The sequence below is a fragment of the Papaver somniferum genome, chromosome 1, assembly GCF_003573695.1.
Source record: "Papaver somniferum cultivar HN1 chromosome 1, ASM357369v1, whole genome shotgun sequence".
Taxonomy (NCBI): Eukaryota; Viridiplantae; Streptophyta; class Magnoliopsida; order Ranunculales; family Papaveraceae; genus Papaver; species Papaver somniferum.
This window is the reverse complement of record NC_039358.1, coordinates 157,908,006-157,980,094: the sequence shown is the minus strand read 5'-3', so window position 1 is coordinate 157,980,094 and position 72,089 is coordinate 157,908,006. Positions and strand designations below refer to the sequence as shown.

At 36.8% G+C, this 72,089-nt stretch overlaps 3 protein-coding genes and 1 long non-coding RNA gene across 6 annotated transcripts; 3 read left to right on the top strand and 1 right to left on the bottom strand.

The window, feature by feature from the left end:
- The first annotated feature begins 3,990 nt into the window (after positions 1-3,990).
- On the top strand, positions 3,991-6,646 carry LOC113305462. The gene is made up of 4 exons (XR_003338503.1): positions 3,991-4,859; positions 4,946-5,269; positions 5,507-5,615; positions 6,107-6,646. It is a non-coding gene; the product is annotated as an uncharacterized LOC113305462 (long non-coding RNA).
- Positions 6,647-7,227: 581 nt separating this feature from the next.
- Positions 7,228-9,925, top strand: LOC113305438. 3 transcript variants are annotated; one of them, XM_026554476.1, is made up of 2 exons: positions 7,228-7,833; positions 8,200-9,925. In XM_026554476.1, the coding sequence occupies exon 2, from the start codon at positions 8,255-8,257 to the stop codon at positions 9,905-9,907; it is 1,653 nt and encodes a 550-aa protein (XP_026410261.1). In that variant the 5' UTR covers positions 7,228-7,833; positions 8,200-8,254; the 3' UTR covers positions 9,908-9,925. The 3 variants fall into 3 exon arrangements, with proteins under 3 accessions (XP_026410261.1, XP_026410257.1, XP_026410267.1); XM_026554472.1 differs by having other exon boundaries at positions 8,195-9,925; XM_026554482.1 differs by having other exon boundaries at positions 7,228-9,518; positions 9,668-9,828.
- Positions 9,926-10,162: 237 nt separating this feature from the next.
- Positions 10,163-10,839, top strand: LOC113305455. Its single transcript, XM_026554493.1, has 2 exons — positions 10,163-10,595; positions 10,717-10,839. The coding sequence occupies exons 1-2, from the start codon at positions 10,196-10,198 to the stop codon at positions 10,755-10,757; spliced, it is 441 nt and encodes a 146-aa protein (XP_026410278.1). The 5' UTR covers positions 10,163-10,195; the 3' UTR covers positions 10,758-10,839.
- A 27,497-nt stretch (positions 10,840-38,336) lies between these two features.
- LOC113352756 (probable inositol transporter 3) lies at positions 38,337-59,868 on the bottom strand. The gene is made up of 6 exons (XM_026596536.1): positions 59,654-59,868; positions 59,131-59,273; positions 58,821-59,023; positions 39,641-39,991; positions 39,404-39,511; positions 38,337-39,299 (listed from the first exon to the last, which is right to left on the bottom strand). The coding sequence occupies exons 1-6, from the start codon at positions 59,866-59,868 to the stop codon at positions 38,337-38,339; spliced, it is 1,983 nt and encodes a 660-aa protein (XP_026452321.1).
- Between the last annotated feature and the right edge of the window lie 12,221 nt (positions 59,869-72,089).

The following is a 72,089-nucleotide window of genomic DNA, read 5'->3' as shown; positions in this document are numbered from 1 at the left end:
ATTAATAATTCAAAACTAAAGTCTCCCCAGAGGCAAAAAAAGTGTTCCAGAAAACAAGAAAATCAAAACAAATGCCCTGAGCCTGTCAATTAATACTGTCCTGCAAGTAATGATGACGCAGACTACAAAGAACCAGAACAAGAAAGGCCATGTCGATAATAAAGTGTATACGTTGATATTAACATAACATACTAAATTTTTATAGATGATCTTTGGAACTAATGTATAATCATGTACACATTAAGAATCTAGAGAAACTAATGTGTGGCAATCTTGAAGAAAGAAGTTGCACATTTTAATTCATTGGTACTAACCTAAGATACACAGCTCCTCTTATGCATCTCCTAAAACAAATCTCTGGGAATGATTCAAGCAACAAAGAGAAAGAAAACAAAATCATTTTAGGTGACAATAGAGATTACACTAACCTGATTCGAAGCATCTAAGTTAAAAATAATAAAAAAAGTAAATAAGGGGTTGGCGTTTGGGAATTGGGATCATAGTGTTACTGGTCAATTTCATAAAGTGTACGACTACGTACAAGTCAAGAATCAATGGGTGTATAACTATGTACACATTACTAATTCAAAAACAAATGTGTAAGAAAAAAAGCTAGGTATGATCATAACAAACCTTTCATCTTTATTGACCACCTGTTCCCCTTTTTCCACATGATCATAATGGATACTATGGACGCTACCAACTCAAAACTCACCTTGAATACCTGAGTTCATGTGCAAACTTGAACTTGATTAAATTGATCTTTCATAGGTATTAGCAAGCCATGTGAACTCAAAACATAGAGGACAAAATATTGTTGCAACTGGTTGTACAAATAGCCAAATAGGCTTACCTTGAAGATACAATTGCTAGTAGTTTTACGTTCATAGGGTACCCATCCATATATTTCACATCAAATGTGATCATTACGAACTTTTTCTGTTAACTGTAGTGGGATCTCACTATCCACCTGAATACCCTGCACTAATTTACTATGAGCAGTAGGTAGCTAGTTAAAGGTCATTTCCATTCATTTTAATCTTTTCTAGTTCCCATTGTAGCATCAAAAATAAAATAATTAAATTGATATCCACAAAATAAGTAATGTACCTCCGAGTATGGTACCGGCACGCCGCTCCTCCTTGGAAAATTGATACAATGCACCAAAAATAGAAATGACTTTATAAAAAAAATCAAACTCTCTTTGTGGGACTTTGGATTTAATCCCTAATGCAAGTCCACATTAAAGGCAAACACCAAAAGTCCTCACCATTTTCTGGTATAATCCGCACCCAAATGGCCAAATCTATGCAAATATCATTTATAATTTGTGTTTACAACAAACCCAACTTTTGTACCCATACTAGGACTCCAGAAAATAATCAATCATAGTCATTCAACACCTAACTTCACATATGGAACTGATTTTCCAGCAGCAATATTAACAAAAGAAGAGAAAAATGGCTGATGTGTCATTCGGATATCGGTTTACAAAGTTCAATACTAAGCTGAAATTGATCATTGAGCAAACTGATTTAATTCCATGGGATCACTCTCTAATTCAATTTTGTTCTCTCTACACAAAATGAAGAAATATTTTCCCAAAAAACTGTATGAGATCAAAAAGTAAAATAACGACTGATTTTTGACCTTCATGCATATAATTCATTCTCAGTTGTAAACAAGACAAATGATATAGTTTATACCCTAAGGCAATTTCAACAGCCTCTTGCTTCACTGGCACCAAATTAATGGTGTTAGAACATCTTCTCAAGACCATCATACGCAATTTCTAACTACTTATAGTTCTCAGTAGTCAATAATAGAAACGCATACACATTCTTTAAAGAAGAATAATTTTCATTTCCAAAATTAAAAAAAAAAAAAGAAGCATAGACTAAGACATTAAAGATAGGCAAGAATTCAAGTGAATTCAAATTATCCAAATACCAAAACCTCGTGATTGGTACGGATATTAAAGAGATCATATGCAATTTCTAGGGGTGTACGTTTTTATCTAGTAATTCTTCTTCGTTGAAGTTCGAGATCAATCAACTAGTGATTAGCCTAAATCTAAATTAAATTCCAAAACCAAATACAAAAAATCCATAATTCTTGTTCGAAAGATCAATCAACTAGTGATTATCCCAAATATGAATTAAGTCCCAAATCAAATCAAAAAAGACCTAATTCTTGTTCGAAAGATCGATCAACTAGTGATTAGCAGAGATCGATCGAAAGCTTACCTTGTGTGACAAAGGAATTATTGAAAATGGATTTCGACTGGAAATGGAAGAGCAGATTAGGGAGAGGCAGAAAACAATATCGACGAAGTTAATGGAGCGATGGACGTTTGAATATCATTTTTAGCTCATGGGTATGTTTGTCATCAATATTTCTTGTTTTGGACTGAATCGTCTATAAAAGGATTAACTCGTTCTAAAAATGGTAAATTTGGACCTCCTAATACTAGGCCTGAGAGGACAGGACTAGATTGTCCAAAGCCCAACTAATTTGGGATTAAACGTCAATTTCTACTTAGTTGGACGTCAGCTCCCCATAGTGCGACTGATGGAAGGCACTTCTAGTCCTGTCTGTTCCCATAAGTAAGCTAGTCATTACATTTAGCTAGTCGCCACCCCAAAATGTCGACATGTTTTTGATATTAGGTTCCTTTATTCCCAAGTCTTTCCTTCCCACTAAGATCTTAGGTTTAAATGAAATCTTTTGCATTTTGGTAATAATATCCAATGAATTTATGAAAATGAGAATAATATTTTTAAAATATAAAACTACTCATAAAAATCTAAGGTGACCAAATTTGTGGTACAAAAATCCCACTCAAATGTTGAGATCCATTAAAACTCCATCGTAAACAAAATTGATATAAAAACCCCAGATTTTTAAAAATTGATACAAAAACCCCAAATCTAAATGTTGGTTTCATCAAATTTTATTTTTCAAATTTTATTTTGGTTTCATCATAAAATTTGATGGAACCAAAATAAAATTTGATGAAACCAACGTTTAAATTTAAGTTTTTTGTGTTAATTTTGTTTTGATGGGGTTTTTGTGTTACTTTTGTTTTGATGGGTTTTTTGTGGAAAGATGATGACACCTCTGGGGTTATAACTCGCGGACCGTTTAAAATAAGTAATAATATTTAGGTTTCAGAGTTCAACCGTTTGATCTTAGACATTGAATCCTAAGGTCTTAGTTGATTGGAGAAGACTATAAATTGGGAGCTATTTCATGAGGTAAAAGGGGGGAAATTTTAGGGAGAGATAGTCATTCTGGTACGAGAAATATTCCTAGAGATAGAGCTAGAAAAACTGTGAGAAAAATAATTCGTTTTACATAAGAAATAAGCTTGAAACGGTGATACTACCGTTGCTGGATTCGGTTTGCGGAAGCATCATCCGTTGGTTCTAATAAGTCCAAGTTACATTTTTATCATATGCGAAACAGGTATTTAGCATATCCCTTGATTTTGTTTCGGTACTTGGTGTGTAATGGTATTATCATCATCTATAATATAACGGTTCGCGAGTTATAACTCCAAAGGTGTCACTATCCATTCACAAAAAAACCCATTAAAACAAAAGTAACACGAAAACCCCATCAAAACAAAAGTAACAGAAAAACTCCAAAGAATTTGATGAAACCAATTTTGAAATTTGGGGTTTTTGTATCAAGTTTTAAAAATTTGGGGTTTTTGTATCAATTTTGTTTAAGATGGAATTTTAATGGATCCCAACATTTGAATGGGGTTTTTGTACCACGGTCACCTTGGGTTTTTATGACTAGTTTTGATAATATAAAGCAAAACGATTTGTTAGGTGTTAGTGACAGAAATTTTGGTTCAACAACGAAATGACGAGAATGACCTTCCGTGAATTTTTTTCTCTCTCAGAATAACGTGAATCCTAACAAACTAAGGGGCAAATAAATTTCTCTATTACTCTTACTCCTGAAACAAAATCAAACAGCACCAGTAATCGCCTCATCTCTCTCCATTCGTTTCTTCACCACCGAAATCAAAATCCATGTTCATCCTCATCAATTTCCCCAATTTCCCCACCTCAAACTTCGAATAATCTGTACTTAGTTTCGAATTTAGGGTTCAGAGTTTTGATTTGATTAAATCACTTCAGAAATTGTAACCCTAAATTGGAATTGGGTGAACAGATTATATCACATCAGAAGTATCTCCACAAATACTTCCAGATTGGTTTGGTTATTAAACTCATCTTCCTCACTTCCGGTAACGTTTGATTAACTGTTTGTATTTTTGTAAATGCCTAATCGATGGAACCACCACCACCAACAACATCGTTCTCCACTTTCTACACCCTAAATTAACTGTTTGTATTTTTCTATTATCATACTCTAAATTAGAAATTGGGTGTGGATTGAATTTGTTGAAACGATAGGATTGAGTTGATTGAATTGTTTGAAATGATAGGATTGAATTGGTTGAAATGATAGAATTGGATTGATTGAATTTGTTGGATTGAATTGATGGTAGGATTTCATTGATTTTAGCTTGGGAACATCTCCTGTTTGTGTAAATGTCCAAGTGAATACCATTGTTCAACTGCATAACATCTTCAATACCATTGTGGATGGATTCATCGAGTTCTCATCCACGTCGAAGTCCGAGAGTTGCTGATCTAGCTCGAGTTCGAGAGTTAACAGACACTGATACTGATAAAGAAAGGTGGCTGCGTCGTGCTCAATATAGGGCAAAACTAGATTCAATTACCGAAGGAGAAAGGAGTGAAATGAACGATGTCGTGCTGCTTATCGCGCAGGAATTAGTGCAGCAAATCGCCAACTAGATGACCATGAAACCAGTTGTAAGCTTACTGAATTCAATGACTTATCTTTAGTAAGTAAGGACATAAGAACATAAGCTTATAATATTGTTTTTTTACATGTGCAGCAGGTATACTAGATTCTAATTTAGCTGGAGAGAATAAAACAGAATCATTGATTCCCCGCCGAAGCCCAAGAATTGAGCTGCAACAAAGGGAGCTTCAGTTACAGAAGCGTCGTAATGTAATGAGAGAAAGAAGAAGTTCTACGGCTGAAAATGAAAAGCATCAGATCCTTGAAAAAGCCCGTTCTGCAATGTAAGAAAGAAGAAATTTGGTGACTGAAAATGAAAAACAGCTGATCCTTGAACAACGCCGTAGAGCTTATGAAACACGAAGAACAAGAGTAGGTGATGCAACTAATAATGAGCACATTGCAGGACTAAGTAGTGGTAAGTTTTGATATTTCTCTATAGATGTGTCAGATTTATATTACACATAGAAATTCCAACTTAGTTTACTGTTTCCTTTCACATTTAAGTCTAATTTGAGTTTAGTGTTTCCATGATATATAAGTAATTGCAATAATGGATTAGTTGAGACTTGAGACATTACTTAATTGACCATGGAAACCTTGACTCTAAGTAATGGTAACCGATTTTGAAATGGTTAATCGCTTCTATTTGCAGGTTCGTTTAAATCTCTATATGGGGGATGCAGTCTAATTCCATAGGAATCTTTATTCCCCGGTGATACTCAGGCAATTGTATGTCTGTATTCGTTATCTTTAGTGTACAAGTAAGTTCTCTTTTTCTTTTCTTTTTTTTCTTTTTCTTTTTTTTCTTCTAATGTTTACATTGTTCTCTCAAGTTAAATTGTTGCGACTTCACTTCCAATATTGGTATGTTCAAAAATATGGAACTGTCCCTCATGTTCATACTTAAAGAAAATTTGTGGCGTCAGTCATATATTGCTTCCTTGATTTGTGTGAGACTGGCACATAGGCTGCTTAAAAAAATTGTTATCTCATGCTTGATAACTTCTGTGTTGTGCACACTAGCAACACATCTCTCTTGACCTTTTGTTTTTCTCATGACTTCACGAGTAATTGAATCCGACCTATTAGGAATTTAAATCCCCAACGGGAATAGTTGACCTGGTAGCATATTTGTTAAAAGATCAATCCCTGACAAGTACCAGCGTGTTTATCCATTTTTGTTGCCAGTAATTTGAGGTCAGGATTACCCGTTTCGTTAAGCCTAATGTACTTGATTTTACTTTATATGCAGGTTTTGATGCAAGGGAAAGAAAAGGAGAAGTGTTTCAGCAACTCCAAAAACGAGGCAGATTATTTCATGTGTCCATGCCTTGGAAAGGTAGCAAGAATGTTCAGGAAGCCGCTGGTGGTCTTCTATTCCTCCGGAGATGGAACAATTTACAGTTTGCTACAAGTGCTGCTTTCTTAATGATAGTCTACGCCGGCTATTTTACTACTGCTGGGAAGATTGTTCAGTGGCCTTAGTACAAATGAGCTTCATTTTACTACTGCTGGGAAAATTGTTCAGTGGCCTTAGTACAAATGAGCTGCATAATTCCCCGGTTTGTTTCACTAAAGGTCATATTGCCCCTCCATCTTCTGCTAAGAGGATCTGCCAGTTTCGATAAAGGCCCGTCATCTTCTCAACTAATACTCTGTGAAATTGCATGTGCCGCTTAAGTTACTTCCATGTGCCCATAAATGTGTTCGTATAAAAATTATTGTAATTTTGGTTTAGTGTCCATGTAACATCTTTTGGAAAGATAATACAACTTCTTTTGGTTATTGTGTTCTAAAGTTTTAGTAACAATGAGAAGAAACAATTAGCTGCAGCCTGCAGCGTTTAGGTGCAGTGTAATGGAAAGTACTAGCGCCAGTACCCTTCCATCCCCGTGCCATTATGGCACGGGCAATCCACTAGTGATGGAATAATACGAAATGGTTTTGTCGTCTGTTTACTTATCAAAAGTGATATTTCTCTTTTATACATTTGCTATTAAATTTTCTTTCCATCGTGTGTTGGCTTTTGGCTCCATCACCTGCTAGTGCTTTATTAATTACTCTTGTGTCTATGAGATAAAAAAGTCATTCATACTAAAAGTGCAATCATATACGTGTCTAGGAAAGTGTCATCAGAATTGATTCTCTTTGGAATTTTTCATGCTTGTATGTTAACAATCGAATGAAGTGGTGATGTCAATATGACCATGATTATGGATGTTTTGTCTTCATCCTCATAGTATGTGTCAATTTCCGTTTGCAGTAGTCCCTAGCTAAGCCATCTATGCATACTCGTGTGATTGCTTGATATTTGTTTCGTTGGTGAGGATTGAGTTCTGTTTTCTTTTTTTGTGGTGTATTGCATGAATCCTAACCGTACCCTGTTAGTGACAAAAACATTACGTCCATGTATGTTTCATGCTGCTATGAGATGATGTGTTGTTCAATGGTTAATAATAACAATAATGTTATGTTGATCAGTAGTCAGTGATCGATAGTCAGTACTTGAGCTCTGTTCCATGATTTTCTTCATCTAGATTTTGCACGATTATAGTTGAAACTAAGGAGTTTCCTTGAAGTGAAGGAGCTTCTCAGAGAGGGGGATTTAGAGAGGGGGAGAGAGAGAGGGAGAGAGGAATTGAAGAATCGCGTTTCTTCTCAGAGAAGGGGATTTATTCTCAGAGAGAGAGGAATTGAAGTGCTCCTGAGACTGAAGAATCGTGTTTCAGTAGAAGTTTGAGATTGATTTTAGCGTGTTGTCTCAGTGTAGAAGAAGTCGTGTCCAAATTTTCAATTAGGGTTTCGTTGATTGGTGGAGGTGTTCGTCGATTGGAGTGGTAATTTGTGATATGAGAGGTGTTTTGTCAATTGATGAGGTTATTAGGGTTTTGGGCCTTTGTTTCACAGTTTCAAGTTGGGGTTTTTTTAGGTTCTTGTGTTGGAGGGGTTTTCCGATTGAAGGATCGTTTTGTGTTTTGAGTAAGTGGATTTCTCTGTTTCTTTTTAGGTTTTTGTTTGTCTGCTTTGTTTCTACAGCATTCTCTGAGAAGAATTTTCAAATTACAAGGTCTTCTGCTCATCTTTGTTGTTTTAATTAGTGGTTTGATATATGGTACTTTGAGGTTTCATTCTTTGAAATCTTAATTTCCCATCTTTCAAATTCTAATTATTGTCCCTGTTTGATAATTGTGTGTATTTGAAGCTGCATTAGTCAAGGGTATTGTGGTTTGTTTGCATGTGTGTAGTTTACACAACTAGTTCTTACTCCTCAGTGGTGCAAGAAATTGTTCAGGGGTTGTGCAACTGAGGATTTGTTCTTTAATTCTTCTCTTTTGCTCAGTGAAGTTTCTTTCAGTGTTGAGGAAAAGGGCAGTTGCAGCGGTTATTTGTACAGGGCGCTATGCCTTGCGCTCGTTCTCGATCATCCTCCACCTCGAAGGGCAAAATTCCAGTATCATCTTCTGTTTCGAGGTCAGTGTATTCTTCTCCTACCCCATCTCAATTCCCATCAACATCATCACAGGGAGATAAAGTTCCTTGCCCATTCAAAGGATATGATGGGTGTGGAGGTGGAGTCTGTGGAAGGGGTTATGCTAAGAGCGCAATCTACCGTCATATATCAGATCAACACTTCCCCACTGAGAAGGAAAAACAAATTTGTAGAGAACATATCCATAATAATCCTGACTGCTTTGCTGCTTGGGAAAATGTCTTATTTGCTATGCAAATGTGGTTGTGCATGAAATGTCTGCGCATCCATGCCTGGAGAAAAACTTGTACTTCGGAACTACATAAGGCTGATGTTATTGCAGGTCTGTTTAACGGCAATGGGGCTGACTTCCTGATCCATGGTGTTTCGAAACCACAGGCTGTTAGTTCATATGATAGTGCAGTAGAATCTGGCAATACTGGTGACAATGACGCAGTTGTAGGCTTGTCTTTGGACATGCTTAACACTGTTTTTCAGAGAAGAATTACTACCACTGCAAGTGTACCCCCTCCTTGTAGACTGCAGTTTTCGCGGGCCCTTAAATCATCCCTGGATTTGGTGATTGCACAACCAGATAACTTGCAGGCTTGGCTTCAGTTGCTGCTGTTACCTGCATGTACGCTCAATCGGTATGTACCTAGTTGCACCAGTGAGGAGAGGTCAGGAACTCGCAAGAAACTGCAGATTACAGCTATTAATCAGTCCTTGTGTACATGGAGAGAGCCTAATGGTTGTGCTGCCTTGGTTCACAAAATACTTGGTCTCTCCAAGCCATCAACAGCCGTCAGCAAACCTGCCAAGGAGAAAAAGAAGGTCAGTGCCAATTTTTCAGCTTGTAAGAAAAAGATTAGCCATGGACATTACACGGCTGCCATCCGTGTACTTTCCTCCGATGGCATGGCACCTGCCTCTCCTGAGACCTTGCAAGACTTGATACTTAAACACCCTCCGGCACCTCCTCCATCGCTCTCTGTACGTGACAATTCTACTCCTGCATTGACTGTTGATACAAGTGCCGTACTTTCTGCCATTAAGAGCTTTCCCAAGGGCACCTCATGTGGGAGGGATGGCCTTCGTTCACAGCATCTTCTTGATGCATTCAGTGGTGCCGCTGCCGCAATCTCAGATGAACTGTTGCAATCCATCACAGGCGTTGTTAACTTGTGGTTAAATGGTAGGTGCCCTTCCTCTCTTGGCGAATTTATCACAAGCACCCCCCTTACACCATTACTCAAACCTGGAGGTGGGATACGGCCAATAGCAGTGGGAACCATTTGGTGCCGTTTATGTTCTAAACTTGCTGCAACATCTGTCTGCAAACAGTTATCATCATACCTTGGGGATTTCCAGTTCGGTGTGGGAACTCCTTGTGGAGGCGAAGGCATTTTACATGCTGCCAACAAATTGCTGGAGTTAAAAGGGAATTGCGCAACTCAGACTATGATGTTAGTTGACTTCAGAATGCTTTCAATTTGGTCGACAGGTCAGCCATGCTTAAAGAAGTTAGTTTACATTGTCCTAACATCTCTAAATGGTCGAGTTTTGCTACTCGCACCCTGCTAGACTTTACTACAATGAGAATGTACTTTCTTCTGCCAAAGGGGTACAACAGGGAGACCCACTTGGTCCCCTGATTTTTGCCTGACATTACATCCTTTGGCTATCAAGATTGCAGCCAACTGTGCTTTGGATTTTCACGCGCGGTACCTCGATGATGGTACTATCGCAGGCGATACTTTGGAAGTAGCAAAGGCTCTAAAGATCATCCAACAGGAGGGCCCTGCAAGAGGTTTGTTTTTGAACATTAATAAAACTGAGATCTTCTAGCCTTTACCTGGCCCAAGGAGTTATATGGACGATGTTTTCCCTTCAAACATTGGTAGGCCTGCGTTTGGAGTGAAGTTACTGGCAGGGCCTGTTAGCCTGGATCAACAATATTGTAGTAATATGGTGGTTAGCAGGGTTGAGAAGACTGTACACCTGATGACCAAGGTACAACAGTTGCACGACACGCAGTGTGAATTGCTATTATTACGCAACTGTATAGGCGTCTCCAAACTCAATTTCACGCTGCGAACTACCAATCCTATGGCCATCCAATCTGCGACCTCTCTTTATGATCAACACTTACTCAATTACTTGCGTCAGCTGGTAGTGGGAGATGGCGCTGGTTTTGGTCCAGTGCAACAACGTTTGGCCACCTTACCTATCAAGTTCGGTGGTTTTGGGGTTTACACCATGACAGATACAGGCAAGTACTGTTACTTAGCCTCGTATGCACAAACTCAGCTCTTACAGCACAGCATTTTAAAGCTTGCTTCCTCTTCAGATCCGAGCCCTTTTTTGAGTATTCTTTGGTGACATTTACACAGGCCTGTGGTACTACAGTTTCCAACTTCGATATCAGAGATGATGCCCCCCATTGTATGAAGACCCTGACAGCAAAATACTTTGACTTCGTTAAGGAAACCCTACCCTCAAGCTTTAGCTTGAATGAATGAGAAGCTCTCTTATGGCAACACAACCGGGAGAAGCATGCCATGGACTTTCTTAAAGCTATTCCTATCGCCGGGTTAAATCAAGCGGTTGGGCCAAGACAATTTAGCGATGTGCTTCAATACCGCTTAGGCATACCCTTCTTTGAAGCTGGGAGCTCGTGTTATATCTGTGCACGACCTATGGACCAATACGGTGATCATGCAATACATTATGCGAGTGAAGTGGATATCAAGTTCAGGCATGATATGGTTAGGGATGGCTTTGCTGACATGTGCTACAAAGCTGAAGTGGCTGCAAGGAAAGAATTTTCTTTAAAGCCCGCGGATGTCCTTGTCTACAACTGGATAGATGGTAAAGATGTTTGCTTTGACGTCACAGGGATCTCTCCATTTACAAGTGCTAGAACTCGCTCCTTCACTCCAGGCAATGCCATTTAAGCCGCCGTGTCTCGTAAGGTGCATAAATATCAAGAAATATGTGCAAGACACGACTATGGCTTTCAGGTTTTAGCCTTCACTACCTTAGATGAATTAAGTGACGACATTGTCACTTTTCTTAAGCGTTTGAAGAACTGCCTTGTTAGATATGACGCCAATCATAAAATTGGTAGTTCTCTTTTTCATAGATTAGATATTATTATCCAAAAGGGAGTTGGCGCCCAGCTTGTGGCTAGGCTTCCAACACACCATGTGTAAGTGATTTCTTCAATCAATAATAATAATAATATTAACTAAAAAAATAAATATATATATATATATATATATATATAATAACTATTAGTCCAAAGGGAAGAGTACAATCCCGGAGCCATACGTTCGAATCACAACTCACACATATTTTGCACGTCTCCCGGCCAAATCTTTGTAAATTACTATTAGTTTTCTTTCTTAATAAAAGCCTTCGTGGCCCCTTTTCATAATAATAATAATGTCGGTTTGATCGATATCATTTTCCCTATTCCATTAGATTTTGAATAATAATAATAATTGATAATAATAATAATAATATTGGCTTGATTGATATTTTGGTCCACCGTTCCGTCTTAATAATATTTTTGCAATAATAATAATTTTGTAATAATAATATTTCAATAATAATAATAATAATAATAATGTTCTGGGATACTGATTGAAGTTTGTTTTCTTTGACTGGAGTGAGTAAGATAATTAGAGAATATTTTCTTTATTTTATTCTCATTTTTGTTATATACTTTTGTGAATTAAAATCGTAATATCCCAAATATAAAGTAGAGGCCAGTCTTCGGATTGGAGAGGCTAGGTGCCTCACACCTTCCTAGTCTATACTTTGATTCCTAGACTCATCTCTGTAATTGGACCAGTGTTTCTTTTGGGTTCCAACTACCTAAGCTGGGTGGCGATTTCCCCTAATAATATTTTCCTTGTGTGATTTCTATTTTAGATATTTAGAGATCTTAACGGATTTCGACGGTATCTACATCTTCCTTCTTCTCCTAAAAGTTTGGATTCTGATTTTAGTTAGACTTATCAAAAGTAAAGGATTATTCAAGTCTAATCGAATGCCTTGACAAGAAATATTAGTTAACTAACCTAGTATTTGTCTTGTCTAAAGTGAAAGGTCTAAGTTATTGTCTGAATAATTAGTTCCTGATGAGAAAAATAAAGTTAATTCTGATCTTTATTTTGGTCTTATCGAAACAAGCAATTGTACTTGTGCAACCGGTTTAACAAGGGAACTAAGTTTTCTTAGTCAATTTTTTAAACTATTATGGAAAATTGCTTCGGGCAATTGTTTCCTTGATAACATATTAAAACCAAATTACTTGTAGTTTCGGCTTTGATATTGGTTATCTAAAGTGGTATGTGAAACCTTCGTGCTTAACTCTTATAGGTTGTACAATTCTTTTAGATTGTAAGATCCTTTCGGTTTTTGGTATTTGCTCGTACCTTTGTCATTTTGTGACAAAAAGGGGGAGAAATATATGGATTAAACAAAGTGATTTGTAATCACTTAGGAAAGGACAATTGTTCTTAGACGTTATATCTAACGAAAGAGTAAAGCATTGACTAAGGGGGAGAAACATATCATTTTATGATGTGTGGATTGAAAATCTATCTATCTCACCTTTAGGGGGAGTGTTATCTTTGTTGTTTAAATGTCTTCAATTACATTTATGGATTGAATATATGCAGGGTATTGTGCCGTTGAAACTTGGAATCAAGTGTATGCATAATAAATATTTGTAATTTGTTTATCCGTATGATTGTAAGAGTTTTGTCACTAAAACTGACAAAGGGGGATATTATTAGAGCATAGCTCAGTTGAACCCACCAAGCATTGGTATGTCAAGTTTGGTTGTCATATTTTAGTGAATCAAAACTCAACTAAAGAGTCGCTTGATTATGTACTAGAGACAATTTCGTATAGGTTAGGCTAGAAAGATTAGGATAATCAGACATACAAGTATTATTCGAAGACTTGAAGAATGTGAAGAATTAACAAGCTACATCGACGACATCATACTTCCTCTTGAGGTTAGTGATATTTTGACTTGAAATGTTTCATTCCCAACGTATCTTTCAAGTCGTGCTATATTGAAAACATAACTGCGAAGCTGTGAATGACTATGCTCTAGCAGACATAGTGTTAAGGAATTACAATACGAAGTATAACGCTTATCTTTTGAACTTCGTATATAATACATCGAAATAATCGTATGAATGCTATTGTGATTATGTGTATGGGTATGGGTGAAGATTTCCTCATAGGAAACAATGTTTACATTCGTTTAAAGGAAGTACATTCATAAACTTGTTTTGTGAATCGAAAGTGAAATCGCTAGGCTTATTGGTATTGTTATTCTATTGTGTTAGAGCACTGCTTGGTCGAACTCGCATGCGTCGCTATCTCAATCATGTTTGTCAATGTTAGTGATCAAAACTATAAGTCTTGATTTCTAGTCTACTATTAGCTAAGGCTCTAGACTCCATGGCGATCATCATACAAAGACGAAGAACTACTCAAGGAACTGGTGGAACTTTATCGACTAAAAGGTATGTGGAGACTTGAACTTATCTATCACTCAAAAGTCTATATACTCTATTTCCTATCTTGAGACAAAAGTCGTATTGCTATATAAACTATGATTATACACATTTGCTATTTCGAGCATATGTGTATCTCGCTTTTCTATTTCTCGAAATATGTGTTGGTAAGATTTCACTTTGGCCAAGTTCATCTTTACTGGTGATGAAAGTCATATTAGTTTCAGTTACTTGAAAATCGCTTTGACAAAAAATAGCTTGTGAACAACAACTATATAACGTCCTCTAAGAATGTTTCAATGATTGAAATGAGAGTTTAGAATATAAACTTGAAAGAATATAAACATTGTGTGATAACTCATACGTGTGTAAGTCCTTGTTCCTTGAATCAAAGTATGCGTACTTTGCTGCTCAGGAAAACCGGAACTGAAGTCCGCATACCAGTACGCGCACTGTCGGAAGTTCACATCCCGTGAATTTATGTTGGAGTTTGTGAACTGAAAATAAACTTATTCCGGGTACTTAAGTCCGCATACCAGTATGAGTACTTAAGTGGGTTAGTTTCTAAAAACGATTATTCGTGAACTTAAACTTATATGAACTAAGGAATGCATACTTGCAAACCGTGGCTATAAAGTTCATGAATTGAGTCGAGTGAATCAAATCTTTTTTGCTTCGATTGTGTCTTATATACTTCTGTGAGATCTAAGCAATTGAACAACTCTCTAACTAGTTCTCTTGAGTCATTTGAACTAGTTATGGTTAAGATGAATATGGTTGATATGAAAGTGCTCATACGGCGGTTAACCATTTGGTTAAATATTGTTGAACCAACTAAATGTACATGTTTGGGTACGGTTACACAAACCTAAATAAACATGCATTTCATTTATGTGTAACAAGCTAAGTTCGATCTAACGGTTTAAATATATTAGCTTGAATCTAATCAGGTTTTCATCTAACGATGAATATTGAATGCTTTGTTACTAAGCTAACATTGATTGCAAACCCTGATTTGAAAGACTATATAAAAGAGAACTCTAACAACTGGGAAACCTAATCCCCACACCTCCTGTGTGATACTAGTTGTATAAGCTAGAGTCGATTCTCCTTTAACCTTAGGTTTCTATCGAGACCCTGTAGGTTAACGACTTGAAGACTTCATTGGGATTGTGAAGCCAGACCCAACTATTTTCTCTGTAGTTGCATGATCTGATCTTGTTGTTTCTATCGTATTTGAGTACAATCGTAAGATTGGATTGAGATTAATTTCTACGATAGACAAGATAGAAAAGTAGTAACAAACACCTTCGTCTCATCGTTTGTGATTCCACAATATCTTGTTTCACTAGTCGATTAAGATTATTGTGAGGTGATTGATAATACTAGGTTGTTCTTCGGGAATATAAGTCTGGTTTATCAATTGATTCCTGTTCACCTTGATTTATCAAAAGACGGAACAAAAACTCGTAGGTATTTCTGTGGGAAACAGATTTATCTATTACCGTAGACTTTTCTGTGTGATACATATTTTTTTATTAAAGTCTTCGACTTTGGGTCGTAGCAACTCTTAGTTGTGGGTGAGATCAACTAAGGGAATCAAGTGCGTAGTATCCTGCTGGGATCAGAGACGTAAGGAGCGCAACTGTACCTTGGATCAGTGTGAGATTGATTGGGGTTCAACTACAGTCCAAACCGAAGTTAGTTTATAGTAGGCTAGTGTTTGTAGCGGCTTAATACAGTGTGTGTTCAATCTGGACTAGGTCCCGGGGTTTTTCTACATTTGCGGTTTCCTCGTTAACAAAACTTCTGGTGTCTGTGTTATTTATTTTCCGCATTATATTTTGTTATATAATTGAAATATCACATGTTGTGCATTGAATCGATCAATTGGGAAATCCAACCTTTGGTTGTTGATTGAAATTGATTGATCCTTGAACATTGGTCTTTGGTACCGTTCAAGTGATTTCTCTTGTATTCAATTAGACTCGCAGATTTCTATTTGCTTGAGTAAGTATTGAATCGAGAAAGAGAGATATAACTCTTGGGTATACTTTTGTTAAGATTGAGTCCGACTGTCTAGTTGATTCTCTTAAAAGTATATTGGAGTTTGTCCATACAGAATGCTAAGCGAAATATTGGGTGTGGTTGTTAGACCCCCGCTTTTTCGATTGGTATCAGAGCAGGCAAACACGTTTAAAGACCTTATAAGTCTGTGTTTGTAGCGATCTGACTCTATGGACAAGAGTACTATCTTTGATAAACGCATCACCAGAAATAAAAGTTCTGTCTCGACTGTATCTATTAAAGAGAAAGATTCGTTAATCTCAAATATAGACAAACCTAGTGTTCTGACGAGACAGACAGACACTGACATATGTTATTCCGATTACCCTTCAAAAGAATCTATCTCTATTAATGAAAGGGAAACATCTGAAGAAAGTGAACTGATTCTGAAATCTTGTTAGAATCCGAGCTGATAGGTTTAATCGGTTGAAAATCATGTCAATGTTCTTCTTGGTATAATAAGAGACTGTAAATCCAAAGAAAATACTGAAGATCATTCTTCATGTATGTTACTCGAGGCGAGCCTCAAAAAGGATGCTTTGAAAATTGAACATCGCTTGAGTAAACTTTCAATTCAAGGATGCTCTAAGCAGTCTAATATACCATGTACTTCTACCACAACTGAAGGAGTTCCAGTTCTAGAAGTAAAACCAGAATCCCTTCCTATTGGAGAAGATGTGTTAGTCACCTCCTCTCATCAAGGTTATTCCACATCACATGGAAGGAAGAAATCTCCAAACGAGGTTGTTAAGACTGCACTAGCTAATCACTCTGGTGATCAGAAAGTATGTTTCTTTTGCAAGGCAAAAGGTTCTGTTAAACAAAAGGGAATCTCTAGGTTGAATAAAAATTCCTTTATTCAACTTCAACACACCTTAGATTTAATTCTCAAAGGTGTAACTGACATTCGTATCTCTAAACCAATTGGTTTTCATACTTACCCTGTGTATGCTACCAGGAAAGTCAGATCAATGAGTTCCTCGAATGCTCAGAAGCAGAACACACGTCTTAACAAAAATCGTCGAAGGAAAGATCAAGTTTTTTCTTTCGTTAAAATAGGAGATAACGTTACCTTTATGTGAACAAAATTCCAGGAGAAAGGAACAATGATGATATGAGAAATAACCTGAAGGAGATAATTGAAGTTTATAAAGAAATTGTCAACAGGTTGACAACCGCCTCAAATCAAAATTCTTCTTGTAAGAACTCAAACCTTGTCTCGTATTATGATGACAGTAAGTTTTATGATAATTTCTCACATCAAAAAGAATTCTTCCCAGATTCGAAAGGAAAAAGAAACTCAACCGTAAACACAGTTCATTTAATGAGCTTAAAGATCATACTTGTGTCAATTAATCACAAGGACTGAAAACTTACTCATAAAAATCCTGTTGAGTAAGATGTGTTAATAATCAGGTATACTGTTGGCAAAATTTATGTCTGTTTAATTGAGCTATTTTCTTATGGTCCATAGCAAAACTATTGTCTGCAGACAACTTTGCTAAATGTTTTGGTTGTGTCTGATGTTGTTCTTCTTTTGTTTTTGTTGCAACTATTATGTGTGCTCTAAATTATTTCTCTATGGAGATATAAAATTTACTGGCCAAAAAATCTTGTGATATTTTTCACATAGCAGAAATTCTGTCTTGTCGTAAAAAATACGACCGATTGCGTACCTTTGTTGTTGGGTCAAGATTGTGTTCGTACGAGTTCCCGTGTTACTGTCACGAATCAATTTTTAGAAATCCTAAAAGTTGCCTTCCCTTAGAAACCACTTAAATACCAAAACCCTTGAGTCTCGTATGCATACTCTGGGATTTTTTTTGTGGTTTGTCAAGAATGTCTTCTTCTAACTCTGGCGGTTTTGCAAAAGGGTTTCTTGTCAAAGGTATTGGTTTCGTGTTCAAGGGAAGGAAAAAAAGAACCCTAGAAGAAGATGATCATCCTAATGCCTCATGTTACTATGGCTATACACATCAGGATGTTGAGAATGAGGATATGGTTTTTGCTGAAGTGGTTCATGATTTTCTTAAATATTTTGAGGAAGCAAAATTGCATCTCGTTGATACCTTGAAGAGTCTTGATGTGTTAAGAACTGAGTTGAAAAAGGTTACTTCTGACCTTGGTCTCATAAAGACACATGTTAAAGATCTTCTCAATGAGGATATCTTCTCTGAGGAAGCAGTTGATGCTGTCAATCACAAGCTCAAAGACCTCAAGGCTCGTGAGGATTCCGAAACGTCTATTTGATTTCAGTTCGTGTTTGGTTTTGTGTTCGGTTTTGATGGTCTAAGTGTCTGTCCTTGTTCTTTAGCTTGTTGATTTTATTTTGTCTAGTAAATCTTCTTATGAGAATTTTATTCTTGTGTTTTTAGGAAGAATAACTAGAGTTTGGAATAGCCATTATTGTGATTACACATAACTATGCCCATTGTCTTCATCTTCATAGTTTTTTTGGTTTATTTGGTTAAATTCTAAAATTGTTTGGAAGGTGATTTTTGCAGTATTAATCTTTATGGTTTTGTACATTGCAATTTGTTACGGGATATGTGTGTTTGAGTCCGTGAACTATGATTGTCCTATACTTTGTCAAAAGTTAAGTCTTTCACGTGTCGATATGCAAGTATTGATAAAAGAATGAATGAACTTTTCACATTACAAAAGTTAAGCCTATTGAATGTCATTACGCAAATATTGATGGAAGATAGGATGAAATTTGTTTACGAGGATTATGTCTATTGTATGTCATTGTGCAAATAGTGATGGAAAATAGAATGAATCCTTGTCTATTCCACAGTATTGATCTTCCTTGATCCATATTTTTATGTACATACTGTGCGGCTCCATAAGTTCTCTTATGTTGAGCATTTCCGATTAAATTAATCATGGGTTTTCTTGTGGTTAATTTAATTGAGTTTTTTGGATTCAAAATCATATTCGTATGTGATTTGTTATGTCCAAAGAAATCCTTCTTTTCTTGTGAAAGTAAGGTTGCTCTTGTTTTTCTTTCGGGAATGACATTTTATGGGGGAGAGTTCTTAATTGAACTTGTGCTTAATTGCCGAATCTTTGTGGGGAGTGCGGCTGTGGAATATTATAGGGGTTATCTTGTATCTTTATAAACTCCTTGATGAATGAATTTAACTTCGGCTATATGATGACATCTAAAAAGTTGATATGTGCTTTCTTTTGGTCATGAAATGTCTCTATGGAAATTTCATTAAGATGTCACTAGTTTTCGTACCTTTTCCAATTTTATTGACAAAAAGGGGAAGAATTAATGTGTAGTTCACACTACAGATACATATGGTTTTCGGATCATTATGTAAGGTGGAGTGGTTTCCATGTGAGATGGAGTATTGACTAAGGGGGAGTGATACATAAAAATTGGTAATGTGCATTTACTAATTGGAGATTTTCTAGTAGGATTTCGGTTAATATTGGACATAGCATTTCTAGGAATTATGAAAACCGAATTGGAAATATATTGCATATCCTGAGAATATTTTCGCTTTTGGAAATTCCTTGGTGTCCAAACTTCCTTGGTCTATAAATACCCAAGTTTTCATTTCGAGCAAACTATCCTAAGAGCCAGCAAAACTACCTTGTTGTGTTGTTACTGGTGGAGCCGTCTATTCGGAGAGGAAAGTACCCTAATTAGGCGAAATCTTTTACGATCACTCGTTTAAAGACTTATTTGGGGTCAAGAAGCTCTACGAGTACCGTTGGTGGGAAACTAGATAATTGCAGTATTATTAGTTTTCGATTTGATTTGATTGACTAACGGTTGTTGAACTTTGATTGCACCTAGTTTGTTTATTCTTGAGAATCTTCTCTTCTGATATAAGATTCACTCAAACTAGATCTAAGTGTCGACGGGATCTTTAGAACTGTTTGTAGATATAAAGACGTCTTGTGATAGTCCATTGTTAACAGACTCCGTTCTGTGCGTGATTGATCATAAGAGATTCAAGTTGTGGTGTGCATGTGTTTATTGAAGATTTAAGAAGATTCGAAGACGAAAAAGATTTCTGATTTGGGTTCATAATATTTGGTGTGCACAAAACTTGATCGGCTGGGATCCAACTATAATAGGTTTATCTTTTGATAGATTTGATCCATTAGTTGCGTAGATCGGCACCAATATTTAGCATCTTGATAAATCCTATTATTGATTGGATAATCTAAACTCTGCTACTTTGGTAGTTGTTGGATAGATTGATTTAAACCCGACAAAGGAGTTTATTGGATTAAACAGAAGAGCCTTTGTCTAACTCATATCACTGAGATTGAATAGAGTTGTTACCGAACAGATATGTTGTTCCTTTACTGTTTGGTATACGAACCAAAGGAATTGTTCCAGTGCGTGCACTTATTGAATGTCGGAAGCGCAGGGATACTGAAGAAACTAGTTGAACTATAGGTTTAGTTGCTTGGTCTCAACTATACGAAGTTAGGTTGATTTTGTATAGCGGCTTAATTATGAGAGTATTCAATTCTGGACTAGGTCCCGGGGTTTTTCTGCATTTGCGGTTTCCTCGTTAACAAAATCTTGTTGTGTCATTTAGTTTTGTTTTCCGCAATTATAATTGTTGTTATTATAATTTAAAGTAAATTACACAAACGTTAACCCCGTATTACCTGATAGTGAACCTATAGCTAAAACAATTCCTACCTATAAGTCCTTTCTCCGAAAGTGATTGTCTATAGACTCAGTCGAGACAATGCAACTAATCGGTTCACACTTCGTGTGATCGTCTATGGATACGAGATCGATACAATACAACAACAAAGTATGTTTAATTGATAAAAAGGTTCGGACTTAACCAAACACAGTAGAATTGCTTATCAAGTATATATGAATGAACGTTTGTGTAATTTACTTTAATTATAATAAAACAATTATAATGCGAAAAATAAAAGTAAATGACACAACAAAATTTTGTTGACGAGAAAACCGCAAATGCAGAAAAACCCCGGGACCTTGTCCAGAATTGAATACTCTCAGGATTAAACCGCTACACAAAATTAAACCAACTTCGTATAGTTGAGACCAAGCAACTAAACCTATAGTTCACCTAGTTCCGTATGTATTCCCACGCCTCCAACTTATGAATAAGTCACGTACTTGGAACATTTCCTTTGGTTCGTATTCCAAACAGTAAAGGAACAAAAAATCTGTTTGGTAGCAACTCTCTTCAACCAAGTGATGTGAGTTCGACAAAGGATCTTCTGTTTATCTCAATAAACTCCTTCGTCAGGTTCTTATATCTATCTTATTCTCAACTACCGAAGTAATAGTTAAGATTTTGCAATCAATACTTTTAATCACAAAGAATTGTATTGATGTCGATCTACACAATTAATCAATCCAATCTACCACAAGGATAAACCAATTATAGTTGGATCCTCTATACCGAAACAAGTATTGTGCACACCAAAGATTATGAACCCCAGATCACAAATCTTTAATATCTTCTTTGTCTTTAAATCTTCTTAGATCTTCAATAAACACATGCACACAACAACTTGAATCTCTTGTGATCAATCACGCACAGAACATAGTCTGTTAACAACAGATTATCACAAGATCGTCTTTAGATCTATAAACAGTCTAAAGATCCCTGTTGAAACTTCGATCTAGTTTAAGTGAATCTTATATCAGAAGAGAAGATTCTCAAGCATAAACAAACTAGGTGCAATCAAAGTTCAACCACCGTTAGTCAATCAAATCAATCTAAAACACAAGATAAACCGTAATTATCTAGTTTCCCACCAACGGTATTAATAGAGCTTCTCAATCCCAAAGAAGACTTTAATATAAGCGGTCATAAGAGATTTCGCCTAATTAGGTTACTCTCCTCTCCGAATAGGTGGCTTCACCAGTAACAACACAACCGAGGAAGTTTGCTGTCACGAAGGATTAGTTTGCTAGAAATGCAAACTTCAAGTATTTATAGAAAAGGAAGTTTGAACACCAAGGAATTTCCAAAACCGAAAATATTATCAAGATATGCAATATATTCCAAATTCGGTTTCCATAATTCCTGGAAATGCTCAGTCCAAAATAACGACCAAAAATCTCTTTGGAAAATCTTCAACTAGTAAATGCACATTACTCATTCTCACTTTCCTAAAATAAAATTAAAGACCTTAAATAAAAGATAAACATTACTGCACGTGTTCAAAGTATGTCGACATCCTTACTTTGTAAGTCCTCTTTCATACTTACAACCTTGAAACCGATTTGCCACACTTCCAAACAAGTTTAGAATTGGTTCATCTGACTTTCAAGAACTATGTGATTGATCAAGAACACTCAATCACAAATCATGGGTTTAACGGTTCTACCGAAACAAGTTTCGGTTTTACCTCTATGTGAGTATTGTGCATAGTCACACTAGCTTTCCAAAATTCGGTTGACTAGGTACTAGGATCGGTTCCCCACATATATATGGTATCTAACTTATATGTGTTTCACATGTCCATAGGATCGGTTCCCCTTTCTACTACAAACTTGTTGCACCTCATACAAGGATCGATTCCCCTTTGTGATGTGTTGCACCTCTTACTAGGATCGGTTCCTCTTTACCCAAAGTCGGTCATACACAAATCACAAACTCGATCATACCATCTCAGTTGATTACTTAAGATCGGTTTCACTAATAAAAGTCATACCAATACATAAGTCAGGCCTTTGTGAATAGTTTTACCAAGAACACAAACAAGTCATGAGCGGTTATACTAAATCACACATATTGGTTGTTCACAAGATATGCAATGAATAACAATACCAATAACGCCTGGCGATTTCCTTTTCGATTCATAAACAAGTTTATGAACTTACTTCCTTAAAACACATGTAGACCATTGTTTCCTAGGATGAAATCCTCACCTCATACCCATACGTAATCACAATAACATTCAAACGATTATGTCGATGTCTTATCTACAAAGTTTAATGGTTAAGCAATAAACCTCGTATTGTATTCCTTAATACTATGTCTATCTAGAGTGTTCATGCTTCGCAATTTTGTTTTCAATATGCACGACTTGAAAGATACGTTAGGGAGTGAAATAGTTCAAGTCAAATATCACTAACCTCAATTGGAAGGGTGATGTTGTCATTATAGCTTCTTACTTCTTCACTTCTTCAAGTCTTCGCAATACTTGTAATGTCTCATATCCTAATACTTTCAAGCTAACCTATACGAAGTTGACTCTAGTACATAATCAAGCGACTCTTAAACTGAGTTTTGATTCACTAAAATATGACAACCAAACTTGACATACCAATGCTTGGTGGGTTCAACCGAGATATGCTCTAACAATCTCCCCCTTTGTCAATTTTAGTGACAAAACTCTTACAATCATATGGATAAACAAATTACAAGAATTCATTACACATACGCTTGATTCCCGAATTCAACAACACAATAACCTGTATACATTCAATCCTTAATGTTGTTGTTGACATTATAATAACAAAGCTAATACTCCCCCTAAAGGTGAGATAGGTAGATTTTATCAATCCGCACGTCTTTGTTATACCAATTAATATGATATGTTACTCCCCCTTGGTCTATGCTTTCACTCTTTCGTTAGATAAACGTTTAAGCAAAATTGTTCTTTCCCTTAGTGATTCCAATCAATATAAAATCAATGTCAGTATCAATTGTTTACTCCATATATTTCTCCCCCTTTTTGTCACAAAATGACAAAGAAATGAAAAAATAAAGGACAAACCGAAAAGAATCTTACAAATCTCAAAATAGACTTGCAAACCTATAGAGTTAAGCACGAGGGTTCCACACACCATTTCTGATAACCAATATCAAAACCGAAACTAAAAAGTAATTTTTTTTGATATGTTATCAAGGAAATAATTGCGTGAAGAAATTTTCCCAATTTAGTTTAGCAAACCAAAAATAAACTAAGCATCTTAGTCCCTTTGCTAAACCGATTGTACAAATACAACCGCTTCGTTCAAGAAGACCAAAATAAAGATAACTCTATTTTTCTCATCAGGTTCTAATTATCCATATAACTTATACCTTTCACTTTTTAAACAAGACAAGTACTAGGTTAGTTAACTAGCATTTTTTGTTAAGGAATTCGATTAGACTTGAGTAATCGAAACCTCCACTTTGATAAATCTAACTAAGATTAGAATTAACTTAGTTTCTCTTATCCGGAATCGAATTGGACTAAACAATTCATTCCGTAAACCTTTTCTTTCGTTAAGCCATAAACAATTCATACAAACCAAATAAATCGACTTGCATAATTATTCACCTCAACCGGAAGCAATTGAAACAACATAGAAATTATAGTACCGCAATTGCACCGAAATTTTGTAAGCCTAAACAATTGATACCACACAATAAAGCAAGATAAAAATAGTTTTTCTTAACCAGAAACAATTGAATCACACACACATCCATACACACATCATGGAATAAAACATCAATTGTACCGAAATTTTGTTAAGCAAAAGCAATAAGTATATGAAATAAAAATCAGGCTTTTATTAAAGAGGAAAACAATTAACTAACAAGATTGTTACCTCAAATTTCACATCCTCTTTTCCAATATGTTTGTATCTTCTTTCAGGGAGAATTGATATCGAAATATCATTATGTTGTCATCCTTATGCAAAACAAAAGAATAACAACAACCAACCTTTACCAGAGAAAGGTTGAAAACCGGTTTTTAACTATTGCAAGCAAAAGTTGAAAACCACCGAAACACATATGCTTTTATGCCAAACCAAAACCGATTCAACATATTGTGATTTTTTCACATATTGTTTCTACCAGAACCCCTCATGATCCTTTCATAAATCCTACCATCATATGCTATAACTTAATCCTCTATCTTGTAGGGAATTGAATTGTGAAAACAATGCAAAAAGAATGAGGTCATTCCGAGTTCGGACGAAGAAGTTATGGGCAAAACAGTTTTACACTTCTTCGTATGGGGACCTCTCACTAGGATCGGTTCCCCATATTGAACCTATCACTAGGATCGGTACCCCAAGTGTTACTGGTGACGGATCACAACAATAAACTGTTGTTGACATAACGTTTTCATACGATGTCTGAATTCAGTGATTTTTGGCTCGTTTTAACCGTAAAAACAAGAGTTACACATATATGATCAATAAATATCAACATAATAAACTCACAATTACCGTCTCTATCAAAACCTCAAATATGGATAGAGAAAGTATGAGTATAGAAGAAAAGAAATCTCCTAAATATGTTAATTAGTCATATAATAACTGAGAGATCATGTGCTCAGTTTCATGTGCTCCCTTACCTTTCAAAAAATTGAGCACCAAGGTGAGTATGCACATTCTAACACAACTAGGTTGTGTTGAGTTGATCCTTGTCTTGTTCGTCACGAATGACTAAGACAGAATCATCATTCTTGACCTCTTGCTTGGTTTGTTTTCTCTTGTTCCATCTCTTATTTTTCTTCTTTGACTTGTGATGAAGAGTGTCATTATCACAACCTTTACTAGTACAAGAGATTTCATACATAATGTCTTTCTTTAGCCTTTCAAGAAGAGTCTTGTAATTATTGTCACCAACAATTAACAGCTGAGAGTCATTCTTGTGACTAACTTTTGGTCCCTTCTTGGCTATGAAGGACTTCGGGACCCATTTAGAGATGGGTTTCGCAGGAGTGGCTTTCTCTTTCATATCATTAGGACGATTGTCCTTTTGAATACTTTGCGAAACATCCTTTCTCCAATTTGGAACATCAGATATTGTCTTTGCATTTGAAACATCATCTCTCTTTCTATAATTGGGTATTTTATGAGATGACCTTGTCGAGTGATATGCAAAATTTGAACTATCATTATAATAATTCTTTTGCCTAAACTTAGGACAATAACGATCTGAGTTCTTATGAGGAGAAAACTTAGCAAATTCGTTTGATACAAAAGAAAGTGCATCTTGCATCTTACGAACTTTGCGTCCCCATTGCAAGTGTCCTTTATTACCACAATAATAACAATGCTTAGTATAAATATACGAAGTATGAGTTTTGATATTACCTTTTTGTGGATCCTCTTGCATTGGAGCTCGACGAGTTTTCTTCTTCTTCTTCTTCTTCTTCTTTGTTCAACGTTGTTGCTTTCTTGACATTAGCGGAAATGCCTTCTTTGATTACTGCTGGTTGAACATTATTCTTAGGCTTGACGGACTTTTCTTCTTTACAAGAAATATGAGCATCTTTGTCATCAGTGGAAACCTCTGGTTTAGAAGAATTTTTAGCTTTAAATTTTTTTACCTCTTTGCTAATATTTGAAGCATCTATTCCCTTATAGCCCAATCCTCGTGTATTACGATGATTTCTACTTGCTTCTAACATTGAGGGTAAATTGTTTGAGCTAACATTGAACTTTTTAAGGTCCAAAATTTCTTCTTCCAACGTCTTGATTTTATCAAGAGCACCAGCTAGATCAGACTTAAGGTGTTTTTCTCGTGAGAGATATACACCTTCTTTCTCTTCAAAACTCCCTGGTTGAGAATTAACCCTTGCTTCAGATTCAACAAGTTTCTTTTTCGACAAAAATAGATCTCTTCGAAGATTTTCACATTCTAATTTCTTAGAATTTAGCTCGTCTGTACGATCTTTAAGAAGATAATCACTGGTGCGGTAACCAATATAATATCCTTGAAAAATCTTCCTGATCAGTTTCTTGTTCTCACGACAAAGAGGAGTCATAAAACCAATAAAATCCGAAGTTCTCAGTTTTTTTATTTTTCAAAGATTCCAGCAGTTTAAAGTATTCTGAGATATCCTCTTCTACTTCTTGTTCAAAATCTGAGTCATCATCATCGGAAATTTCATCTAAACCCTTCTTGTAGACGTATTTTCCAGTCGCCATTGGTTCGAAAATTATTAACAAGATTAACTTGTCTCGTAGAATATCTAGAGATGATTTCTTCAGATATTAAATCGTAGATGACATTATCAAGTATTAATTCAAAACTCTTGATGTCTTGCTTTACGTTAACTGAATCATTCATTAGATTCAATTCTTATAGGTTGGATCGCACCAAACACAGATTGTTAGATCTTTTCGTGTTTTCCTGCTCTGATACCAATTGAAAAGGCGAGGATACCCAAATATACCTCAAGCTAAAACTTTTCCTACCTATAAGTCCTTTCTGCGAAAGTGATTGTCTATGGACTGAGTCGAGACAATGCAACTAATCGGTTCACACTTCATGTGATCGTCTATGGATACGACATCGAGACAATATAACAACGAAGTACGTTTACTTGATAAAAAGGTTCCGACTTAACCAAACATAATAGGATTTCTTATCAAGTAAATAAGAATTAACGTTTGTGTAGTTTAATTTAATTATAATAAAATAATTATAATGCGGAAAATAAAAGGAAACGACACAACAAGATTTTGTTAACGAGGAAACCGCAAATGCAGAAAAACCCCGGTACGTTGTACAGAATTGAATACTCTCAGGATTAAGCCACTACACAAAATTAAACCAACTTCGTATAGTTGATACCAAGCAACTAAACCTATAGTTCACCTAGTTCCGTCTGTATTCCCGCGCCTCCAACTTATGAATAAGTCACGTACTTGGAACATTTCTTTTGGTTCGTATTCCAAACAGTAAAGGATCAAAAAATCTGTTTGGTAGCAACTCTCTTCAACCAAGTGATATGAGTTCGACAAAGGCTCTTCTGTTTATCTCAATAAACTCCTTCGTCAGGTTCTTAGATCTATCTTATTCTCAACTACCGAAGTAATTGTTAAGATTTTGCAATCAATACTTTTAATCACAAAGAATTGTATTGATGCCGATCTACACAACTAATCAATCCAATCTACCACAAGGATAAACCGATTATAGTTGGATTCTCTATACCGAAACAAGTATTGTGCACACCAAAGATTATGAACCCCAAATCAGAAATCTTCAATATCTTCTTTGTCTTCAAATCTTCTTAGATCTTCAATAAACACATGCACACGACAACTTGAATCTCTTGTGATCAATCACGCACACAACGGAGTCTGTTAACAATGGATTATCACAATATCGTCTTTAGATCTACAAACAGTCTAAAGATCCCTGTCGAAACTTCGATCTAGTTTGAGTGAATCTTATATCAGAAGAGAAGATTCTCAAGCATAAACAAACTAGGTGCAATCAGAAGAGAAAATTCAACCATCGTTAGTCAATCAAATCAATCGAAAACACAAGATAAACCGCAATTATCTAGTTTCCCACCAACGGTACTAATAGAGCTTCTCAATCCCAAAGAAGACTTTAAACTGAGCGTCCGTAAGAGATTTCGCCTAATTAGGTTACTCTCCTCTCCGAATAGGCGGCTTCACCAGTAACAACACAACCGAGGAAGTTTGTTGTCACGAAGGATTACTAGAAATGTAAACTTCAAGTATTTATAGACAAGGAAGTTTGGACACCAAGGAATTTCCAAAACCGAAAATATTCTCAAGATATGCAATATATTCCAAATTCGGTTTCCATAATTCCTGGAAATGCTCTGTCCAAAATAATGACCGAAAATCTCTTTGGAAAATATTCGACTAGTAAATGCACATTACTAATTCTCATTTTCCTAAAATAAAATTAAAAACCTTAAATAAAAGATTTTTAACTTAGTTATCTTTCGATCCTGGGATTTTCTTCCTTTAGCTATTAAGAAATAACTTTGAACAATAAAAGATAAACTTTATTGTACGTGTTCAAAGTATGTCGACATCTTTACTTTGTAAGTCTTCTTTCATACTTACAACCTTGATACCGATTTGCCACACTTCCAAACATGTTTAGAATTGGTTCATATGACTTTCAAGAACTATGTGATTGATCAAGAACACTCAATCACAAATCATGGGTTTAAAGGTTCTACCAAAACAAGTTTCAGTTCTACCTCCATGTGAGTACTGTGCATAGTCACACTAGCTTTCCAAAATTCGGCTGACTAGGTACTAGGATCGGTTCCCACATATATATGGTATTTAACTTATATGTGTTGCACATGTCCATAGGATCGGTTCCCCTTTCTGCTACAAACTTGCTGCACCTCATACAAGGATCTATTTACCTTTGTGATGTGTTGCACCTCTTACTAGGATCGGTTCCCCTTTACCCAGAGTCGGTCATACACAAATCACAAACTCTATCATACCATCTCAGGTGATTACTTATGATCGGTTTCACTAATAAAAGTCATAAGTCAATCCTTTGTGAATAGTTTTATCAAGAACACAAACAAGTCATGAGCGGTTATACTAAATCACATATTGATTGTTCACAAGATATGCAATGGATAACCATACCAATAACGCCTGACGATTTCCTTTTCGATTCATAAACAAGTTTATGAACTTACTTCCTTAAAACACATGTAGAACATTATTTCCTAGGATGAAATCCTCACCTCATACCCATACATAATCACAATAGCATTCAAACGATTATGTCGATGTCTTATCTACAAAGTTTAATGGTTAAGAAATAAGCCTCGTACTGTATTCCTTAATACTATGTCTATCTAGAGCGTTCATGCTTCGCAGTTTTGTTTTCAATATGCACGACTTGAAAGATACGTTACGGAATGAAACAGTTCAAGTCAAATATCACTTATCTCAAGTGGAAGGATGATGTTGTCGTTGTATCTTCTTACTTCTTCACTTCTTCAAGTCTTCACAATACTTGTAATGTCTCATATCCTAATACTTTCAAGCTAACCTATCGAAGTTAACTCTAGTACATAATCAAGCGACTCTTAAACGGAGTTTTGATTCACTAAAATATGACAACCAAACTTGACATTCCAACGCTTGGTGGGTTCAACCGAGCTATGATCTAACAACTGTTGTCCATCACTCCCTCCGTTAAGTACGTCACAAAGTGAATAGGGGTTCTCTTCGTATAAGGTTCCCGGATCCTACACTTCGTGCCTCGCAAATTCTGTTTATGCAAAAGCCATTCAAGAAATCATTTCTATAAATGTTTGGCTACCAAGTATAAACTCTCTATACTTAGGCCATGTTGCATACCCGACATAAACTTGCAAAAAAATTTCTTTAATTCTCTAAAGCATAACTATTGAGTTACACATCCCATCTACGCAACTGTGACTCACTGTCTTTGGACATAACATAGCTAACCATTTAGTTGTCCATATGCATTGCATTCAAAGCCAATATGTCTCCAAATATTTCTTTGAACTGCATTGCTTGTTTCCTGGAAAATGTGTGTCTTTCTCTAGGCCATGAGTTCTACCCAACTCATGCTTGTCGATGGAATAATTTCTTATCTTGCTTACACCAAACCAAAGTATATAAAAAATTGAAAACTCAAATAAAAGTCTATACATCCAAGATCTACATACAGAGTTTGCAACAACCAACAATTAAAGCTACATAAAACAAGTTCAGAAAACACTCTTGTTCACTGCACTAAGTGTTGCCAATGGAAACGACAACAATCCTTCTTGTTCAAGCTTAGTTTATTCCTTTGTTGAAGTGAGAGACAACTTCATTGTGAGGTCTTTTGCATGTACCTTCACTTCGACCTTCATGAGTCTTGCTATAATGACTCCCATAGTCATCCCCAACTGATGCATTAAGTTGTGCCTTGAGTGGACATCTTCTAGCGAATTATAATCCTTTGCAAATGAAGCATCCCTGTACTTCCGGGCTGAAGGGAATAGTTCATCTTCCTTTGGCTCTTAAGCTTGCTGCCAACATGTTTTTCCTTTCCTATGGCCTTTCCTTTACAGTTTTTTATATCTTCAGTCTGTGTGCAATCCTTAAGACCTCATACTACTTGAATGGCTATCTAAACGTTCTGAATTTTACACTTCTTGAGTTCAGCAGTAACCCAAGAACTCGCACCAGACAGAAATTGGAACATCTGATCTTCTTCACTCATTCCATGCACATATTGCACCAATGCAAGGAAGTTTTCAGCATAGGCCTATAGTGTACCCGTCATTTTTAGCCTACGTAAACTTTCCCTTGCGTACCAAGCACCATTGCTCGGCCAGAACTGACTCTCAGTCTTTCTTTCAAGTTATTCCAAGACATAGGATTGGGATAACCAGAAGCTTCATCTTCTTGCATCATAGTTCTCCACAAAACCTTGAAAATTACCTAATTGCCTGCGAGAGTTACCATTGTCCTTTCCCAGTTTCGTTCGCATCAAAGTATGCCTCAACGTCATAAAAGAAATTCTCAATTTCTCTAACATTTCTGGAACCCGCATAAATTCTTGGCTCGGAGACTCGATTAGAGCTTTCTCCATTCACGTTTTCTCCTGCAAACATGTTATCACTGATTAACCTTTGTAGGATTGTCATCTCCTCGGATATTTGCTTCATATGGCATGTTAGTACGGTATTTACGTTACTGAATTGACCCTTCAATTCATTCACTTCAGCATTGGTTTCGCAATTCAACAAGGCTGCATCAGACACCTTATCCTTAACTGCACCTACCCTTTCGTCAAATTCTTTGAACCAATCTGATGTTCTTACTTTCTAGCCTGCCATTTTCTTCAAAAACAAGAGGAATATCAAGTCCATCACAACCCATTTCTATAGTCATATTGCCAAGATCACCATGCTCCTCTAACCAATCAAACGTACCCGGTAATTCTTCGTCGATTATAGTGCCACTAGAACCCATTTCTAATAAAAAAATGCATGAATTGAATGTGTCAATCACTTGCTCATAGGAAAACAATGCAAGAGAGAAAGAAGTACCTGTGTAGTATCCAAAAAATACACTTGAACTGTATCCCAAACACAACTCTGAAAATCGTTATTGTCACACCCGCAGATGCACCTTGTAAATTTCTGGCACAGATGTACCCGGCAGGAACATAGTCCAGTGAATCAAGCTTCACCTACGATTACTTCAGCCTTATAAGTTTTCACCAATGCAAACAACACCTACGCAATTCTGCAACGGAAGTCTTTCAGCCTTCTTTTCCTTCTCTTTTGTTCTCAAATGCTTACCATAAAACATTCAAACAATGCCATACATTCACTAACACAATCAGCTAACCAATAACACTTTGAACATGACACAATTAACCGATTTTATTGCATCAAAGGGAAAATATACAAAATTTCCCACTTAGGGACTTACACAGACTTTTTCCTCTTGAACCAAGCCTTTTCCCCACCAAAACTCTCTCAATTTGAGTCTCACAATCTCCTATATAAGCTTGTTGATTTCTCATGCCTTTGCACTATTTATACAACAACTACAATGGCTAAAAACCGTGCAATACTTGCACACACATGGGACAAACATCTGTCCCATAGGGCAGTTCCATAACCGCGAATAATTGTGCCAACTGGCCAGTTTCTTATCTAACTCGATCCAGCCTTCTACACCTGTTCCAAGATAGTTATGGACACACTTTTTAGGCTGTAAACTTCCTCTGTAACTATTCACCCTTGTCCCACACCTTGGCACGTTTGTGAATCCAATAACCAACTCTTAACCGTCACTTGAGCGATAATGTGCAAACTTTGCGCATTACTGATCTTGGCCTTGAATCAATACTCAGACAACATGGCGCTATAGTTGTCTTGGTCTAAACTAATGCATATCTAACATTACGCTACAATCCTATCGGCCAGTTCCTTAGCTCATTTTGGTTATTCATGCATCACATGCTTCACTTAGCCAATTTGTTTGACAATAACAATGCCTACTCTTGCATTACTATCTTGTTTGCACTGTCCAAGCTTTCGCAAGCCTTGGACTAATGCATAGGACAACTCTTGATCAATTCCATGGGTATGCATCAATGCCAACATTGCATGCTGCATTTTGTCACTTTAGTCTTGTATTGCATTTTCCTCAATGAAGATTCATTGTATCGGCCAATTAGCTTCATTACTTGGCCAATTTCCTTACAGTGTAGCATCATCTTTGCGCTTCACTGGCCTTGCAGGTCCCGTTATATTAGTGCTTGACAGACTATTCAATGTAGCGCCATCTCGGCCATTCACTGACTAGGTCGGCTATGTTGTAACACGCCATCTTGGTCGTTCACTAGCTTGACCGATCATACTAGGTAAATATGTTCAAAATTTTCGAAAAACAAGTCTTACAGCTAGCAATACCTTTATCATATCCCTTAAGGTATTAGGTGCAGGTGTCCAGCTGATTTTTTAAATATCACTCCCACCCAATCCAAAATATATTGGATCTCACAAGTTGCATCTGTGTGTGTACAAGTCGAATAATCATTCGCAAGAAAATGGATGGGCCGGTCCAGATTTGCAAGTTGGATCCTAAATTCTCACCCTACCAATTATATTAAAGAACCCATGATTTGGGGACATGGTTATAGGTATCACTGATACGTTTATTAAGTGCAAGAAACTACTCGATACATTTCCCACTAATTAACCAGTAATATAGCGGTATTAAGGATCATTCCCACAAGGAACTGTGTAATTGATAGGTTATTTGGATCAGCAAAACAATAATATATAAATATAAACACACACACTAAAGATTGGGGTTGATTGATTAAAGTAAATAAAAAGAGAATAAGAAAAGAAAGAGATGATAAAAATCATTCTTCATTACCAAGCGTTTGCTGAGTTAACATACTTATTTATCTTTCGTTAGAACCATTCATCAACAACCTTGGAATAACAGCTGGCGCAGTGTTATCCCCAAAGGTCCTTGTGTAACTGGATATTTAAGCGCTCGGATATCATATTCTATCCAACTGAACCACCAAGTATTAGCGCACTAGTGTAACCCAATCGAAATCTTTAAGTTATGTGAACTTATGCTGATCCTACCAGTTATACTATTAGCGCAAGGTCCACTTACTAGTGTTGTATTGAACACGATTGCTCCACAAAATCCCTCGACAAGGTCTCACGTTCTCTACTTGTATAGGAGATCCTCGACAATTACGGATTGCTCAATTCTCTACTAGCAATAGAGTGATCCAATTGTACACTTGAACAATCTAGAAATTATTCATAAACCCTAAATATAGCGAAAGCAAACAATGGTGATTAAAAACTTCTAATAAATTTATATAACTAAGAAAGCTCCACGTTTAGAATATTGAATTCATCATTAACCAATAAAAGTTCAACTTCTCATGATTACACCATTACCTGGTTTCCCCCTAAATGGGTAAACTCTAGAATCTTAATGAAGAATAAAAGTGTATTATGAGATGTGTCATCTCAAACTTACGTTAAGAAGTCCTCTTTTATGGTCTCCAAGTTGTAGAAGTACCCATGCTCGAATATCGACCAATATAGGTTGCCAAAACTTACCAACACTCCATAGATTAATCACGCCCAAAATCTGCTCGTGAAAAGAATGGTTAGAAATACAAATGGGCTACGCACTAAGATGACAAAACCCATAACATTATCATCATTAGCATGTCAGTTTTGATCCCTCGGATAGACGTGTACCCGTGAAAATTTAAAGTTATAGGATTTGTGGTTTTCCGGTCATTCCCTCGATCATACATCCCCATGTGAGTTTTGTTTTGATATGGATTTTCAATTCCTAGCTAATAACTCCCTCAGATATTCATCCATCCGTGAATTTTCTAACTCTCTGACTTCTCTAAAACTCGGTCCTCAACCGCCAACAGTCTTACCAGCATCGAACCCAAGTTCCCTGTTTTTCCTCTCGAGATCCTTATCTGTTTTCAATGCCGACTTCAGTAGTTGGCATTGCTTTGGTTATGAACGCAATGCCGAAAGTGTTGGCCAATATCGAATCTTATCTCTGTGTTGAATTTGGTCTCTGTGGGCATTGTCGTGGTCAATATTCGCAATATGCATGTTCGTAATGATGTAACCAACAACGATTGTGAAGCACTTGGCATTGTAAAAAAATGTTGTCTATGCCAACTGTTATGGAAGAAAATATCGACTTTGTCCAATATCAATTAATAGTCGACACTGCCGACTGTTAAGCAAAGAGTCGGCGTTGTTGTATGTATTGGGGGAATACCAAAAGTCGGCATTGCTAAGTTGGTGAATGCAACACCGACTTCTTAGAGCCGGTATTGTCTTCATCAACTTAGCAATGAAATTTGACGAATCAAATACACATATAACAATGTAAGCATTTTTTTACTTTTGCTGAGATGAGGATTCCCCAACATCAAATCCCTCACTAAAATCTCTTGTATCACTCAAATCTCGTAAAGTCCTTCTTCTTATACTCTCTCTATTCTAGAACTAACGCTTCAAAAGATAAAACCAAAATCTAGAGTTTAACCTTAACAAAGTAATATATTATCTAATTAATCTTAACAAACTAATCTTAATTAACATTAAATTAATAAAGGGTAAATTTAACAATTACCTTAATTATTTGGATAAGCGGTTCTTAATTACTTCATAGTTTTTTAAGTATCCTCTAATCTGTGAGAGTATCCCCAAATAAGGAATCTTTATTATGTTCTCCTATATCTTGTCATGTAACATCTATGTTTGTACCGTGTATAGAATACACGGAAGGACCGTTAATCAAGCCCGCTTAGCCCATGAAAAAAGATTCCAGAAGTTTTCAGAGAAGTCTTGTTGCCCAAGTTGCTTGTATATCAAGTTTGTATCAGACTAGGGTTACATAAACACTATAAATACATGTATCCAAAACCCTAAAGGGATAGGGAATCCTAGGTTAGCTAACCATACAATAATTGTAATCTCATATCAATACAATACTCTCCCTATGGGATTCCTCTGTGGATGTAGGCAACACTTGCTGAACATCGTAAATTCTTTGTGTCCTCTCTTTATCGGTTTCTAGCCCTAATTTTCAATAATAAACATCAATCATCGTGTTTAGTGCCTAAAAGTAATTTTGGGTACAAACATTGGCGCTGACTAAGGGGATTCGTGAAAACAATATATCGTGTTTTACTATTGAGAAAAGTGTGGAAGAAATCATGCACACATTCCATGCAAAAATCAGCAAGAAAAAATTAAAAAATAGGGTTCACACGAAAACTGTTACGAAGATGCAGCAACTGTTGCAAAACAGTTGACGAAACCGTGGAGAAAGCAGCAGCAGAAAACATTGTGAATCTCAGGAAACAGTAACAGATATAACTGTTTCAAAAGCGTTGCGAAAAGGTCTACTTCATCCAGCCTCTCATACAGCTCCAGATCTAGCGAACCAGAATCGTCAGATTCAGCAGATCTCATCCGTACGATCTGTCCATCCACGGTCCAGCTTCAGATTCAACGTACCGGATCAACATAGTTAATCCATTCAAGAGCTGACACGTGTGTACCGTTCCAACTAGCTTCCACGTCATCAGAGTCAGTCCAGTCAGCTTTGCCACGTAAGCATACAATACCACTCATCCGACGGCTCAGCCAACGAGGGCCACCCACCGGTCGACACGTCAGCATTGAGTGCCACGTCAGCAAACCTGATCCAGTCAACAAAGTCGTGTATGCCACGTCAGCAGGGTACTCAGCTATGTGGGGACCACGTCAGCAACATCGTCTGATCAGTGCCACGTCTGCGACAACTGACACGCGTACCGCCACATCAGCACGAACGAGTGCCACGTCAGCTATGTTATCAATGTCAGTAGTGCCATGTCAGCAGCATACTTGTGCCACATCAGCAGCGATATTCCTGCCAGTTTTGCCATGTCAGCATTATTGGTCCAGTCAACGTCTCGTCTGCCACGTGAGTTTTTTCTGTCCTGTCAGCACTGCCACATATGCAACAACACGCGCGCTTCGTTCAAATCTTGTTTCGTCAATAACTTCTTCGTTTTAAGTCCGAATTGGGTGATTTTTGGATCGTTAGAATCGTCTTTGAATTCCCTACATCATGGAAGCAAATATTCAGTGTTCAAGAAACTCATATATGTACTTGGGGCAGCAACATGATCGAGTTCGAGGTTCATGGATAACGACATGATAGAGTTCGAGGTTCGTGGATAGCGACGTGATCGAGTTCGATATGAGGATTGCCTAGACCCTTCAATATTTAGCCTTGCATCACATCAAAAGCACCTAAAGCCTCACCTTGCACGTGAGCACATGAGTTTTGCTCTTATCGCAAGCATAAAATCTCGCCTTGCACGCGAGTATGAAAGACTTGCACCTTGGCAAGCATAAAGTCTCGTCTCAACCACGAGCCCAACGCCCGATGTTGGGACAAAGTCTCGTCGAACCACGAGCCCAATGCCCGATATTGGTCCAAAGACTCGTACTCAACATAAGCAACACAACCAGCCTGCACGAGCAGCGAACGCTACATCCTTGTTACGTTGCGAGCAAAAATCCTTGCCCCATCCGCAAGCACACTGCATTCTACTCAAGACTCGATTAGCTCTCGAGCATCACAAGTCCACCACGTGGCAAAAAGTATCGCCTAGCACATGAGCAAATTTTTTGCAGGTAATTACAGTTGGGGGCGTCTTTGTAATATCTCTACTCACGCTTGGGGGCGAGTTTCATCATCAACGATCGACGCAGAAGGAAAAACAAACTTCTTAACCCCCAACAAGTTGGAGGTTAAGAGGGGGCGATGTTTGTACCGTGTATAAAATACACGGAAGGCCCATTAATCAAGCCTGCTTAGCCGGTGAAGGAAGATTCCAGAAGTTTCCAGAGAAGTCTTGTTCCCCAAGTTGCTTGCATATCAAGTTTGTATCAGACTAGGGTTACATAAACACTATACATACATGTATCCAAAACCCTAAAGGGATAGGGAATCCTAGGTTAGCTAACTATACAATAATTGTAATCTCATATCAATACAATACTCTCCCTATGAGATTCCTCCGTGGATGTAGGCAACACTTGCTGAACCACGTAAATTCTTTGTGTCCCCTCTTTATCGATTTCTAGCCCTAATTTTCAATAATGAACATCAAATCATCGTGTTTAGTGCCTAAAAGTAATTTTGGGTACAAACAATCTAATTTACCATGAAATAAAACGTTACATAAATATCAAAATATCCGAGTTTAGTACAAAATCAAATTCAAAAATATATTTAAATTTATCTAAATTTAGAACTAATAAAAACCCAACTATAACCATTGAAGATGAGTTTTAACACGTAGGCCATGAAAACCAACCTTCATAAATGAAGGTCTAATATTGACCTCCTGGCAAGATATTTTTAACCTATAATTGGAGATGCTCTTAAGTATATGTGCTATAACGTGGGAGTACCGTTCCCAAACCTGTGTACCAAGAAAAATATATATCACGTATTCCCGAACCGTATGCACATTTTTTTATGAAAGTCCTAGCCTATGTTAATTTTAATGCGTCAAAAATTAAGCTGCCCACTAGCGCAACTTCTTGGCATCAAGGCTTTCCATGTGTATCTACGACTCCACATGCTTATCATCACAAGCACAATCACGTAGCTTGATGATATTTTCTTTTTCAAGCAGGAACTTCTCTACCTCTTCAAGTGGGTATCCCTTGGTTTCTGGAACGCATAAGTAGAAGAATAATCCGACAAGCAATGAAAACAACTGCAGCACAAAAAGCATATACACGACGCCATGACTGTCACCAACAACATCTAGAAAAAAGTAATGGACCAGTATTTTAGAAGCTGAGTAAGCCATTGTACCCCGTACTCCACCAACAGTTCTATACTTGGTTGGGTATATCTCAGAATTGATGATCCATGGGACCGTGCCTATACCTAATGAGTAGAATATAAAGTACATCGCTAGTGCCACCGATGCTAATAATCCAAAAATCGATATTCCTTCTTCGTTGCTATGCCAAATATGACCCTCCACGCTAAGGTCATGGCCCTTAACTCCGACGGAGAACATATATGATAACAATCCGAGGGATGTCATGATTCCAGATATGCTAATTAAAAGAAGTCTTCTCCTCCCTAAACGATCTACCAAAGCTGTACACAAGATTGTGCCGATAATAGAGAGAACATATGTGACAAGAGGAATTGCCAGGGCTGACTTTTCAGCTACCTCATCGTCATTTTCACTGATATATTGTCCAGCGCCAACCAAATGAAATATCGTGTAGCAGTAGTGCATGATCATGTTCATACCCACAAACTGTTGAGCAACTAGATAGCCAACACCTGCGATAATCCTTCTGTATGGTAGGTTAGATTTTAAATCTGCATACCGTCTGGAGAAAAGCCTGAGCGGATCCGTGGTCCGATACAACTTGTCATAATCCTCAATCCTACCTTCTTTGGCTATTTCAGCTTCCATTGCCGACTTCATTATCTTCATCTCTTTGGAAACTTCGCAAGGAGATCTTATCTTATGTAATGTTTCAACAGCTTTCTCTTTCCGTCCCTGAGACATAATGCGTTACATTTTAATACCTATGCGCGAAACATAAACAAATAGCTGCCTGATTTAGTTCACATTAATGACGATAAAATCTACATTAAGTACACCTCTCTATAAAGCCACCTAGGAGACTCTGGAAGTGCACCCATGATTAATGCAATGACATGAATTATCGTTGGAATTCTTCCGATCTTCCAATGCCATGCCTCGTCTTTCTGCAAAGATATATGAAAAAATATAAAATTAGTGAACAGTTTCAATCATGGTTAAGCACACTAGCTGGGAATGAACATATTCAGGCCAATACTGAAAGAGTAACATAGTAAAGATAAAAAAAGATATACCTTAGTTGAGGACATTAGATTGATAAGAAGGTAGAGGATTTTGCCTCCAGATATCTGCAAGAAGATTGTGCTAACAAAGGCACCTCTTGTGGTAGATGAAGAAAGCTCTGAAATATATATTGGTAAGCTTGTGATAGCCATTCCCCATAGGCAACCTATACTAAGCATTCCCAGCCAGGTCAAATCAAATCCCTCCTCGGAGAATGACATGAAAAACGGAACAAACACGATTGGGAAGAAATCAATACATCCCATCAACGTCAATCGACCTTCGCAATCATGGAAAAACTCAACTGCGAGTGCACCGGCAGCCATAGCTGCCAAATCTGTCCAGAACATTCTTCCGACATCCTGTACATTGGACCCAAAAAAAAAATGAAACATAAGAAAAACACCAAGGCAACCTCAAGAAGTGAGACACATGACGAGGAGATTATCACTCCTTTCGAATGAGTCTTTGAGTAAGTTATCTTAGCCATTGTTATGCCCCGGTAACTATGTCCATAAATACGATTGTAACATTTTTATTTTTTATGCATTATCATCTGCGGTCACATGCTAACGATCCAAGGATGATAATGCACGCCATGCCTGGATCCTTGTTTGTTTTTATTTTTGGTGCATATATAGATGATGGTAATTTTGATCAAACGAAGTAGCTTACTGTTTCTGGTAAAAAAATTCCAAGGAGATCTCTGAAGCTCTAGTCCAGAGTAATAAGTTGCATAGGTTATTGCTGCACCCACAAACATTACAAAAGTTGACGGAATTAAGTTATGTTGATTAGTTAAGAAAGTACGACAAGCGAACAGAAAACCACAATAAGAATAAGAAGGAAAAATCTTAAAGGAGAGTTATATATAGCCATGTACGTAATGATATGTTACGATAGTAATACTTCATCTTCACATTAAGAAAATTGTTACCAGAGTAATAGCCAAACAAGAGTGCCCCTAAACCAGCTGCGATCACAATCTTGCAAGGGGCGAGAAATCTTTTCTTCCACAATTCATGATAATCTATATCCGAGCATCGGCATTCATAACGTACTCGGTTGTTTATTCCCATTCCAGAAATTCCAGTTAAATCTCTTAGTTCAGAGAAAATAATACATATGGTGGATGTGGTGCAGCTAAAAAAAAAAATACTGTAATACCTATCTAAAATTCTAAAAGATTAAAAGAAGTGGTGTTTGTTCTCTTTGGGGAACAAGGACGGCCGAATTGTAATTTCTTTAAACAAACTAGCTTTCATAATCAACCACGCACACACAAAAAAGAATGTAGAAAGATTTGATATTGTGCAAATTCGATAGCCAAAGCTTCATCTTAAGTGATCAAAATAGAAAATAAATACTAGGTAATAAGTCATTGCTACCCTTTTCTCCTGATCTGTGTCCCCTGGCAGTGGCAGCAAGTGCGCACTCGCCTGGCCCATGTAGCAAGAAGCGGCTAGCTGGGCCATAAACAGGTTCGAGCCCAAGGAAACCCTATTCGACGGCAATTCTATGCGAAGGGGTGGAGAAATTTGTTGATTAGTCCAGAAACCCGCGACCCGTTTAATCTATGGTCCATCCATAAAAAACATTTAATCGGTGATCCAAAAATGTTTTAGTCTTGCAAAAAGACCCGCCTGCCCTTTTTATTGTACGTGCAGATATTGGAGAAATAACTTTTCTCTTTCTTTCTTCCATTAAAACGAACTCAAAAGAATTTATCTTTTCAGGAAAGCTCTCATTTTCTTCTACCTTCTTCTTCTCCGTAATCAATCTTCAACAAAATTGAAGAAAATAAACGAGAAAAACCCTAGATTCGGTGAAACCATTACAAAAACCAATTGAAACCATCACAAAATCAACTGAAAAACCAGATCTAACCAAAAAAATTGTGAAAAGAAGAAGAAAAATATGTTGATACTCAATCAACAAAGAAGAAGAAGAAGAAGAAATCTGTTGGTATTCAACCAACAACAACGAAGAGAAAAGAGGTATTGCTTCTAATACAATGAAATACAAATCCAATATATGTAATGTTTTTACTTCTATTTTTTTTCATTTCTTATACCAATTTCCTTATATGATCCTACAGTAGATATCAGTATGTACTGCTAAAAACCTTGATATGTACTGCTTAATCCTTCTACTGCATTTTGTTGTGATATGTATTGTATGTATGTTGTGTATGATTCTACAGTACGTATCAATATGTACTGCTAAATACCCTAGTTCAGATTTGATATCTACTGTTGAAAGGAATTTGTTCTCCAATTAGTACATGTCAACATGTACTGATGGATAAATATGATAAATACATGTTATTTTTATGTTATATATCAATATGCACTGGGCAAACCCTTTTTATCGGTATGTACTAGTTAAACCCCTAGTACATATTGACATGTACATATGGAAATTTGTGTTTTCTGATGTATAAATACGAAAAATACATATTGAGTATCTTCATTATGTACATAACGTAGTGCATGATGTTCAGATAAAAGATGGAGATAATGTAGTGCAAGATATTCCATTATAGCCAAATCAGCCTGTGGATATCAAAACACTGTCTCATTTCCTATCAATATGTATTATGGACAACCCTTACATTCCAATATGTATTGTAAAAAACCAATTTCACTTTTATGCTTGAATAAGAATCAGTACATATTGACATGTGCAAATGGAAAATTGTGTTTTCTGATGTTTGAATACCAACATTACATATTAACGATATCTTCATTATGTAGATAATGTAGTGCATGATGTTCAAGTGAAAGATGGAGATAATGTAGTACATGATGTTCCATTATAGCCGAATCAGCCGGTGGGTATCAAAACACTGTCTCATTTCCTATCAATATGTACTATGGAAAACCTAGTACATGCCAATATGTACTGTAAAAACCAATTGAGTATAAAACCCATATTTATGTTTGAATATGACAAACTGAGTTTAAAGTTTGAGTATAAAATCTGTATGAATCACAAATTGAGTTTAAAGTCAAGCCAACAAGGGATGAAGTCTGGTAACAGTAACTTGCTTGTAGGTTTGAAAAACTATAGTTCTCCTTATCCATTTAATATTATATTTACAAACTTTTTTCTTAGGTATAATGTTGCGGAATTTCTCCATAGGCTTTTTGAGACATAGCTCACTTATTATTTTTCTGATATACATTTTTGTTCTTTTGAAGTGTAAGATGTGTTCTATCTCTCCAACATTTTCGGTCCTTGCTATTTTAGGAAGTTCGAGTGCGGTTCGCAGGATCACTCCAGATGAGTATGCGTTGCTTAATGCAAGGAAGCATGTAAGTCATAGCTCTATCCTTTATTTAGCAGCAAAATGTAGTGCACTACTTCCTGGAGACTTGGTACTCCGTTTTCTGGAAAAGCAAGTCCAAGCTTTTTACTTAGATGCCCATGTACTTAATGCACAAAGATGGAGACACGATGTTCGTGGATGTTGTTGTAGATTTCTTGTGCATTATGATCATGACCAGTTTGTAATGGTTTATGATCAATATTCTTCTCAACGCAAAATGTCGACTTATGTACTGACTGTTTACCTAGTAGACATAGATATGTACTGGAGCATTTTGTTTTGATGGAAAAAGTTGCAAGTAATACATTTGGTTTAGTACATTAACGTCTCTAATACTATTTTCTCCGTCATTATTTTGCAATATTGTACTGTTTTTCTATATCGTTAGTTTACATTTATATTTTTGAAACATACTGAAAAAGGGGTATCAAGCCTTAAATATAGGCATTACATATTTGCATGTGCTATAAAACCTTGCAGAACTTAAACTCATAGCTTATTTTATTACAAAAGGGTCTGCAGAAAAAAATTATTGTGCTTCGGTTCTTCTTATAGTACTGCTACATACTAATTGTATGAACTTAAATAAAAATACTCTACTGGCGGTACATATCTTCCTGTAGTATAAAATCTGGCTAATAACATAACTTAGCCAATTTTAGTATTGATATGTGTCGGGTGGTGACCCAGTACATATCAACATGTACTGGGTATAAACACTTCAAATCGATGAGATAATCCTCCGCATCTTTCTCATCCTTGATGCCTGCAAGAAACCGGGATAAGGAGTCCTTTGCCCGTATAATCATACAATACATATTGATATGTACTAGGTGAAACCTTAGTACATGTCGATATGTACCGAGTATATAAGACTCTTCAAGTTGATTTCTCTAGTCTCTTTCTCTCATCCTTGATGCCTGCAAGTCCTCTAACCTCAATGACTTTGCTGCTGCATTGCCATTGGTCATAGCTGTAGCTATTATTTCTTATTTGAATTTGAGCTTTTTCTCAGACCCCGTACTTTAAAACCTGGTATACATAAGAAAATTTTGTAAGAAACATATATAACTTAGCGAAATTTAGTACATATTGAGCAAGAACCGAGTACAGATCGATATGTACTAAGCGAAAACGCAGTACATATCAATATGTACTGAGTAAAAACAAAGTACATATGTATATATACTGAGTATCATACTCTTCAGTTTTATGAGTATCATACTCACAAAATTTAGTATGATACTCAGTATATGACATAACAAAGTACAGATGTATATATACTGAGTATCATACTCTTCAGTTTAAATGCGCGCATTTGTCAGTCTTAGAGAAACTTTTGAATCTTTTAGAGGGAGAGAGTACTACCTTGGGCCTTGGATTCCATTCCTGATTTTCCTTTCTCTTCTACAGCCGTATTATCCCATAGATGATCTTCATGCCTACCAGTCTATATATGTTCAACATAGGTTTCAAAATCAACAGAAGTTTCAAAATCAAAATAGAAAATCGGAACCCGATAAATTTTTGCGGAGATCAAACACAGTGCGTATGCACATGTAGTGAAGATAACAAGTACTGAAAACCTAGTATATAATGATACGTACTATGTGAATACCTAGTACATATTGATATGTACTGTGTGAAAACTTAGTAGATGTCATAGTACCAATACAAATGTACTGCAAAAAAACTAGAATTGAAAATTTACAAACCCCACTACATATGTGTTCCAAACAAGAATTGTTATTAGAATGCTTCAGGAGATGTTTCTATCACATGCCCACTATGCCAGCAGCAACAAGAAAAACTATTTATTCTCATTTTTATTAGAAATTATATAATGTTCATCAATTGTCCCACAACACAATACATCATTCTTCACCTGAAAATGGTGGTAAAGGTATTTTTGCTCTTATAAACACATACTATAAAGGTTTATCCAATACATATTTATAAGTATTGCATCAATATGTACTTAATGAAAACCTAGTACATACTAGTAAAAACCTAGTAGTTATCAGAAATACTAGTAGTACATATTGATATGTAATAGTGAAAATCTAGTATATATTCATATGTAAGGAGTGAAAACCTAGTACAGACATATATGGTTGGAAACTTAGGGGATATCACACATTTGACAACGAAGAAACCCAATTACTACTAATATCCCTTATACATTTTATTTTTCGCAGTACATATCAATATAAAGTAATTGGGCCAAAGAAATCTTAATCAAACACAAAACCTGCTTGCTGACACAATGAAACTAAAGAATGGGAATCAAACCTGATATGGCTGGAGTTAAGATCCCATCTCTAATAACATGATACAAAAGGAGACGTGCCAAAGTCTCCGTAGACCACTCCAAAACTCTAAAATGCTAGTTTTAATACCACTAGTGATGAAAATTTCTGCACAAACATAAAAATAACAACACACCAACACTCAATCCAAGTATCGAACTCCCAATTCTCAATCTACAACTAGTCTGCATCTTAATCTACTGATCAAAATACAAGGACACTGTAACACCAACTCCGGATCAATCAAAATTTGGTTTAGTTAGACAAGTAACTGGATTTAAAGTGTCCATAAATGATCAATTAGAAATATACCTAGGTTAATAAAGAACAACAATAAGAAAATAAGGGGGTGGGTGGGGGTACAAATGAGATCTTTCTTTCTGTACATGTTCTTGAGATTTTCAGTTTCTTCTTTCATTCGGGTTACCCTAAAACATTAAATCCTAATATTATCTATCTACTAATTTATCTAAAGTCTAAAACCTATCTTAATTATTATTCTACAATATATGCATGAAAAACACCGACAAATCAAAAACTACCCCAACTCAGTACACAAAGAAGAATCAAAATTAAAACTAGTGAACCCTAAAACTCCGCTGAAAGATATCAATTCATAAAGCAAACACCAAAAATATCAAAATTTTCATAAAGTTAGATATATTCAAATTTCAAAATAAAAACCTAAAAATGAAATTATCTAGTCAGTCTTATAAGCAAGTATTCTATCCTCACCAACATATTTACATTCATCTCCGATTATGAATTTCATTTGTTAACTAAGAATGAAACTAAAAAACATTAATAAATAAATTAAAACCAAAAATAAACAAAATTAATTAAAAAAAAATTGAAAATCGAACTAACCGGAAAAAGAAAGTACAGTAACCATCAATTTAATCGGTTGAATCATATTGTTTAAATAGACAAGCTTCATCTTCCAACATTAAACATCGAAATCCAGATGAATAGGAAGAATAAAATTTTTAGAAAAGCCCAAAAATGATGCATCTATATCTTTTTTCTTGTTTTCTTTGACTGATTCATTATCGAATATTCTTTATCTTTACTATCACTTGCTTCTTCTCTTCTTTCCTCCGTCACAAAGATTCACTCGAGAGAAAAAAAATAAAAATCTCCGCCAAAACTTAGATCTAGAAGTAGAAACTGGGAAAATGGAATTTTGGGCGTTTTGGGAATTTCGAAAATACACCTTCGATGATCTGCACGTGCTCTGGACCTGGAAATAAATTTTCTGGCCCAAAAACATGTTTTTGGACCAGCGAATAATTTTTCTCTGGAGCTGGACTACACAGTAACCGGTTCTCCTAATATTGGATTAACCAGTAATTCCTACGAAGGGGTGAGCAAAAAGTCCGGAATCGCGGATTTCACCCGTATCCATCCGCAAGATCAATGGCCCGGACACGTTGTGAGATTTTCAAATCCGCACATTTAGCGGTTTGGTTACGGTTGAACTTTAAAATCCGCAGATCCACCCGCACCGTATCTGCTTTACCAATGAAGAGAAATGAAGAAAAAAATGAGTGAAATACTTAACAAGAACCACTCCAATTTAGTATTCTGGTAGTTTTCTTCAAACGTTAACATCTCTTATTTTCTTCTTGAGGTATTGACGTAATTTATTGTGGTGCTTTCTCCTTCATATTGTGCTGTAACATTTTCGATCAGTGAAGCTACTTATAATTTCATTATTTGTTATGCTCTGAACAGTGGATGCTGATAAGTTGTGTCATTCTATTAATTAATTCTGGTATTCCTAAAATACGTGGAAACCACAAGTTCTGTCAAGGCAATCTGTCAAGGCAAAGCTTGCACTTGATGGTAGGAAGTTCGGGGGAATTAAGTTAAGCTTGTCTATTAGCCTGAAGATTAACTTTATGTAGGGAACTGTAAAGTTTGAACAATGAGTGAATCTGTTCTATATTTTTTTCCATATTGATATTAGTGAAACCTATAACTAAAAATTGCAACTTCTCCTTTCCTTTGTACTCTTTGCCTTAATGATGAGTGCCAAATAATGTATATATTTATCCCTTTTTGTTGGCATTTAACTCATCTTTTGCGCATTAATTCTACATTTTATCCCATATTCTGTATTTTCATTGTTTTCAAGAATAAATATTTTTCTTACTTAATTTTGCATTTTTAGGTAATAAATAAAGTCTGGATGAATTGCGGAGCGGAAAAGAGCAGAAAAGTAGTGAAAAGCCGGGAGGAATTACGCAAAGAAGCCGCAAAGAATGGTGCGCACAAGACCAAAAAGCTAGGAATGGGCTCAAGAAGGAAGAATTGTTCTTAAAGAAGATATGGGCTTGGCATACCCAAGGCCCAAAACCCAAGGCCCAAAACCCTCACCCAAACCCATTTTCTATATCCAAGCCCGTCTCGGATTTCAGCCGTCAGATCGAAGCATTTCAGCATCCTACGGTCGCTCCTATGCCTGTGCATCAAATCCCGATGATTCCGCTAAACACTACAACACCTAACCTAATTTCGCACCGTAGACTTCGTTGTATTTTTCATCCGACGGTCGCTACACGCTTACCTCCGTATCGCCGTTGGATCCACCTACCATCTTCCCATCCATCGCTCCTTGTCGCAGATCATCAAACCTCGCTGAACCCGCCTAACACCCAAGTATCGAACACCCTATACCCAGCCAAACGCACCTTTCTTCTTTCTTCTCCATCTCTTCTTCCTTCAGAACCCGTACCACCACCATGTCCGTCTCCATCACCACCATCTTCTCCCCAAATCACTCCACCATCTACGCCACCAAACCAACCCTAAACCTAAGCCCATCATCACCATCACGTGTTATCTCTTTATCAACCACTAATTTCTCCAATTTCTCATCTCTCTTCTCACTGAAACCCTAGGTGAGAAATTGGGGATATAAGTGATGTTAAAGCAACAATTGGAGCATGAGATGAACGAGAAGAAGTAATTGGAGAGTGGGTCGACGAGATGGAGTGAGTATCTCAACACATTAGGTAAATCAATTTTACCTAATTTTCTGTTTTTGGGGAAAAGGGGTTGGAACCCTAATTCTGATAGGGGGAGTATATATTTGTAATGTTTTGTGTGAGAGAAGGGAGGGGATGATCTCTGGACTAGCCAGAAAAACATTTGTTCTGTTTTATGTCACAATTTCAATTTCAGTTACTGCATGACAGTTGATAGTGAATGTTATATGATGTTTTGATTTTTATCTTCAATGTTGAGAATGTTGTTTCATTTATCATATATTATGAATGTTATTGTTGTTATCATGTGTAGTATGATCTAATTAGCAACAAGCTAAGGCTTTGATGAAGCCTTGGTGCACTGTCAAATGGTAAATTGCTAGGATAGGATGCCATATGCTTGTTTTTCTTGTGCATTGGGAAGAAAGCAGTGCTATGATTGCTTGTGATTGATTGTGCTGTCAAAAGACAGTCAATACTAGGGGTATTTCTGTTAGCAAACTGTTTTTCTTTCCTTTCTATTGTATGCATAGGACTCAACTCAACCTAGGAATATGTTATTTGATTAGGACACAAGGTGGAATCTAAGCCTTGGCTTAGCCACAATATCCTTCTCAGTCACTTACATTTTCAGTCTTGCTTTGCTTCAAATTCAGTTTATATTTCTTAGCTGTGTTGCTCGCCTATTGTCTTGCAATTTGTAGTCTCTGTGCACTGAAAACAGTGCACAAAATCTCCCTCTGCCCTTGGCTTCCAAGCCTTGGTTCTTAGCTGTTTTCTTTGCTGCTTTGCTTTACCTTGCTGCTTTGGTTCTTTACTTCTGCCACTTTGTATGCCATATTGCTTTGTCTTGCTCACTGTCTTCATTGTTAGCTTAGGTTTCTCTTATAGTGCTCCCACTCCCTGTGGACTTTCCCCTGCTTTCCTTCTATTCTATAAACTTGGCCTTGTATACTTGCAAGTTTCTGTGTGTTTTCCATTTCCACACCACTTAACCTCCGGATGAAAATTGGGCTTACGTAGAATTAGTTTTTTTTTTCTTTCCCTTTTTACTAAATTCTCGGTTAATCCGCATCCGGTCCGTATCATCCATTGATCTGTGGATGTCAAATCCGTGGGTGATTGGGCCGGACACGGTTGGATTTTTCAAATCTGCAATTTTGATGGTTTGGACGCGGGTGACCCCTAAACCGCATCCGTCCGTCCGTTGCACACCCCTATGCAGAATGAACCTAACCCTATTATAGGGGTTCCAACGGTTTGGTTTTGAGGGCTACAATAGATTCAAACATCTTAGGCAACAGTTCTATATAGAATGATGAACCCAACCCTATTGTAGGGGTTCCAAGGATTTGGTTTTAAGGGATCCAATAGATTCAAATGTCCTAAACCTATAACAAAAATACAAAAATACCTTTGATAACTAACCTAATTACCCTCCAATAACTAACCGAAATCTAAAGGCTTAAAGGGCTAGATGATGAGTGCTAAAAAGTGCATATTTCTATATATTTTTGTTGGCATTTAACTCATCTTTTGTGCATTAATTCTACATTTTATCCCATATTCTGTATTTTCATTGTTTTCAAGAATAAATATTTTTCTTAATTAATTTTGCATTTTTAGGTAATAAATAAAGTCTGGATGACTTGCGGAGCGGAAAAGAGCTGAAGAGTAGTGAAAAGCCGGAAGAAATTACGCAAGGAAGCCGCAAAGAATGGTGCGCACAAGACCAAAAAGCTAGGAATGGGCTCAAGAAGGAAGAATTGTTCTTAAAGAAGATATGGGCTTGGCATACCCAAGGCCCAAAACCCTTACCCAAACCCATTTTCTATATCCATACCCGCCTCCATTCTCAGCCGTTAGATTGGATCCATCTCATCATCCAATGGTCGCTTCTTCATCGTTCATCAAAATCTGAAGTCCCTGCAAAACACCATAGTGCCTAAATTCCAAGCCTTCAGATTAGATTGTAGTTGAATCCAACGATCGCTTCTTTGCCTGCGCATCAAACCTCGATACTTCCGCTTAACACTACAACACCTAACCCCATCTAGAGCCGTTAACTTCGTTGTATTTTACATCCTACGGTCGCTACAAGCTGCTTCTTCCTTAGCCGTCCGATCCACCTACCATCTCCACATTCCATGGCCTAGATTCGAAGATCATCCAACTTGATATCCCCGATCAACACTCTAACACCAAACCCTATACTACCCAACCAAACAGACCTTCTCCCAAAACCATCGACTTCACCTCCCCCATCCCTCTCTGCAACTTCACCACCTTCTTCACCTGCCGCACCACCACCACCACCAGCTCAATACGAGCTCTCAAATCACTCAAAAACCCTATCCCACATCATTACTTCCCCTTTCACCAACTCTATGTCCTCCTAATCACTCAATTTCACTCCTCTCCCATGTCAGGAACCCTAGAGGTGAAATTGACAAATTAGGTGAAATAGAGTTGCAATTGGAGGCGTGGGAAGCATCAGAAGACCGTAAGGAAGCATGGGTCGAAGTCAGTAGAAGTTTTCAGAGATTAGGTATGAATTGATTTCATTTTTTTATCAAACCCTAATTTCATAAATTGGGGATTTTGGGGGGAAAGTGATTGAATGTATAATTAGAGGCATGGGTCGACGTATCAGGGCTGTTATCAGTAGGTTAGGTGAGTCAATTTCACTTTTTGGTGAAACCATAACTTCACTGATTTTTTGGGATTTCCATTGTATGTATAAATAGGGACTGTGGTGTGATGTAAAAGTTATGCTGGACTAGCCAGTGTCCAGGACTGTGAAGTTCTGTTAATGTTCAATTTCAGTTTCAAATCAATTTTAGTTAATTTTCAATTTCTGTTTTATTTCATGTTTAATTCCATGTTCATTTAGTTTATGTTCTTATAATTTCTGTTTGTTTCTAATTTCAATTTAGTTTTGTGTTTAATGTTAGTTCACTGTGATGTTTAGTTTCTTCAATTTTCCTAGTGCATGTTCCTGTTGATGTTTGTGTTCCATGTAATGTTAATGTACCTGTCATGTGATACATGTTTTGTGGAATGTTAGGCTAGAAGCCTTAGAGCATTGTGTTGATTGAGCATTGGGGAGAAACTAGTGCTCACTAGTGACTGTGAGCAAACTAGTTCTCTTCCCACTCTAGTTGTATGCCTAGGCTCTCTTGTCTTGTCAACTGTTTAGGTTTAGTTTTGTGTTTAATCATGTTTTGTTCACTGTTAGTGGTAGAATTTTAGCTTTGAAGCTTTGGATTGATTGAGCAGTGGGGAGAAACTAGTGCTCACTAGTGACTGTGAGCAAACTGGTTCTCTTCCCACTCTAGTAGTATGCCTAGGCTCACCTTCACCATTTCACCTTTCATTTTTTTGTTCTTGCTCACCTTCACCATCTCCACTGCCCTTGGCTTAGGCCTTGGTTCCATTGTTCTTGTTTAGTTTCATTGTTCTGTCACTGTTACCTTTGCTTCACTGCTTTTACTACTTGCTACTGCCTTGTTTTCTTCCCCTTGGCTTGCTGCCTTTTCCTTGCTGCTGCTGCTGCTTTCTTTCCCCTGCTGTGCAGTACTGCTGCTGCTTTCTTTTCCTTGCTGCTGCTGCTGCAACCTGGTTTCCACTGCTGCTGCTGCAACTGAGCTTGGCTCACAGCATAATCCCAGTCCAGGTTAAAAGGCCAAGAGCCCATTGATTGTTCAAGGACCATAAGCCCAGTTAACTGCTTGGCCAAAGGCCCAATTCACTCTTGGAGCAGAGGCCCAGCCAATTAAACCACAAGCCTAGATCATTTCAGCACCTAGCCAACTGAGTCCAAGGCTCAGTTCACTTCAAAGGCCCAAGGCCCAAAGCACTTCATTATCACACAAGCCCATAGTCCAAAACAGAAGCTTAATCAAAGCCCATTGGTACTCATAATCCATTGGTACCAAAGCCCATAGCCCATTGTTATCACCTTAACTCAAAAGCCCAATAGCAATTTAGAACCCAAAATAGCTAGAAACTACAAAACACACCCAGTCTCTGTGGATCGACCCGTACTTGCACGAGCTACAACTGACGACCGTGCACTTGCGGTATTACTGTAGGCCCATTTCATTTCGCTTCAATTTTATACGCTTTCCCGGGCCCACCACTAGACAATATGAGCTCCATGTTGAGTGGTGATCAAATTCTCACTTCCTATTGGTCGAAATAGGCCTTCTATGAAGTAGAAGTTTTCGTGAGGATACTTTGCAAAGTTTGATTGGTGGAAAAATTGTATGATAAAAAAACTCACTTTCTAATTGGATGTTATGTTTAAAAATTATTAGGTTTTCTTTTACATCCCATACTTAATTGTCAGTGTCACCTATTGTGGGTGGATAACACATCGACAATCTACATTTAATCATCTTAGTCTTTAATAAAAGGTTATTGTTAAACTTTGTTTTTTATATAACAGGTAAGGATCGAGCAACAAAGAGGTTTTCCAAACCAAGAGAATATAGATCGTATAAATCGAGTGGTTCATAATGTTGATGATATAGCATTTGTAACTGCTGATAGGTATCTAAAACAACTTGATATTTATCCATTGTTTATGCTTTCTTTGCTTAGTTTTCTTATAAAATATGTATCTTATGTTTGCTTTTGAGTGTTTAGGTACTTTGGAGTCATTCAGATCAAAAGAAGAAGAAACGTCGCTTAAAAGGCAAAAAAAGTGCAAATGATGTTGGAGGCGAAATTGTTTCTCATTATTTGCTTTTATTTCTTCATCTCTGTCTGAAAAGCATCAACTTTAATGATGCAAATTCATTGTCTGAAAAGCATGAAAACTTTAGAGATGTAGAGAAATTGAAGAGAAAAAGTTGATCTGAGAAGTAAGAGATGACTGATGTTGGTGGAAGAAGAAGAAATCTTTCATTTGAAGCAAGCAGGGCAAAGTGGTCATTTCACAGGGCATATGCTAATGTGATTTTAGCCGATATTAAGGGACAATCACTACTTTGGTTGCATGTATCATTTGTGGGGCGTGAAAAGACGAGGGTACCCAAATATACCACCATCTTAAACTTTTCCACCTATAAGTCCTCTTACTGAAAGTGATTGTCTATGGACTGAGTCGAGACAATATAAAGAATCGGTAATCACACTTTGTGTGATTGTCTATGGATACGAGATCGATACAATACAACAATCAAAGTGTGACTACTTGATAATAGGTTCGGACTTAACCAAACTCTATAGGATCACTATCAAGTAATACAGAGTTAACGTTTGTGTAATTTACTTTAAATTATAATAACAACAATTATAATTGCAGAAAATAAAACTAAATGACACAGCAAGATTTGTTAACAAGGAAATCGCAAATGCAGAAAAACCCCAGGACTTAGTCCAGAATTGAATACTCTTAGAATTAAGCCGCTATACAAAATCAACCTAACTTCGTATAGTTGAGACCAAACAACTAAACCTATAGTTCACCTAGTTTCTTCAGTATCCCTGCTCTTCCGAAATTCAATAAGTGCACGCACTGGAACAATTCCTTTGGTTCGTATTCCAAACAGTAAAGGAACAATAAATCTGTTCGGTAACAACTCTTTTCAATCTCAGTGATATGAGTTAGATAAAGGCTCTTCTGTTTAATCCAATAAACCCCTTTGTCAGGTTTAGATCAATCTATCCAACAAATACCAAAGTAGCAGAGTTTAGATTATGCAATCAATAATAGGATCTATCAAGATGCTAAATACTGATGCCGATCTACGCAACTAATCAATCAAATCTATCAAAGATAAACCGATTACAGTTGGATCCCATCCGATCAAGTTTTGTGCACACTAAAGATTATGAACCCAAATCAGAAATCTTCTTCGTCTTCAAATCTTCAATAAACACCTGCACACCACAACTTGAATCTCTTATGATCAATCATGCACAGAACGGAGTCAGTTAACAATGGATTAACAGAAGACGTCTTTAGATCTATAAACAGTTCTAAAGATCCCTTCGACACTTCGATCTAGTTTGAGTGAATCTTATATCAGAAGAGAAGATTCTCAAGAATAAACAAACTAGGTGCAATCAAAGTTCAACAACTGTTAGTCAATCAAATCAAATCGAAAACTAATAATACTGCAATTATCTAGTTTCCCACCAACGGTACTCGTAGAGCTTCTTGATCCCAAAGAATTCTTTAAACAAGCGGTCGTAAGAGATTTCGCCTAACTAGGTTACTTTTCTCTCTGAATAAACGGCTCCACCAGTAACAACACAACAAGGTAGTTTTTCTGGCTCTTAGGATAATTTGCTTGAAATGCGAACTTGGGTATTTATATACCAAGAAAGTTTGGACACCAAGGAATTTCCAAAACCGAAAATATTCTCAAGATATGCAATATATTTCCAAATTCGGTTTCATAATCCTAAAAATCCTCTGTCCAATATTAATTGAAATCCTACTAGAAAATCTCTAATTAGTAAATGCACATTACCAATTTTTATTTTCCAGAGATATGCATTTTCATTGCTGGTAATTGAAAGCATATAAAATTAACAACCTCAATTAAAAGATTCTCAACTTATTTCGGTCCGGGATCTCCTTGAGTTATTAAGGAATATCTTTAAACAATAAAAGATAAGAGTTACTGAACATGTTCAAAGTATGTCGACATCTTATTTCTTTGTAAATCCTCTTTCACATTTATAATCTTGGAACCGATTATACCACACTTCCAAACAAGTTTAGAACTGGTTCATCTGATTTCCAAGAACTATGTGATTGATCAAATCAACACACTAATCATGGGTTTACGGTTCTACCAAACACAAGGATCGGTTCTACCTTAATATGGTTACTGGGACCGGTTATATCAGTTACCAAATTGGTTACATCAATTACCAGGACCGGCTATCATATTCTCATGGTATTACTTGTGATCAGTCACACCAGTTACCAGGACCGGTTACACCAATTACCAGGACCGGTTACACCAATTACAAGGATCAATTACACATCTTTTGTGATCGGTCACACCAATTACTAGGATCGGTTACACAAATTACTAGGATCGGTCACACCAATTACAAATATCGATCATACCATCTTAGGTGATTACTTAGGTTTGGTTACACTAATAAAAGTCATACCAATACATAAGTCAGGCACTGTGAATAGTTTTACCAAGATACATAATAAATTATGATCGGTTGTACTAATCACACATATTGGTAATCCAAAGATATGCAATGAATAACAATACCAATAAGTCTAGCGATTTCACTTTGGATTCACAAAACAAGTTTATGAATGTACTTCCTTTAAACGAATGTAAACATTGTTTCCTAAGACGAAATCTTCACCCATACCCATAAACATAATCACAGTAGCATTCATACGATTATGTCGATGTCTTATATACGAAGTTCAAAAGATAAGCGTTATACTTCGTATTGTAATTCATTAACACTGTGTCTACTAGAGTATAATCATTCACAGCTTCGCAGTTATGTTTTCAATATAACACGATTCGAAAGATACGTTTGGAATGAAAAAGTTCAAGTCAAAATATTACTAACCTCAAGAGGAAGGATGATGTCGTTGATGTAGCTTGTTAATTCTTCACATTCTTCAAGTCTTCGAGTAATCCTTGTATGTCTCATTATCGTAATCTTTCTAGACTAACCTATACGAAGTTGTCTCTAGTACGTAATCGAGCGACTCTTTAGTTGAGTTTTGATTCACTAAAATATGACAATCAAACTTGACATACCAATGCTTGGTGTATTCAACCGAGCTTTGCTCTAGCAATCCCCCCCTTTGTCAATTTTAGTGACAAAACTCTTACAATCATATGGATAAACAAATTACAAAAATTCATTATACATACGCTTGATTCCAAGTTTCAACGACACAATACCCTGCATATATTCAATCCATAAATGCCGTTGAAGACATTTAAATAACAAAGCTAATACTCCCTCTAAAGGTGCGATGAGTAGATTTTCAATCCGCACATCTTTGTTATTTCCCTTTGTAGTCCAAATAACTACAATCATCATATGATTTTTTTATCCCTCTTAGTCAATGCTTTACTTTTTCGTTAGATATAACGTTTAAGCACAATTGTCCTTTCCTAAGTGATTACAAATCACTTTGTTTGCTCCATATATTTCTCCCCCTTTTTGTCACAAAATGACAAAGGTACGAGCAAATATCAAAAACCGAAAGGTTCTTACAATCTAAAAGAGTTGTACAACCTATAAGAGTTAAGCACGAAGGTTTTACATACCACTTTAGATAACCAATATCAAAACCGAAACTACAATTAATTTGGTTTTAATATGTTATCAAGGAAACAATTTCCCGGAGCAATTTTCCCTAATAGTTTAACAAATTGACTAAGGAAACTTAGTTCCCTTGCTAAACCGATTGCACAAGTACAATCGCTTGTTTCGATAAGACCAAAATAAAGATCAGAATTAACTTTATTTTTCTTATCAGGCACTAATTATTCAGACAATAACTTAGACCTTTCACTTTAGACAAGACAAATACTAGGTTAGTTAACTAATATTTATTGTCAAGGCATTCGATTAGACTTGAATGACCGGATCCTTTACTTTGATAAGTCTATCTAAGATCAGAATTAACTTAGTTTCTCTTATCCAGGATCAAATTGAACTAAACAAATGATCTCGTATTTTTTTAAGCCATAAACAATACATACAAACCAAGTAAATTGACTTGCACAATTAATTTTCTTAACCGGAAGCAATTGAAATGAACATAGACATTAAAGCACCGCAATTGCACCGAAATTCGTTAAGTCTAAAACAATTGATACCAAACAATAAAGAAAGATATCAAACCAGTTTTTCTTAACCGGAAACAATTTAATCACACATCCATCCATACATACACACATAATGGAATAAACATCAATTGTACCGAATTTTGTTAAGCAAAAGCAAAATATATGCAATAAAATCATGCTTTTCTTAAATAGGAAAACGATTAACTAACAAATTCGTTACCTAAAATTCCGGATCCTCTTCTCCCCACAAAGATATATCATTAAGCGCAAATTCAAGTTAGAAGTCTCCCCCATTGTGTTGTCATCCTCTCGCAAGAACAAAAGAACAACAACAACAACAACCTTTACCATAGAAAGGTTGAAATGGTTTTAACAAATGCAAATAACAAAAGTTGAAAACCCGAAACACATATGATTTTATGTTAAACAAGAATTCAATATATTGTGACTTTTTCACATTGAGTTTCAATCGGAAAACCTTATGATCCTTTGATAAAGCCTACCAACATGGGCTAGAACTTAATCCCGCAAAATCAAAAAGCCACACAAACCATACGAGTTAACATATGAGATCGAATATTAAGGTTATGAAAACCGAAATCAAACATCCCATACACATAGCAATAATATAAAGCATTTAAGCACAAGCTATGTAATCGAAAAACTATCACAAGAAAAATTATAAAGTAATAATTTTATTCATAAATAGATAGTTTTATTCATCAATAAACCTTACACAATAATTGAAAGAAATCAAAAACTGATGTCTATTTTGTTTGGATTAAGTATTACAGCATGTAACTTAATCTCTAATGGTGCTCTTGTTGTTCACTGAAGTTTCTTCGGTGTTCAAACTCTTGAAGTATGTCTCCAGGGACTTGTTCGCAACCACTTCATATTTCTAATCGCAAGTCTTGTAAAGATCGCTTTCAAAAACTGGATTCAAATTCTTTCGAGCTCTTCCTTTTCCAAGGGATAATTTGTTCATCTCACGCAGTTGAAGATAAATATCAGCTAGTACTTATTTCAGATCCTTTAACATTTGCTCATGATGTTTAATACAACTCCTAATAGTGAGAATTTGTTTCCTTATCGAATCTAGGAGATTGCGTTGAGAGGCATCATGGGTTTCCTTTATAACCGAAGAAAAAAGTGTTAAATCATCAAGAGATGACCCTTATTTTACCGAATTCTCCATTGAAGCAAGATAATCTTCTTTCGGACAAGAAGAATATATATATGATGGGAGAAAATCAAGGGATAATTTGGCTTATGGAAACCGAATATATTTTTCCCAAAAGTAAAAAATATCGATTAAGATTATTTTTACCTAAGGTACAAATATGTGCATCATGCCCAGATTTATGCTTCCTCACAATCAGAAATTTGGGCAACAAGTGAGGATGCATAATTCAACACAATCAGTGTGTGTCGAGGTGAAGATTATTCTCACCACAGTTGTCAAAGACATTCTTAGGATGACTTATAAACAAGATAGGTTGTGTTTCTTTGTGTTCTTTCTTTCCCTTGTTATTACAAGAGTTTGCATCTTCCTTTTGAGATCTAATAAACTCATCACTCTTCAAAATCTTTATGTCCTTGCGAAGAGCCTTGATAAATTTATTTTGATGGATATTTTTATGGAAGAATGCAGTGTGGTTGTTTCCTCCACATAAAGAACTTTGCACATTATCAGAAAAATTAGATTCTGACTCTTTTGGTTTTTTAACCAATTTTTCTTGCTCAGATTTTACCGCATGAGGTTTATCTGATAGGGGTTCCAAAAGCTTTTCAAGTTCTAGACTTAACTTTTGATTTTCTTTAATTCCTAACTCAAGTTTTTCTAAACAGTTCTTTAGGAGTTGATTAGGCTCAGAAGATTCATCACTATTAGAATTGGCAAGAAGTACATTATAGCTTAATGTTCCTTCACAGAGTTTGTCCTCCGGAATATTATCTAAAATATAAATGTGCGCCTTATAGCACTTCTGAGCTTTTCTGCTGGAACACTGCTTTGCATTTGTCCGAATCTACGACATTTGAAACATTGGATTTCTTCATTACCTTTTTCATAACAAAAAGATAGTGTGTCAGGATTAGAGTTATCTTTCAATAAAACATCCTCAATCCGCTGTGTTAGGAGAAGAATTGTTGAGTTAAGCTCTTTATCAACAAGTATTTCATCCTCTTGACAACGTTTCTCAGTCCTGTTTATACATACTTCTTTCGAAGATTAATCTGTATTAGCTGAGATATTATATCCAACATTTCGTCTCTTCAGCAGAGTTTCTTTGTCAAAGATCTTTAGCTTTCCTACAAGAGAGCTTCGATAAAGCATCGAAAGATCATTGGCTTATATTATGACATGTTTCTTATACTCGTATTTAGATGGTAACGATCTGAGAATCTTGCATACTATTTTCTTTTCAGGTATAGCATTTCCAAGTGAGAAAGAGGCATTGACAATCTCAGAAAGTTTAGAGTTAAACTCCTCGAAGGTATCGTTATCATCCATTTTAAGGTATTCCCATTCATATGAAAGAGAAAGAAGTCTTGCTTCCCTTTCAGAATCATTTCCTTCAAATACAGTCTCAAGAATATCTTATGCTTCTTAGAAGTCTCACATGACAGAACATGATGTAGAAGATCATGGCTTACTGCATATATTATGGCATTCAATCCATCAGAATTCTGCTTCGCAGGATCTCTTTCTTCATAGGTATAGAACGCTAAGCGTTTGAACTCAGTTTCCGAATATTCCTCTTTCGGACGTTTATATCCGTCCTCGATTAATAGCCACATATTAAAATCTCGGGATTGAAGAAAGGCTCTCATGACAGATTTCCACCACAGATAGTTTTTTCCGTCAAATCTTGGCGGTACATTAACTGAAACCGATTCATGTGAACTCGAGTTCATTTCTTATAGGTTGGATCGCACCAAACACAGATTGTTAGATCTTTTCGTGTTTGCCTGCTCTGATACCAATTGAAAAGACGAGGGTACCCAAATATACCACAATCTTAAACTTTTCCACCTATAAGTCCTTTTACCGAAAGTGATTGTATATGGACTGAGTCGAGAAAATACAACGAATCGGTAGGTTGTCTACGGATACGAGATCGAGACAATACAACAACCAAAGTGTGATTACTTGATAATAGGTTCAGACTTAACCAAACTCTATGGGATCACTATCAACTAATACGAAGTTAACATTTGTGTAATTTACTTTAAATTATAATAACAATAATTATAATTGCGGAAAACAAAAGTAAATCACACAACAAGATTTTGTTAATGAGGACACCGCAAATGCAGAAAAACCCCGGGACCTAGTCCAGAATTGAATACTCTCAGAATTAAGCCGTTATACAAAATCAACCTAACTTCGTATACTTGAGACCAAGGAACTAAACCTATAGTTCACCTAGTTTCTTCAGTATCCATGCGCTTTCGACATTCAATAAGTGCACACACTGGAACAATTCCTTTGGTTCTTATTCCAAACAGTAAAGGAACAACAAATTTGTTCGGTAACAACACTTTTCAATTTCAGTGATATAAGTTAGACAAAGGCTCTTCTGTTTAATCCAATAAACTCCTTTGTCGGGTTTAGATCAATCTATCCAACAACTACCAAAGTAGCAGATTTTAGATTATGCAATCAATAATAAGATCTATCAAGATGCTAAATACTGATGCCGATCTACGCAACTAATCAATCAAATCTATTAAAGATAAACCTATTACAGTTGGATCCTAGCCGATCAAGTTTTATGCACACCAAAGATTATGAACCCAAATCAGAAATCTTCTTCGTCTTCAAATCTTCTTAAATCTTCAATAAATACCTGCACACCACAACTTGAATCTCTTGTGATCAATCACGCACAGAACGGAGTCAGTTAACTATGGATTAGTACAAGACGTCTTTAGATCTACAAACAGTTCTAAAGATCCTGTCGACACTTCGATCTAGTTTGAGTGAATCTTATATCAAAAGAGAAGATTCTCAAGAATAAACAAACTAGGTGCAATCAAAGTTCAACAACCGTTAGTCAGTCAAATCATATTGAAAACTAATAATACTGCAATTATCTAGTTTCCCACCAATGGTACTCATAGAGATTCTTGATCCCAAAGAAGTCATTAAACGAGCGGGCGTAAGAGATTTCGCCTAATTAGGGTACTTTCCTCTCCGAATAGACGGCTCCACAAGTAACAACACCAAAAGGTAGTTTTGCTGGCTCTTAGGATAGTTTGCTCGAAATGAAAACTTGGGTATTTATAGACCAAGGAAGTTTGGACACCAAGGAATTTCCAAAACCGAAAATATTCTCAAAATATGCAATATATTTCCAAATTCAGTTTTCATAATTCCTAGAAATGCTCTGTCCAATATTAACCGAAATCCTACTAGAAAATCTCCAATTAGTAAATGCACATTACCAATTTTTATTTTCCAGAGATATGCATTATAATTGATGGTAATTAAAATCATATAAAATTAATAACCTTAATTAAAAGATTCTCAACTTAGTTCGGTTCGGGATTTCCATGAGTTATTAAGGAATATCTTTGAACAATAAAAGATAAGAGTTACTGAACATGTTCAAAGTATGTCGACATCTTATTTATTTATAAATCCTCTTTCATATTTACAATATTGGAACCGATTATACCACACTTCCAAACAAGTTTAGAACTGGTTCATCTGATATCCAAGAACTATGTGATTGATAAAATCAACACACTAATCATGGGTTTATGGTTCTACCAAACACAAGGATCGGATCTACCTTAATATGGTTACTGGGACCGGTTACATCAGTTACCAAGTTGGTTACATCAATTACCAGGACCGTTTACCATATTCTCATGGTATTACTTGTGATCGGTCACACCAGTTATTAGGATCGGTTACACCAATTACCAGGACCAGTTACACCAATTACAAGGGTTTACACGTCTTTTGTGATCGATCACACCAATTACTAGGATCGGTTACACCAATTACTAGGATCGGTCACACCAATTACAAATATCGATCATACCATCTTAGGCGATTACTTAGGATCGGTTACACTAATAAAAGTCATACCAATATATAAGTCAGGCACTATGAATAGTTTTACCAAGATACATAATAAATTATGATCGGTTGTATTAATCACATATATTGGTAATCCAAAGATATGCAATGAATAACAATACCAATAAGCCTAGCGATTTCACTTTCGATTCACAAAACAAGTTTATGAATGTACTTCCTTTAAACGAATGTAAACATTGTTTCTTAGGACGAAATCTTCACCCATACCCATACACATAATCACAATAGCATTCATACGATTATGTCGATGTCTTATATACGAAGTTCAAAAGATAAGCGTTATACTTCGTATTGTAATTCCTTAACACTATGTCTACTAGAGTACAATCACTCATAGCTTCGCAGTTATGTTTTCAATATAGTATGACTTGAAAGATATGTTGGGAATGAAACAGTTCAAGTCAAAATATTACTAACCTTAAGAGGAAGGATGATGTCTTCGATGTAGCTTGTTACTTCTTCACATTCTTCAAGTCTTCGAGTAATACTTGTATGTCTCATTATCCTAATATTTTTAGCCTAACCTATACGAAGTTGTCTCTAGTACATAATCAAGCGACTCTTTAATTGAGTTTTAATTCACGAAAATATGATGGCGGTTGGCAGAGATGGTGGTGAAGAAATTGAGCGATCTGGTGATGATGATTGCTTCATACTGATGAATCAATTAAATGGGTGTTGTGGTCAAGAAAATACTGTTGGCAGTGGATAATTCAAAGGAAGAAAATATGAATTTGTGTACTTCTCGTGATGAAAGAAACTGAGAATTAATGGTGAAATTAAGAAGAAATTGAGGTTTACATGGTTGGTGGTTATGGCATGGATAGAGACCCATAGATGTTGTGATGATGTTGATGGTAGTGTAGGTAGTGCAACTGTTACTGAGAAGCAGGTACTGGTGCAGTTGGCAGAGGGAATGGCTTGAGAAGTCTTTGTGTGTTTGTGGTTCAATGAAGGAGGCTACTGAAGTTTGCGTATCGGTTGGAGGTTTTACACCGGAAGCAGCTGAGACTAGAGAGGAGATGGTTTGGCAGGCATGTTGTAGCTGCAATATTATGATGATTCTGATCAGAAAGGGCATTGGTGGTGGTTGTTGTTATATGGAGAAAGGAAAGAATTGAGCTAAGACAAGGAGAACTGGATTGTGTGACTTTGCAGCAGATAAAGTCTCAATGAGTTGGTAATGCTGGTGAAGATGAATTGCAGTTGATAGACAGTATTTTGTTGTCAGGGTTCGTCGACACAGAAGCTTGAGAAGAACAAGTAAGAAATGAAGAAGTTGTGTTGCAGCTGAGAGTTCAGTGCAGTTGGAGATGCAACTGAGATGGAATGATGCAGTCTTGAATAAGGATTTGAAGAAGTTTGATTTGGAATGAAGACTGATGCAGTCGAGCATACAATGGTGTTGGAATTACAGGTGATGGTGCTGTGAAGAGGAATTGCAGGTGGAGCTGCTATTGGATGCAGTTTGTATGAGAGTGTATGTTGCTGCCAAGAACAAGAGAATGGTTGCAGCTGTAGTTCAAGTTATACTGGCTGGAAAAGACTGACAGGGTAAATAGATGAATGTTTGGATTGAATTGTGCAGGGAAGAGCCGGAATTTCGCTAGGAAAACAATCAAAAACAGACTGGACTCCGGTGGATTTTGTTTCCACTGAGTCGACTCAGTGATTCCCGATCCGATTCAGATGGACTCAGACTTGTTCTAACTGGGCTTCACTCATGGGCTGTGAGCCACTGATTATTGGCAGGGAGGTTATGACCTACTTTGGGAGGTGAAATTATATGAAAGGAAGACTTCTCACCTATTGGATATCTCTTCTTCTACTTTTGTTCTAGGGTTTATAACATGATGATTTCTTCTTTTCTTTTTGTGATGAACTCCATTAACACAAGTAGATAATTTATTGTTATTGGTTAAAGATGTAGTCGGATTTTCAAGCATGCTTTTTGATATGATGAATTAGTTTTCTCTCCATATTATCGCTCACTTTCTATGGTTTATAATAGTTGCATGATTGACGTATTGCAATATGGTTGAATGTTTGTTTAGTTAAGTCTAGAATTGATTGAACTTACATCCATATCTATAGCTAATTTTGGGTTTATCATCGAACGATAACCTTGAATACTAGTAGCATGATATGATTACGGTTTATAGTGATACACTCTTGTAATCATATATAGAAATTGACATTTGTTCGAATTGTTTGTGCAATGTATTTCAATTGCATTGATTAGCCTATTTCACAATTTGTAATGCTCTTTGGGAATTGAACTTGATTAGTACAAGGCGTCGAGTTATTCTCTAGGTAGTATTCATACTTGCATCGTTTTACATGGAAGTGTGATAACTTAGAAAATTTACGAAGTATTCTTGCAATAAGGTACTCTAGGCTTTTGATGAGAGCGAGATTAAACACGAATTATATTCATACATTCAAAAACTTGTTTACAATTTAAGATAAAACCTTTACCCGATATTTCTCATACTTACTTTGTTTACTTTCTTGTTTGCGTTTATTTTATTTTAGATACATAAAAATCAGAAAATCCACCTTGTTTGCCATAAGAAATCGAAACAAACGACAATCCGAAGACCTTTATGTGGGAACGATCATTTCTTGCCCTTGCTATTTAATATATTTTGAATAGTAAGAAAGTAATTTATCTTTGACACAAACGACAGTGATCCCCGGCAGCGGGTTGTAATTTGTTTTTGGTGTCTTATTTTTGTTTTTAGTTATGTCACCTATTTTGTTTTCGTTTTTCTTATTTTACCGTTTTTGACATAGTTTTGAGAACTCTTGTTTCAGGTACTTATTGTGGAAGGAGCATATTAGAGCAATGGATACGGTTTTCAACAACCTCAACACTATGAAAATTTCCCGCCATCTATGGGATACAAACAAAACCAATTTGTTGGTTATGATGCATATCCTAGACAACCGTATGGTGATTTTCATACATACCAGCAACAGCCTTGTAGTGGGTACGTAAGTCAAGCACCAAGGTGGGATAATTCTACTTCTAATTGGCTTAATTCGAGTTGTATGCAGATTATGAATGGATTGCAAGACATGAAACAAAGACTAGACCTACTTGACCGCGATACAGAGAACGTTGCACAAACCAATTTCTGCAACACTTTTCTTATCCGACTCCGGATCATAGTTATGATCATTCACCCATTCAAAAGGAAGAGTCATGGGAAAGAAAACCTATTGTAGTCAACGGTGGTAAGCGTGTGAACGTCAGAAAACTTGCACAGAAATTACATAAGTTGGAAGATGATGGAGCCTCAGAAGAGCTTGTCAATGAAATTAGTAGGACCATTCATATGGAACTTAAACGACCTCGGGATAAAGGTTATGAAGCCGATGAAGATTCTTATTATGGTGAGTCTGAAAATGAAGATGATTGTGTTGAAAAGACCAACCTTTGGAGATATTTGATGATATTAGTGTGGTTGACTCGACTCTTGATCTTTATAATGATCAAGCAGCACCTATCCAACAGGTACATGAGTATGATGAAACTAGTGTTTTATAGAACTTCCTTGCAACAAGGTTTGAGTCTAATCATGAAGAGAGTGTTGAGAATGTGACAGTTATGACCAATATTATGGAAGACCCAATTAAGCTTGCAAAAGTTTGTGACGAAGATGTTAATGTCGAGGCTTTAGTTGAGGAAAATAGGAATGAATTGCAAGGTTTGATAGAGGACCACGATGTGCAAGAAGTAAGTAATTCAATTGAATTCTCTAAGGATGAAGAGGATACCGTAATACAAGAGCTTCTGTAAGGTTTGACTAATCCGTTGCTTATTAATTCTTCTCCATTACCTCTTCTTGGTCCTCCATTAGAGATACTTGATTCTCAAACTATGCAGGTTTTGGAACAAGAAACCGTGGAAGTTCCCAAATTTTATATTCTTTACCCACTTCCAAGTATGGATAAGAATAAGTGTGGGGGAAACTTTTATTAGTAGATAGCTTTGTTTCTGTTTTATGTTACTAATATTTGTGCGAAGCTAGTATTTGCAAAACAGGTTACATGGAAGGATCCCCGACTTTTCAGATTGTTGGTATATGGGGAGTGAATCTTGCAAGGAGATACTCGGGATGATGACTTTAAACCAAGCACTACATGGGAGGCAACTGATAAGCACGCAAGTGCGGCACTTTTATACCCATATTTACACTAGCTAGATCTCGTTAGCTAGCTAATAATATTGTTTTAAGTCATTTACAGGAATTACAAGTGAATCCACTCACATGGAGAACTAATGGCTTAGAAGCTAAATTGGCGCTTGAGACTTGTAAGGCCAAAGGAGTCGGAACTTATACAGAGCTTCTGGGCTGGCAAGCCAACAATTTATGAGTCGCACCACTTAAGACATCTGATGGCCAGGAGGTTGAACAAAGAAATCATTTCTTTTCCAAACATGTGAGCAGCACAAGGGAGTGAAACGTGGCTAATTATACACCACATTTTGCTTGTAAGGCTAAGCATCTTCTCTGTTTTCATCGAGAGAGAAGCATCGGTTCATTTCTTCTAACCTTCTTTCACATCTGTTGATGCAAATGAAGATTAAATTGTGGGAAAAGATTGAGAGTTCAAGGTGATACAACAACATCAGGACATAAGGTGTTCTCGGATCTACGATTTACTCAGGGGTGTATTTGTTTATCATTGACAATGAGATTTTTTCAAACACGGTCTGAGTGTTTCGATCGATGGATTGATGTAAACGGAGATGTCAAGACAACATCATTCTTTGCGATAACAGTAGGGTTTGTTCCGAGAGAAGAATCGGTTGGGAGAAGTGGTGTTACTGCTTTGGTTGTTGCTGTTGATTCAGGGGTTATGACCTAATTTTTGGTCTTGATTAAATGGTGATAGTTGGGTAGTTATGATATGAAAATGAAGATGAAATCATGAGGACTCGGCGGAGCTAATCAATTGCAGAAAGGAGATGTGTTAGAATACGGGCATCCAACTCAAAACCAATTGGCAATAAGTGGAGTAGCTCCACACCTTATATGGACCGTTGTATGGTTACCCTGCCTTCTTGGGTCTTACTGGGTCTCACGTCTCATACAGGGCTTGGCTGTGATAAAATATTAGAATACGGGCATCCAACTCACAACCAATTGGAAATGAGTGGAGAGGCCCAAAGGATTATAAACCGCAGGATCTTAGATTGCCCAGACAATGTGGGACTAATAATCTGAACACGCCCCTCACGTGTAGCCTCGTTGGGTCTAACACGTGGGCAATTAAATTGGGTGACGTGTAGTAAAGGCGCGGTCAAATGACTCGTCGCAAATAGCCTTCTCTGATACCATGTTAGAATACGGGCATCCAACTCAAAACCAATTGGCAATAAGTGGAGTAGCTCCACACCTTATATGGACCGTTGTATGGTTGCCCTGCCTTCTTGGGTCTTACTGGGTCTCACGTCTCATAAAGGGCTTGGCTGTGATAACATATTAGAATACGGGCATCCAACTCACAACCAATTCGAAATGAGGGGAGAGTCCCAAAGGATTATAAAACGCAGGATCTTAGATTGTCAAACAATGTGGGACTAATAATCTCAACACGCCCCCTCACGTGTAGCCTCGTTGGGTCTAACACGTGGACAATTAAATCGGGTGGCACAGAATAAAGGCGCGGACCGCGCGGTGAAAGACTCGTCGCAAATAGCCTGCTATGATACCATGTTAGAATACATGGTATCAGAGCAGTCTATTTGCGACGAGTCATTTGATCGCGTCTTTACTCCGCGTTACCCGATTTAATTGTCCACGTGTTAGACCCAACGAGGCTACACGTGAGGGGGCGTGTTGAGATTATTAGTCCCACATTGTCTGGGAAATATAAGATCCCGCGGTTTATAATCCTTGGGGCCTCTCCACTCATTGCCAATTGGTTGTGAGTTGGATGCCCGTATTCTAATATTTTATCACAGCCAAGCCCTGTATGAGACGTGAGACCCAGTAAGACCTAAGAAGGCAGGGCAACCATACATCGGTCCATATAAGGTGTAGAGCTACTCCACTTATTGCCAATTGGTTTTGAGTTGGATGCCCATATTCTAACAAGATGACTACAACAAGCGAAATTCCGGGAAGAGATGTCTACTGTTGGGGCTAAATTGAAGTGCTATTTAAAAGTGAAGACAAGGAGGAATTTGGGGGTTTGGCGTGAATTTATTTCTGGAGTTATTGGTGTGAATGATGGTGGATGTATAGAAGAGTTTGAGATATGAAAGAAGATGGGGTGCTGCCCAATTCTGGTGCGTACTCGATCTGAGATGGTGGTGATGATATACATGTATGCACGGGGTAGTCTGAACTGGGGTTAAGAGAAGCAGTTGATTGCAGTTGGGTATTAATGTGGTTCTCGCAACAACTACATGTGAAGATGGTGGTTCTAATGATGGGGTTGTGTACGAGAGATTATGAAGAGTTTTCGAAGAAGATTCTTGTAAGTTAATAGTGGTGTTGAGATGCTGGTGTTATGGGTTCGATCTGCATTATGTACCTGACTGCTTGAGCTGCGAATGTCTGATTCAACAACAACAACAGCTGAACTGGGTGCCAGCCAGGGGTTCGGTTGAGTGCAGATGGCAGAAGACAATCCAAGGAGTAGGTGGATCTGCAGACGCGAATGGAGATGGAATAGACCTCTGGATGAAGCTGGGGTTGTTGTATTTTTTTGAAAGTTGCTGACACTGTGGGTTATTACTCTAGAACGTGAATGAACTACAACAGCAAAGCTAGACCATGAAGTCATGAAACCGGCCCTGGGTTGTCACGTGACCACCTGACGATCACTTCATGAAAATCCAAAGTGTTTGGAAGAGTTTTGGACCTAATACGAGCAATTGTGCAAATTAGGTCAAAACTGTGAAAATTGATGGGACCGGCTTCCGTGAGCCAAAGATCCAATCTTGGTCGGTCAAGATAGCATGCTCGTGTCCCCAAGGCGTCCGCGTCTCAGTCCTGAGAATTTTGATATTTTATGGCGTGCAATTGAGCATCCATTCGAGAAAATATGCCAAAATTAGGGTTTCGACGAAACTGAGGAAAACACCATGAGATGATGAAAAATAATTATAAAATTGTAGATGGGGAAAAACGATTTGCTGGTTTTTAAGGAATTGAGGAGACGAACGTACGGAGGACACTCCTCAAACCGAGCGAAATGTTAAACCTCACACAGATGCACCGCTGCAAAGGGGGTGCTTTAGATTCGAGAGATCAATTTGTAGTACTCCGGCCTAAATCAAGACAATGACCGTTCCAGAGTAAATTCGGTCACAAGAGAGAGATGGGTTGATCTGTAGGAGGGGAGCTGAGAAATGTGTGGAATCAATGGTAATCAAAGATTGTGGGTGTGTGAATTCTGAATACGATAAGCTCTGAGTGATTAAAATTGCTCAATTGAGAGTAGTTGCTCAATTGATGAGTTGATGATCTCGTGTTTTCAGTTTGACGAGAGATTGATGATACTGATGATGATTCAATCATGATTCAGAGACTTATTTATATTGCTGGAATTGTAGACACCATGGTTCCATGAAGTGTGACAGTTGATGGAATCAAGGAGTGGGGAGGTGGAGATCGTGTTTGAAACCAGTTGCTCAACGTGTGAAGACGGTCGATTTTCCACCCACTACCTCGTGAATTCCTTCAACTGATTGCACGACTTGCTCACATTCCATCGTGTGTTTGAACACACGTGTCGTACACCGCCAGTCCAAAACCCTAAGTGATATCCCCCAAGTGACACGATTGACGTCTCGTGGTTTGTTAGTCAATTGATGACTTCGTGGTTTTATGGGACGATGAGTCCATGTAGTTGCTGAGTTGAACATAATGTTCTGAAACTCGTGAATTGGACATGTCATGAGACAGAGGTATAGTTCTTACGATGACGTGAGCAAGTATTGCTCATTCGGTGGATCGTTGAATATTGATTGTTGAACCAATATTCCTTGGTTTGAATAAATATTTATCATCTGAGCAAGTGTTGCTCATGTGATGAATTGTTGAATATTTGATCGTTTGAGCGTATGTTGCTCGTCTGATGGATTATTTGCAGCGTACCAAAAATATTAATTAAAATACTGGTCGTTGAACCGAGCATAATTAATAAAATTAATGACCATGAGGTCGTCATAAAATTGTTAAGGTTAGAATCTGGAATGATGATCCTTGGATTCAGAAACCCTAATTTGATCAATTGATGATCAATTCATGGTTCGTCAGAATTTAAACCATGGGACGAAGGAGGGAGCGACTACATGGGACCGTGGATCAACCACGTAGTGTCCATATTCTCACGTGAGCAAATATGAAGAACTCTTGAAGAGTTGGCGATTTGTTGGTGAAAGAATGATTAAATGCTGGCTTAATCATTTATTCGAAAATACTCGTCTGAGCCTTAGGTGAGAAAACCTAATTAATTATGACGAGGCGAGGGACCGACCATGGAGTCATGAAACCGGCCCTGGGTTGTCTCGTGACCGCCTGACGATCACTTCATGAAAATCCAAAGTGTTTGGGAAAGTTTTGGACCTAATACGAGCAATTGTGCAAATTAGGTCTAAACTGTGAAAATTGATGGGACCGGCTTCCGTGAGCCAAAGAGCCAATCTTGGTCGGTCAAGATAGCGTGCTCGTGTCCCCAAGGCGTCCGCGTCTCAGTCCTGAGAATTTTGATATTTTCTGGCGTGCAATTGAGCATCCATTCGAGAAAATATGCCAAAATTAGGGTTTCGACGAAACTGAGGAAAACACCATGAGATGATGAAAAATAATTATAAAATAAAGAATGAGGAGGCGTGGGACCGCCGTGGTCAAGGAATGGTCGGCCGGTCGTGACCACGGTCCCGTGGTGCCTTTTCCTTAATTTTATAATATTTTGATGATTTTATGAAAAATTCATGAATTTTTAAGAATTTGATGAATTTTGGGAGTTTGCATGAATTGAAGGAGTTTTCATGAGTTCAGGGAAACAAAAAATATTAAAATAATAAAAACAAGGGCGTGTGGGATAGTGGAGGCATGGCCGGCCGGCTTGGGCCCGGTCCCACGAGTTTTCATAATTTTTTAATATTTTTTAGGATTTGGGGGAATTTTTCCTAATTTTAGAGAAATACCATGAAATCAAGGAATTTGATGAATTCAAGGAAAACTAATAATAAAATAATAAAACAAAGGGGCGTGTGGGACCGGCTAGGGCATGGCGGGCCGGCCAAGGCCCGGTCCCACAAGTTTTCATAATTTATATTATTTTATTATTATTTGATGATTTGTGCAAAAATACCATGAAATCAAGGAGTTTTTTCATGAAATTAGAGAAATAATAATAATAATAATAAAATAATAAGGAACCGTAGGTGTGGGGCCGGTTGGGACCAAGGCATGGCCCGTTGGCCAATGGTCACGCCCCACACTCCTTTCCTTAATTTTATATTATTTTTTATGGATTTATGGAAGTACCATGAAACCGAGGAGTTTCCTCGAGACGAAGGAGATTTGATAAAATGAGAGGATTTTCATCAAATCATGGAAAATAATAAAAATGCATTAAAAATATAAAACTGGCGCGGGATTGACCACGACACGGTCAGTCGGTCGTGTGTCCGTGTTCCCAGCACCCTGGTCAATATTTTTAATTATTTATTATTTTCTTCTCTATTTTGCACAGGTTCATCGTTTTGTTGTATTTTTGAAATACTCGTTCGTGCGGTGACTGTTAGTGTATCATCGTTGAATACACCTTCACCATTCGAATCGGGTCTTACTTAGAGGTAGCTCAGACGCCCGGTTGTTGATTATTTATTACTAATTGTGGAATTCAGTGGAGAATAATTCACAAAACTGAGTAA

Coding starts and splice junctions, on each gene's coding strand:
- LOC113305438 (XM_026554476.1), top strand. CDS start 8,255: ATGCCTTGCGCTCGTTCTCGATCATCCTCCACCTCGAAGGGCAAAATT.
- LOC113352756 (XM_026596536.1), bottom strand. CDS start 59,868: ATGTGGCTATTAATCGAGGACGGATATAAACGTCCGAAAGAGGAATAT. Junction 59,024..59,130: donor ATCTTTTTGTTATGAAAAAG/GTAATGAAGAAA, acceptor TTTATATTTTAG/ATAATATTCCGGAGGACAAA. Junction 39,992..58,820: donor TATCAGATAAACCTCATGCG/GTAAAATCTGAG, acceptor TCCAATGTACAG/GATGTCGGAAGAATGTTCTG.
- LOC113305455 (XM_026554493.1), top strand. CDS start 10,196: ATGGACGATGTTTTCCCTTCAAACATTGGTAGGCCTGCGTTTGGAGTG. Junction 10,596..10,716: donor TTACACCATGACAGATACAG/GCAAGTACTGTT, acceptor ACATTTACACAG/GCCTGTGGTACTACAGTTTC.